The following is a 71,206-nucleotide window of genomic DNA, read 5'->3' on the forward strand; positions in this document are numbered from 1 at the left end:
CAGGAAGCTATTACCTCCCCTGGGCTAGAAGCTGTAAAAGGAACAGCAGACCCCCAAACCCCAAAAGAGTGGTGGATGGAGAGGGTCACCCAATAGGATCTCTAATAGAGGGACCTACTGAACCAGTGCTGACGCAGCAGGGAGGGAGCTGTGGGACCAGTTACCTCAAGGTCACTCCCTTCAGCCCTCCTGTCTTCCACCAATGCTCCCATTGGCAGAAGCCAACCAGAAACAAAAGGCGAGGGATCCCCAGAGATGCAGCTCAGGGAAGTCAGCCTTTTGGGGAGCAGAGCAGAGCAAGATGGAGGGCGAATCTGCGTGACATCCAGCATAATAAGTGCCTTGTGGGGCCGAAGTAGGAATAAGTAAGATAATATATGTTCAACATTTTAGACAGTGTCTGGCTTGTAGGAGGTTCTTAAGGAATGCTCCTTTTTACTTCTTTATTATTATTATTATTATTATCACCGTCGTCGTCATCAACTCTGATGGCCCTCATTCTCACCAGCACAGGAAGGGTTACTTGCTGGGACACCATCTTGCCTTTGATCCCATGGCTTCCTGCTCTCTCTTCTCCCTCCCACCCCCTCCAAGGCAGCCTGCTGGTATTCTTCACCTGCTCTGCCTCCTCGGAGCTGCCCTCTTCTGGGTCTCTGGACCCCTCGACCGAAGGAGCCGATGCCCACCTGCCAGTCCCCAGAAGCCTCGATGGGGTTCTGTCCACTTCTTGGTTCCGAGGGCACGAGGCCCAGCCAGAAGCCATGATCTTCTCCCCTGAGGGCTTCCCAGGGCCCGGCTACACTGGCCAGGAGACGCTGGATACCCAAGGCAGCCTGGTCGTCAGAGATGTGACAACTCGAGATGCAGGCAGCTACACCGTGGTGCTGGAAAGCAGCAGGGGAAGCAGGAGTGTGACGGCGCAGATACAGGTCCATGGTGAGCGGGGCCCCATGGCGGGAGGCACCCGGTTCTCAGTCAGCAGTGCCCATCGGGACCCATTCTGTCACCAATCCTCCCTAAGAAACCACCCCAGAACTTAAAATAGCAACCGTATTTTCAGCTCAGGATTCTGCTGAACAGTTCTTGTGGTCTCGGCTAATTTTAGTCGGGCTCACTTACGTTTCTGCAGCCAGTTGGGGGAAGGGATTGCGTAGGCACTGGTCCAGGATGGCCTCCTTCCCATGTCTGGCAGTGGCCTGGCTGGCAGCTGGGGCAGTGGGGGTAATTGGGCCACGAGGCTTCTCATCCTCCAGCAGGAGAGCCTAGGCTTGTTCACTCAGCAAAGGATGAGAAACAAGAGCAGAAGCGTCAAGGCCTCCCGAGGCCCCGGCTCAGAACGCGCATTACATCGCTTCTGCCATGTTTTTATTGGCCAAAGCGAGTCACATGACCGGCTTTGCTCCAACGGGAGGGAAATAGGCCTGGCTATTTCTTTGTCATCTATCACACTTTCCAACAGATATTCATTAAATATTTGTTCATTATCACTTGGGGAAGGACAAGGGTCTCTGGTGGTAGCCTTCAGAACTCACCTCTGGTTTTTTTGTTTGTTTTTTGGGGGTTTTTTTGCGGGACGCGGGCCTCTCACTGTTGCGGCCTCTCCCGTTGCGGAGCACAGGCTCCGGACGCGTAGGCTCCGCGGCCATGGCTCACGGGCCCAGCCGCTCCGTGGCATGTGGGATCCTCCCGGACCGGGGCACGAACCCGCGTCCCCTGCATCGGCAGGCGGACTCTCAACCACTGCGCCACCAGGGAAGCCCTCACCTCTGTTCTTATGAGCTATTCAGCTCTGGACTTGCACTTTCACATCTGAACCAGAAAAAACAAGCCCTGAGGTTAACCAGAGCCATCGTCCTTAGAAGGTAGTTTAGAGACGTATTAATCTACTAGGACTGCCACTCCAAAATACCACATGCTGGGAGGCTTAAAAAACACAAATCTATTTCTCACAGTTCTGGAGGCTGGAAGTCCAAGATCAAGGTGTGGGCAGGGGTGGTTTCTTCTGAGGCCTCTCTCCTTGGCTTGCAGATGGCTGCCTTCTCACGGTGTCCTCACATGACCTTCCTTCTTTGTGTGCACCCCTGGTGTCTCCCTGTGTGTCCTAGTCTCTCTTCTTATAAGGACATCAGTCAGATTGTATTAGGGCCCACCCTCACCGCCCATTAAAGGCCCTATCACCAAATACAGTCACATTCTGAGGTACTGGGCGTTAGCACTTCATATGAATTTGGAGTGGTGGGGGCGGGCAGGGTAGGAGCACAGTTCAGTCCTATAATAGGCAGTTAGGGTTCAGATTCTGGTGTGCTAATAAAGACCCAAAACAACAGTGTCTTAAATAAGATAGAAATTTATCTCTCTCACGTAGTTGTCTGGCATGAACAGTGTAGGGATGATGCGGTGGCTTCAGGGTGGCGGGACCCAGGCTCCTTCTAATTGTTCTGTCCTCACTAGGTTCTATCCTGCCTGGGGGACCCAAGAGAGCTCCCATCACGTTTGCATTCCAGCCAACATAACAGGAGAGGAGGAGGGGAGGGAGGATGCCTTCCTCTTATGGCCCAACACAGAGGTTGCTCACATCCCATCGGCTGGGAACTAGTCACATGGTCATACTTAGCTATAAGAGAAGCTGAAAATGTAGGCTTTATCCTGGGCAACCATATACCTAGATAAAATGTAGGATTCTGTGACTAAAGGAAGAAGGGCAGAAAAGATGGAGGGAGATGCCAAAGGCGGGGATATCTGAGCTGGGACCTGAAGCCTGGGCGGGAGCGTGCCAGGGGAAGAGTTGGGAAAGTGCTCGTGCAGAGAGACCAGCCGGCGTAAGCACGGGAAGCATGAATGAGTGGCTCCAATTTACTGAGCCCTCCCTATGGACCAAACGCTGGGGGATTTCACAACAGCACGAGAAACAAGATGCTCTAAGCGCCACCCCCCTTGCACAAGTGGGGAGACTGAGGCTTGGAGAGGTGACATCCACAGCCTGTGGTCACGTCGAAGCAAAGGGCCAAGCTAGGATTCGCACCACTCTCTGTGATCCAGGAGCTCATCTCCTTCCACGCTGCCTCTCTAGCCCTGCGACACCTCTCAGGTACAAGCAAAGGTGGAGAGAGGCGGCTAGGAACCGCGCTTCTGCACGGGTTTTTTTTTTTACCTCCACCAGGACATGTAAGGGCTGCTGAGGTCCATCAGTCTACATATCTGTGATTTGAAGGCCAGGTCTTCTAAAAGCCCACCTCCACACCTGTGCCTGTGCCGTTCTCTGCCTGGTGCTCGTGCAGGCTCTGAAACCGGAACCGCCTGCATTCAAATCCCTGCTCCTTCGCTTACTAGCCACGTGCCTTTGCAAAGTGACTTCCCGTTTGTGTGTTTCAGCGTCCTCCTCTGTAAATGGAGTCACTGTAGACCCTCCCTCGTAGGAGTGCTGTGAACAACAAATGAGCTGTTCACGTCAAACGCCTAGAACAGTGCCTGGCACAGAGTAAGAAAATGTTCGCCATGAGTTTTTCAGGGGACTTGACCTCTTTGAGCTTTCGTTTTCCCATTAAAAGGGGGATAACAATAAGACCTACCTCATAGCGTTGTTGTGAGGATTAAATGAGTAAATCCAGTGGCTTCTGAGCTTTTAAAATCATGACTCACAGTAAGAATTGCATTTCATATCATGACCCAGTATGTCCGTATATCCACACACCACCAGTCACTGAAAGACAAGTGTCATAAAATAACAATTATTGCTATGAGTAATGCATTCTGATATTTTCTATTATATTTCATTTCATGTTTTAAATGCTGGTTACACCCTACTAAATGACTTCACCCAAGCATGGGTCTCATTCGCAATATAACAAGCCAGTAAGATAACAAGCTATCGTCAACATGTGTTTAGAATGGTGCTTGGCTCATAGTAAGAGCCCAGTCTAGGTGGCTGTTACATATTGATTCTTGTTTCCACACCTGGTGGGCTCTTTGTCCTCCTGCAAGGCTTAGCTCAGGCACCACCTCCTCCAGGAAGCCTTCTGTGAGCTCTCCGGTTGGACTGAAGTTTTTTTCCCTTTTCATGTTGCACGGAAGTTGGAAATCATCTCCGTGTGGTGGTCCCCAGCACTCACCACGACATCAGATTCAAATCCCAGGTATGCCTCTCTCTCTGACCATGAGGCCTGGCCCTAAGCACCCCCAGACCTCAGAGTCTTTCACCTGAGAAAAAAAGAAAAAAAAAGAAAAAGAAAAACACGAAAAGAGAACTATGGTGAGGATCATATATGTTCTCTGTAAGGAGCCCTCCCAGCAGCCAGTGGCTGAGGCCCCAAGCCTTGGAGGTCCCCTTGACCCCTCACTCTCTCCCACCCACATCCAACCCATCGGCAAGTCCTATGGGCTCTGCCTGCAAAATGATCCAGAACCCAACAGCTCCTCCTAGCTCCTTGGCTTTTATCCTGGCCCAGCTGAGGGCAGGGGAGCTGGGGTATTTATATACCAGCCCGCGTCAGTCACTGTGGAAGGCTGCCCCGCCGTGTGCCCACCCTCCAGCACTCTGGCCTGTTGCCTCCATGGTCAGAGCAGGCTCTGGCAGCTAGCAAAAGCCTTGAAGCAACAGATACAGTGTTGGCAGTTGAAAGGGCTGAGGGTGAGGGTATCACCAGCTCTGCTACATCCAGCGTCTGGGCACAGACCAGGCACTCCAAACACATTCGCTGGTGAATGAATGAGTGGATGAATTAATGAATGAATGCCTCTGTGGTGAACAGAAGAAGTGCTCAGCCTCTCTGAGTGGTCTCCACTCGTGTGATCTTGCTCCCTGTTTGCACAGCCAACTCGGATGGGGTGCTGCCGCTGACATTCCCGGGGAATACACAAGGTATCCTCCGGAGTGAACTCAACTACTCAGTGATCCTGCAGTGGGTGGCTTCCATCGAACCTGAACCTGTGCTATGACGGGCCTTCAATGGGCATCCTCGTGGGATCGGGGAGAGGCCGATTATCCAGAGGTTGTCCTTGGAGGATCTGGGCACCTACGTACGCTTGGCCGAGGATAGCCAGGGAATGTATGTCTCCCAGCCTGTGACTATCGTGCTGCCACGTGAGTACCCCACCCTCACCCCGGACCCTGTACCCTTGCTGGTCAGTGGCCAGCTTTCCTGATTCCACTGAGCCACATTCTATGCTCAGCCCCCTCTGATACCCTTTATAGCCAAGATGGTACCTCATTCTTTCATCCTCCTGGCAGAGTGGGGATTACTAGCCCATTTTACAGATGAGAGGCTGCAGGCCAAAGACATGAACTCTCATGGAAGCTCAGGGCAGGATCTGGAGCCGGCTGCCTGGATCCCGGCTCCAACCACCTGCTGGCTCTGTGAATCTGGGAAGCCGCTTCGCCTCTGAGTCTCAGCACATGCCAGAGAAAAAATTAAGGTGATGATATAATGAGTGGTTCCAAGCCTGGGCTTTGGAATTTGAATTTTGGCTCCACCACTTCCTGGCTGTGTGATTTTGGACCAGTGCCTTGACTTCTCTGTGCCTCAGTTTCCTCATCTATAAAATTGGGAAAATAATAGTGCCCACCCCAAAGTGTGGCTGTGAGCATTCGATGAGATAAGCCAGTGAACAGCTGAAAATAAGAGTGCCTAGCACTATGCAACACTAGTGAGTGATCAATAAACATGAACTAGTATCATTGTCATGATTAGTATTATCCATATTATTATCAATTTTGTGCCTGTCACGGAGGCTCAGGAGGCAGTAACAAGAACAGTCAGTTAACTGGGATTAGAAAAGGGGTTTGGGAGCCCATCAAAATGGGGTTCGATTCCTGTCCCTGTGCCTTCCTGGCTGGGTGACTTAGGACAAGTGACGTCCCTTCTCTGAGCCTCAGTTTCCTCCTGTGTATAATCAGAGTGATCGTGTAGACCTCCGCCAGATTGCTATAAGGAACTGAAATGGTGTATGTGTGAGGCTAGCAGAACACCAGTTAGCAGGTGCTTTAAGAATAGCAGCAGTTACCGTGCGTATTATTTTTAGTATTTCTGTTCGTGGAGTGAGCTGGAAAGAGACAGAGAAGCTGCCAGTGGAGAAGCAGGGAGGCATGTAGGCCGCGGGGATCACATGAGCAAAGGTCCAGAGCATGGAAAGGGCAGGGATAATGGAAAGCCTGGCTTGGCTACGTTCCTGAGACCTGTCTCTCTCCCCAGCCAGGGTTCAGTGGGAGCTTCAGGATTTGGTTCTGAGGTGATTTCCTGGGAGAAAAAAAGGGTAAAAAATGTAAATCTTGGAGCACCTGTTGACCCTGACACATTCATTGAGAATGACAATACTTCTAAGACCCCGTTTCCTCACTCATCAGCTGTTCAGGAAATGTATATTGAGCACCTGTTGTGACTGGCCCATGCCGGGCAATGCTGAGGGCATCTGGTGACAGAGACAGTCCTGGCCCTGCCCTCACAGGACTCCCAGTCCAGTAAGGGACAGACCTGTCCACAAACAGTAATGACCAGAGTGGGCAGGGCTGGGGTGGGGGAGCTCAGAGGGCTGTGAGACCCAAGGAGGTGCCTGACCCAGCAAGGGGATCAGGGCGGGCTTCCTGGAAGAGGGGACATCTGAGCTGATACTAGGATACATAGGAATTGTCCAGGCCAAGGGAGAGAAAATGGCATAAATGGCATTCCAGGGGCATAGACAAAGGCCTGGAAGTAGGAGAGAGAGGGGAGTGAGCTTAGAAAATTGAGTAGACTCCAACAGGGCTTGGTTATAAAGGTAAGGGGTGGAGAGAGATGAGACTGGCCAGGTGGCAGGGCCTTGAAGGCCAAGGTGAAGTCCTGGGGAGCCATGGCAAGGTTCTGAGCAGGGGAGGAATAGGGTCAAGTGTGAACTTTAAAAAGACCCCTCTGGCTTCTGTGTGGTGGGAAGATGGGTCGGGGAGGGACTGGGACAGGAGAGCGGGGATGAAGCTGGGGTGGAGACCCGGAAGACGGGGAGGAGGTGGAATGGTGGGAGTGGGGGGTATGCAGGGAGGGTGTCTCCTCCAGTCTCTCCCCTTCTTGGTTCCCAGAAGCCGTCGTGGATCCCACAGACCCTGTGCCCATCAAGCCGAACCCTACCCTGTCCCTGTCAGGAAGCTCTGCCTTTGCCCTCATTGCGGCCGCACCTGTGGTACTGGTCGGAAGCGCGGTCTTCACCATAATCTGGAAGCTAAGGTACCTGCCTTCCCTCCTTCCCATCCAGTCAGCCCCCACAAGGTGCAGAGCTCATTCCGCAGCAAGACTGAAGCCAAACCAACTGCCTCATCCCAAGGAGCTTAAAGCTCATTCGGAGAGGACAACATTGACCCCTGATGTGCCCATCCAACTCGTCAGTTCCCAAAGTGGCCCCAGGGGCGCAAAGAGACAGGAGAGGGTTCTGGAGGTGTGTCTTTGCCACAATGAGGGCAAAGGCAGAGCTGCTTCATCCCTTCGTTTTTGTCGAAGAGGAAACGAAGGCTGAGAGAGAACTGTGCCCCAGACCGCACGGTTGAAGAAGGATTCGAACCCAGAATACTGCCTCACTCAGTTCTAGCCCCTAACCTACACTGCCTCTTTTCCGTCATTAACGATACAAGCCTTCGCAGCTGACATACTAAGGAAGAGAAATCTGAATGCTGAAATGGTTCGGAAAGGCCCTGTGGACCAGCTGGGAGGGACTGGGGCCAGGTCTCCTGTCCATGAGTGCCGTGTGGAACCTTCTAGGGGTCGGGGAGGGCCAGGCTGCTGCTGAAGCAGCCACATCGTCTTCGTCCCTGTGGCTCTCATTTCCTGGGCCCTCAGTAAGTGCCAGGAGCCCTCAAGTCCCGGCTCTCAGGATGGGTGCTGTTCTTGTCCTCATTTCCCACATGAGTAGAACTAAATCTCAGAGAAATCCATCAACTTTCCCAAAGGACATGCCGCTGACAAAGAGCTGACCCTGAATCAAACCCAGGTCTAACTCCAAAGTCATGTGCTTAGAGGGGAAAGGTGAGAAATCGGGCTGGCGTGAAAAATCCTCACCCAGAGCCCCTGCAATCCCTCCCTCCATGAGCGGCAGGAGGGGTCACTTCCTGTCCTCCCCGCCATCTTGGCCAATACCTATTATGGCAGACCAATGCTGACTTCATCCAGAAGGAACCAGCCTTGTCCAATCAGCTGTGACCTTGGAGATGAGGTCATGAGGACAAGCATGGCTTGCCCCAGTGGAGAGGGGCAATCTTCAGAAAAGAGGGGTCTGGGCTGGGAGGCACCCTACACACACGTCTACGATACCCATCAAGGGCCAAGAGAGATCCCCGTGGTTTATAGTGAAGGCCATGGACCCTGAAGCCAGGTCCCTTAGGTTCATCCCAGCTCTGCCATATGCTAGCCTGTGGGACGACTTTGGGTGACTCATTTAACTGCTCTGTGGCCCATCAGTAAAACAAGGATAACGGTAACATAATACCTGCCTCAAAGGATAGGTGTGTGGATTACGTAAGATGGTGGGAGTAAAGAACTGTAAGTAATGCCTGGCACGTGGTGAGCCTTCAATGAATGTCAGCCACATGTATTATTATTATTGTTTTTGTTATTATTAATATTTATCTCTCTCTCTTCACTGTAGGTGTGGCTGACAAAGAAGAAATGGCTGAACCACTTTGGGTTTTTTTTTTTCAGTTTAAATAAATTGAATAAAAATTTAAAAAACAAATAAATGAATCTAGACAAAAGGAGCTATTACAAGCAGATCTTAATCATGAATTTGTATGTGGTACTCAAAAATACTAACAGCTATTTTACAATGTCCAGTTTCAAAAGATAAATTTTGTGGAACACATGTGTATATTTCTGTTCAGTATATAATTAGCAGTGGAACTTCACAGTTATAGAATATGTATATCTTCAGCTTTTATCACTGCTCCCAAATTGTTTTCCAGTCAAATTCATTGTATTTTCATACAATGGGTTCCACAGTGAAATACTACATAGTAATGGAACAAATTTAGATAAATCACAAAAACATGAAATCTCGTAAACACAGCTACAGGAGAGGGCAGAAGTTATACTACCATTTTTAATAATACAAGCATTACCAGGAACTCCCTAGCGGTCCAGTGGTTAGTACTCTGCGCTCTCACTGCTGAGGGCCCAGGTTGGATCCCTGGTTGGGGAGCTAAGATCACACAAGCTGCATGGCATGGCCAAAAATAAAACAAAAAAAACCCCTACTCTTTGCTATTAGAAGACAGGATATGTGGGGTGGCAAAGAAAAAACAAAGGAGTACAAATGTGCATCTGAAGTGTGGGCACCTATCAGTCCAACAGGTGATGCCAAGAAGGAGTGTGGGGAGGGGAGAATCCTGGGGCTGGGGACAAGATGAAGGCCCTGGCAGCTCCATTTGAGACCTCCTCCCTCCAGGTTTTCTGGTCATTTTTCTGTGGGATGTTCCCATCTTGTTGAGAGCCCCAGGGACTGCTTTTGTCTCCTCTTGCCAGCTGCCAACACTCCATCCCCCCATCTCCCCAAATCCCTTGGAGCACATAAACAATCAGTCCAGATTTCTTAAAACTCTTGTGCTGCAACCAAAAGAAACTCACTGAAGTAGCTCAAGAAAAAGACACAGGGAAGGTTTAATATACGGATCCAGGAAGAGTTCCAGGAATCCAAGGGTGTATCAGTCAGCACTTGCTATGTAACAAACTACCTGCCAAAACTTAGTGGCTTGAAACAACAGCGATTTATTTAGCTACAATTCTATGGGTTATCAACGTGGGCTGGGCACAGCTGGGCAGCTCTTCTGGTCTCTGCTGGGCTCACTTATGCATCTACGGTTGGTTGGCAGGTTACCTAGGGGCTGTCTGGACTAGGATAGCCTCAGCTGTGGTAACTAGCCAGGTAACTGACTCTTCCATGTCATCTCTCATTCTCTAGCAAGCAGACACAAGCATGCTCATGACAGAGGCAGGATTCCAAGAGTGAGGGCAGAAGATGCAATGCCTCTTAGGGCCAAGGTTAAGAACTGGCAAATTGTCACTTCTGTCACATTCTATTGCCCAAAGCAAGTCACACGACCAGCTCAGATTCAATAGGTGGGGAAATGACCTCACTTTTTGATGGGAGGGGAAGAATCTGTGGCCGTTCTTGCAATCTACCACAAATGGCAGGACACCACGGTCAGAAAGCAGGAAAGCTACTGGAACCAGGCTAGCTGCTTGCTGCCTCTCCCAGCCTCCCACCCCTCAGCCCTTGTAATCCTCTTCTCCAGGAACATGGAATTCACAGTTCTCTGTCTCGCTCTGTAGATGGGCCGTCGATGTTTCTCCATCCATGTGGAGAAAGGCACCATCCCATAGCTTGCAAGTCCACAACACCCCTGTTCAAAGAAACTGCCCAACTTAGCCAGCATCACTTTGCCTTATCTCTGACACCTCTGGAAAAGGTATCTGATTACCTTACTTTGGGACAGTTGTCAACCTTGGTCCCAGCACTGTGGCTGCAGTGGGGAGCAGAGGTGTTTTGTACAATCAGAGGTCCAGGGGATCATCCCCATTTGTGAGGGCTCAGTGCTCAGTAAAAAGTGGGGAGGTTTTGCCTTGTAAGCTGGGCAGACACCCCAAAATATTCTTCTACACATGCAGCTTATTTTTTCTCCTTTTCAAAGAGAAAATACCTTCCAAATGCAGAGAAGTGGGGGAAAGTGGTCTCAACCCCCAGAAATCCATGGTACATTTGTAAATGAGATCAAACACTTTCTTTCACTGGAGAATCCTGACAGGTGGCAGGCAGAGGGTACTCACTGACCCTACGCAAGTCACTTACCCGCTCTGAGACTCACCTGCTTGAAACGAGTATGAATGAAACTCATGTGCAGATATGTCTAACATTTGAGGAACGTTCAGTGCTTCTGCGACACACTACCATGTCAACATAAAGGCACCTACAATATCATTACAATTAGCAATAATAGTAGCAGACCTGAGTTCAAATCTTGTCTGTTGAGGGCTGTCCACGTGCCAGCCACTACACTAGATTCCTTATGTGATTCATATGTTGTATCATCCTCACTGCACCCACTTTACAGACAAAGAAGGTGAGTCTCAGAGAGACTAAGTGACTTGCCCCAGGGTCATACCATGGTGGGGCTGGTCTCCAAGCCAGGCTCCCTGGCTCTGAAATCCCTGTTTCCAGTCATTCCACTGCCCCGTTGCTCCCTCCCTAGAGTTGGAGCCCCATTCCCATTCTCTCATGGGCCCCCTCACGTCCTATGTCAGGGAGGTGTCTTTGTGCTCATGTACATAAGATAAAAATGAGGCACAGAGAGGGCAAGTGACTTGCCCAAGGTCACACAGCCACATGTGATGCCAACTCAAGTCTGCCCAATTCCAAAGCCTGTGCCTTAGACCAGCGCTGTCCAAGAGAACCCTCTACGGTGATGGAAATGTCTATATCTGCAATGTTCACTACAATATTATTCAACAAAAGTGGCTATTGAGCCCTTGAAATGGAGATAGTGTAACGGAGGAACTGAATTTTTATTTTCTTTACTTTTAATCAATTTTAATTTTAATTTATATACCCACCTGTGGCTAGTGGCTATTATACCGGACAGTGCAACTCAAACTCCTAATTGTTAAAAAAAAATAACAAATCCCCCAGCATCTATGTGTGTACATTACTGACTCTGTGGTAGTTCTGGGGTCCTTGCCCTGGTCTATCCAAGGGTCCAGATTTGCTCAGAAGCCCCTTATATGGAACCAGCTCCTTTCCCTCCTGAGGCATCCTGCCCTACCACCTCCCTCCTCCCACTTCCCTCCACTGTAAAGGAGAGGTTAGTCATTTCCTGCCTGGGTGGTGACAGAGGGAGCTGGTTCCTGCGGCTTCTAGTCTATCTGGGTCTCAGAGATGACACTGTAGCCACCACTTGGCCACCAGCTACAGTCCAGCTGTCCTCTGGTCAAGGCTGCAGCAATTCCCCTTGCCCTTTGGAATAGCTGAGAATCATTATGATGTCCCTCCCCCACTAAAAATAAACTGTGCACATTTTCTCAAAGAGATCTCCTGGCCACCCCTGTTATAAATTCAGTCCCCTGGTTGAATTTGCCCATAGCGCTGTTCTGCTTTCTAGTACTTAGCACGTTGTGTCATTAAATATTTATTGCTGTGATTATTTAACATTTATCTCATCTATTAGACTGTCAGCTCCGTGGTAGCCAGACCTGTATCTGTTACACAGTATGTGCTCAATGAGTGTTTGTTGAATGAATGAATGAATGAATGAGAGGCTAAAACCACACCACTAGGAAAACTCAAAGGCTCAGAAATGAAAGCATCGATCTGAGTCCCAAACACTCCCCCGCGCCGGAGTTTAACAGGAATAACCTGACTCACACACCTCTCATTCTCTCTGTGTGTCAGAAAAACAGGGTCGGGCATCCTGAGGCCCCTTCCCTAACCCGACGTGGAGGGTAAATGATCATCTGGCTGCAGCAGAATAGCCCAATCTCGTCGGCAACTATGGTAAAGATTACCCTCAGAGACCCACACTCTCCTCCCTCCATAATAACGGAATCCTCAATTTTAACTGGGCACACGATGTCCAAGGGGAAAGAAAAACTACATTGGCAGTAAACTGTGAGAAGTGTTATGTGTGACGTGCAGAACATGTCCTTAAGGTGAGGGAGCACCCTTTCCTGTTGGCAGGAATGGGAATGTGATGGCTGGAACCCAGCAGACATATTGGATCATGAGGCGACCGTCTCATGTGGAGGAGGACAGGTGGCAAGTGAGGGGTGTGCTGAACCCAGCTTGTGCCAGCACACGAGAGCTCACGTGCACACCTCCTCCTAACTCCACAGTCAATGATGACACATTGGTAGCCTGAAATCAGTTGTGGCGGTGGTGTTTACACCGAGGAAATTGGAAATACTACAAATCGGATTTTTTTTTTCTTCAGAGAGCTGATTTACCAACACACCACTGAAAAATGGATGCCTGGAGATTCTGTGAAGCCATCCAGCCAGCCCTGTCTTAAATACCTCTGGAATGCCTATTACATGAAAGAAGGAACAAACGTCTATTTGCTGAAGCCACTCTTGTTTTAGTGCCATTGTTCCTTACAACCCAGTTGACTCCTAATGGATATATCTAGCCCTGAAATGTAAGCCATAAAGTCAAAGATTTAAATGCCACTTGGCAAAACAAAGGTTGAATGGCCAGGAGGGAGCCTGTGACCACATATAGTCTTGAATGAATTGGGCCACAGTGAAAGCGTGAGTAACGAGGAAAATAATATGCCAACGTCCCACAGTGGGGGCAGGGGGGTAGGGATGCAGCTATCGGAAACATGAAAGAACTGAGAATCCCACAGCTGTTCTCATTATTCTGTGACTATGTAGACATCACATGTTTTGTATCCAGATAAAAGAAAAACTGGAACTTTCCTTCTCTGCGCAGGCGTTCTCTCCCTCCCAGGCAGCCGTATCTGCCATGATGTGCTCACTGACCACAGGCAGAAGCAGAGAAGGAAGAATAGTCCTGGCGTGGGGTAGAAGGAGAGGGCGGAGAGAAAGCTGAACTGTCTTCAGATTAGGGGAGACTCGGGGAGGAGAGGATGCTGATGAGACAAGATGATCTCCAAGATGTGTCCCAAACTCAAAGCGCATCCTCTCCACCTGGCCCTCTCCCAGGTCTTCCCCCATCTTAATGGAATATAAGCTTGGTAGGGACCCAAAGTCACAGAGGCTTAAACAAGATAGAAGTTGGTTTCTCTCTTATGTAACAGTCCCAGCGGAAGCAGTCCAGGAATGGTACAGAGGTTGTGCTTGGTGAGGTCATCTAGGGAGCCAGGCTCCTTTACCCCGTGGTCTTGCCATCCTTAGAGCGTTACACGGTCAAGATGGTGCACCACCAGGTCCCCATTCCAGCCAGCGGGGAGTGGCAATGATGGAGACAATCTCACTGCCTTCCTCTGAAGGCGTGGCCCAGAAGTTTCGCACATCACGTCTGCTCACATTCCAGCAGTCAGAACGTGGCCAAGTGACCCCACGAGGCCCTGCCTGGTTTATAACCTGCTCACATCTCTAGTCTCGCCTTACTCCATGCTCCCCCTCTCCAGCTGCACTGACTTCAGTCAGGGTTGGCTAACTGCTGTAAAAAATAGCTCCAAAATGTCAGCGGTTTGACCCAGTAAAAGTGTATTACTCACTCATGTCGTAGGCCAGTGCAGGTCACTGGGGAGACTCCTCCCCATGCAGTCATTCAAGGACCCACGCTCCTTCTAGCCTGTGTCTTGGCCCTGCTCTGGGTCATGTGACCACAGTAATATGAGAGCTTCTGAGCTTCTGAGTTCCTAGAAATAAGAGGAAATGAGTTTAGGGAACAGCTAGCCAGTCTCCCTCACTCTTTGGTACTTAATGCAGTTCTCTCCTGCCCCAGGTCATTTGCACATGCTGTTTCCGCTGCCTGGAATACTTTACTCTCCTCTTGTTACCCAGTTAATTCCTAGTCATTTAAAAATCCCAACTCAGTCACCACCTGCCTGGATTTCACCCCCCACCCTAGCTGCACATACCCAGGAAACCTCTCCTCAATAGTCATCAACAGTTGCCGATGTAGGGACTTCCCTGGTGGCCCAGTGATTAAGACTCTGCCCTTCCACTGCAGGGGGTGCAGGTTTGATCCCTGGTCAGGGAACTAAGATCCCGCATGCGATGTGGTGCGGCCAAAAAAAAAAAAAAAAAAAAAAAAATTGTCAATTTATAAGTATTTGGGTGATATTTTGACAGTATGTCTCCCCAATCAAGACTGAGTCCCAAAGGGCAGGAACTGTATCTCCCTTTGCTCAACGTCTTATCCTCTGAACCTACAATAATGCCAGTCCATGATGGGCACTCACTAAACACTTGCTAAATGAATAAATGAATGAATAGAAGAAAGTTAAATACTTTTTGAGCCCCAAAAGTTCTGCGGCGTCGAGTAAAGCACTAACCTAGCTCTCTTCTGTCCTCATGGGGCGAGCCAAGGCCTCCAGGATCTAAGGCAAGGTGAATAAACAAAGCCAGATGCACAAGGGATTTCTAGCTGTAACCTCTGGCCGTAATTTCTCTCCCCACCTCTTATTTTTCACATCCATTTTGCCAGCGGTGACAAAAACATTTATTCTCAACTACCATTTTTGATAGACTGGCAGTGGGTCATCAATGATCGGTATTAAGAATTCTGGGAAACTACCCATTCTCCCCAGGAAAAAGTGCCTGTATAGATTTTTTTTTTTTTTTTTGCGGTACGCGGGCCTCTCACTGATGCGGCCTCTCCCGTTGCGGAGCACAGGCTCCGAACGCGCAGGCTCAGCGGCCATGGCTTACGGGCCCAGCTGCTCCGCGGCATGCGGGATCTTCCTGGACCGGGGCACGAACCCGCGTCCCCTACATCGGCAGGCGGACTCTCAACCACTGCGCCACCAGGGCAGCCCCTGTATAGATTACTGATTGCTGGGATGCTCCCCAGGAAGGAGTACCTGCATCAATTGTTGATGTGTGCTGAGAACTTGGACAAGAGGGCGGTGTCAGCACCCCCATATTTGCTTCCCCGGCTCATCAGCCAGGTGTCACGATCTCTCTACTCCCTGCTAGGGATCTAAAGAATTTTAGGCCTGCTCAAAGTATACTGTGCTTCACAATTACAGAGGTACAGCAAGATTCCTAGGCTATTTTAACAGTGAATGAATGCCTCGTTCATTCATTCAAAAAGTATGTATTGAGCAACTTCTACGTGGCAGGCCCATGCTAGATGCCGGCAGCACTGCCAAGAACAAGACAGACTTGGTCTCTGCCTTCACGGTTTACAGATTTGATCTCCAAAACCCAGCCCATTCCTCGCCCACGTCCTCAGCCCTCCACACCCCTTCCCACCCACCCACAGCATAGTCAAAAGCAGTTTCCTCTTTCAAACGTACTCAAAGGCTCTTCCTCAAGCTCTCTCAGGCTCACTCTATCTCTCTATCTCTATCTTCATATCGCTCTCTTATAAACACACACACACACACACACACAAGCTAATGAGTCAGTTTTCTCTAAATTCCAGTATTTACAGAAAACATAATGGTATATACTAGAGCAGGAAAGAGGAGTAAAGGACATATAACAATCAGAGATCAAATAATCACTAAAGTCATTCATTCATTCGTTCAACACGCCTTCCTCCAGCAACTGGTCTGTGTGGAGTCCTGTGCTGGGCAGCACTGGGGACCCAGAGGGGACCATCACAGCCACACCCCTGCCCTCCCAGGGCTCACAGTGCAGCGGGGGGAGACAGAATCATCCCCAGATAGTGACAACCCGGAGTAGTCAGGGCTGGGACATGGAAGCCCTGAGAGGGCTTCTGATCCAGACTGGGGGTCCAAGAGGTCATTCTGTGCGAGGGGTCAGCTGTACTGGAGAAGACATTAAGATAATTAACAACAAGAACAGCCATATATGAAGGTGATAGTTATCAGACATTGTACTAAAGGGCTTTAATGCATCATTTCCATTTATTTCCCCAAACTCTGGAAAGTAGATGCTATTATTAGCTCCATTTTACAGATGAGCAAGTCGAACTGTCACTGCCTAGCTGTGAGTTGCACAGCCCTGGCTTCTGCCTCCGTGGAACGCACAGCCCGGTGGGTGACAGATGTATCCCTAAAGTGACAACTCAGAGTGGGCAGGCCTGGGACAGCAGAGCTCAGTGGGCTCGGGGAGGGATTGCCCAGGCTGGGGAGTGTGGGAAGAGGGGATGGCTTCTTCCTGGAAGAAGGGATGGCTTCTTCCATCCCCACAGGGATGGCTCACCTGTGACCTGAAGTGGGAGCCATTAGCTAGGGAAGAACAGAGGGAAAGTGTTCTGGCCTGAAGGTGAGCAAACATGGTTTGTTTAGAAGGATTACAAGGGTTTCCGGCTGGCTGACGTTTAAAGGGGGAGAGGAAGAGACTTCCGTCAGGGGCCAGGTCATGCAGGAACTAGTAAACTAGGCTCTAGAACCTGGACTCTGCCTCACAGGGTGTGGCTCTGATGAGTCATCAGTGGGTAGAAGTAGGCTGGGAGGGGGCAGGCAGGTCTCATTTCCTTCCATGGGCAGTGAGAGAACTGCTGGAACTGGAAGGGGAGAATGGAGGGGAACAACCACTGAGAGGCACCAGTACATCCCAAATGGATGTGAGGCTCGGGGGGCTGGTGGGAGGTGAGAGGGGGGACGTGCCTGCTCTGGTAGCTCTTGGGGGAGGACAGGAAGGTGGTTGTTATTTGGGGGTTCCTTTGCCAGCTTTTTCCTGCCTAGCCTCAGAGTATAGAAGATGAAAGCTCTGCCCTCTCCAACCCCACCACCCCATCCCCTGTCCCACACCGCAAAGAGGGCAGGACAACAGGGCTTGTCATCGCTGTTTTCCACGTGAGGAACATGAGATTCTTCTGTCACGAGGTCCTCGCCCTGCATAAAACTCGATGACTCTCTGCTGCCCATGGCAGTTGTTCCTAACCAGGGTGCACGGCGAGGTAATACAGGGTGGTCTCCCAAGCCCCGAGACGCCAGTAATAACAGCTGCCATTTGTCGAGAGCAAAATAAATAACCTTTGTAGCCATAGAACTTATTTCTAAATAACCTATTTAACCATCACCACAGGTTTTTATGATCCCCTATTTTCCAGATGAGAAAAAGGAGGCAAGAGAATCAATATAGGTTGCTTAGCATCACCAGCTATTAGTCGGTGAAGATGGAATTGGAACCAAGGGAGTCACACTCAGGAGCCCCAACCCCTACCCCACTGTCCCCAGCCTCCATCTCTGTCCGCCCCTCCCTCCCCACCGCCGCCTTTCTCCCCGCCCCATTCTGCCTCCTGCCCACCCTCCCTCCCTCCCTCCCTCCCTCCCTCTCTTTCTCTTCCCACCCTCCCAGCCAGCCTCCAGGTTCCTACATCAAATCCTTTGGGGCAAAACTTCACATCTGAAATTTTATTTTTTATTTTTGGCTGTATTGGGTCTTCGTTGCTGCGCGCGGGCTTTCTCTAGTTGCGGCGAGCGGGGTCTACTCTTCGTTGTGGTGCACGGGCTTCTCATCGCGGCGGCTTCTCTTGCAGAGCATGGGCTTCCGTAGTTGCGGCACGCAGGCCCTAGGGCGCAGGCTCAGGAGCTGTGTCGCCCGGGCTTAGCTGCTCCGCGGCACGTGGGATCCTCCCAGCCCAGGGATCGAACCCACGTCCCCTGCATTGGCAGGCAGATTCTTAACCACTGTGCCACCAGGTAAGTCCCCACATCTGAAATTTTAAAAGCTTCAGTTCACTACCGTGTGCATCCATGGGTAGGAAACACTGGCTGGCAAGAGCAGGGGATGACAATTTGTCAACATCCTCCAAAACCACAAGTGCACATGCCCTCTGACCCAGCAAATCAGCGTCTAGGAACCTATGGAACTGATACAGTCACACGCATGGGAAATGGCGTGGACACAGTTACTCCGGGCAGGATGTTTGCAAATGAAAAGAGTTGGAAACACCTGAAAGGCCCATCCACTGAGGACAGGTTCAAAGTTTATGGCGTGTTCATGCAATGGAACGCTGTACAGCTGTGAATGAATGAACAAATAAACCAATGAATGAATAAATGAATGAGGCAGCTTGCTATGTCCTGTGTAGAAAGACATAAAAGTAGGTAAAAAGCTGGAGGAGGCAGAACAATGCTACTATTCTTTTTTTCTATGTGGGAGGGAAGACTAAAGAAATATATTCATATTTGCTTGATTATACAAGCTTCCAGGTGATTCTTTTGGGTGTGGAAATTAATCACAGTTCCAATTTCATTACTTGTGATTGGTCTGTTCATATTTTCTGTTTCTTCCTGGTTCAGTCTTGGAAGGTTATACCTTTCTAAGAATTTGTCCATTTCTTCCAGGTTGTCCATTTTATTTGCATAGAGTTGCTTGTAGTAGTCTCTTAGGATGCTTTGTGTTTCTGCGGTGTCTGTTGTAACTTCTCCTTTTTCATTTCTAATTTTAATGATTTGAGTCCTCTCCCTCATTTTCTTGATGAGTCTGGCTAATGGTTTATCAATTTTGTTTATCTTCTCAAAGAACCAGCTTTTAGTTTTATTGATCTTTGCTATTGTTTTCTTTGTTTCTATTTCATTTATTTCTGCTCTGATCTTTATGATTTCCTTTCTTCTGCTAACTTTGGGTTTTGTTTGCTCTTCTTTCTCTAGTTCTTTTAGGTGTAAGGTTAGATTGTTTATTTGAGATGTTTGTTGTTTCTTGTATTGCTATAAACTTCCCTCTTAGAACTGCTTTTGCTGCATCCCATAGGTTTTGGATCGTCATGTTTTCATTGTCATTTGTTTCTAGGTATTGTTTGATTTCCTCTTTGATTCCTTCAGTGATCTCTTGGCTATTTAGTAACGTATTGTTTAGCCTCCATGTGTTTGTGTTTTTTTACGGTTTTTTTCCCTGTAATTGATTTCTAATCTCATAGCGTTGTGGTCAGAAAAGGTGCTTGATATGATTTCAATTTTCTTAAATTTACTGAGGCTTGATTTGTGACGCAAGATGTGATCAATCCTGGAGAATGCTCCATGCGCACTTGAGAAGAAAGTGTAATTTGCTGTTTTTGGATGGAGTGTCCTATAAATATAAACTAAATCTATCTGGTCTATTGTGTCATTTAAAGCTTGTGTTTCCTTATTAATTTTCTGTTTGGATGATCTGTCCATTGGTGTAAGTGAGGCATTAAAGTCCCCCACTATTACTGTGTTACTGTCAATTTCCTCTTTTATAGCTGTTAGCAGTTGCCTTATGTATTGAGGTGCTCCTATGTTGGGTGCATATATATTTATAATTGTTATATTTTCTTTTTGGATTGATCCCTTGATCATTATGTAGTGTCCTTCCTTGTCTCTTGTAACAGTCTTTATTTTAAAGTCTATTTTCTCTGATATGAATATTGCTACTCCAGCTTTCTTTTGATTTCCATTTGCACGGAATATCTTTTTCCATCCCCTCACTTTCAGTCTGTATGTGTCCCTAGGTCTGAAGTGGGACTCTTGTAGACAGCATATATATGGGTCTTGGTTTTGTATCCATTCAGCGAGCCTGTGTCTTTTGGTTGGAGCATTTAATCCATTCACGTTTAAGGTAATTATCGATATGTATGTTCCTATGACCATTTTTCTTAATTGTTTTGGGTTTGTTTTTATAGGTCCTTTTCTTCTCTTGTGTTTCCCACTTAGAGAAGCTCCTTTAGCATTTGTTGTAGAGCTGGTTTGGTGGTGCTGAATTCTCTTAGCTTTTACTTGTCTGTAAAGCTTTTGATTTCTCCATTGAATCTGAATGAGATCCTTGCCAGGTAGAGTAATCTTGGTTGTAGGTTCTTCCCTTTCATCACTTTAAATATGTCATGCCACTCCCTTCTGGCTAGTAGAGTTTCTGCTGGGAAATCAGCTGTTAACCTTATGGGAATTCCCTTGTATGTTATTTGTCATTTTTCCCTTGCTGCTTTCAACAATTTTTCTTTGTCTTTAATTTTTGCCAATTTGATTACTATGTGTCTCGGCATGTTTCTCCTTGGGTTTATCCTGTATGGGACTCTCTGTGCTTCCTGGACTTGGGTGGCTATTTCCTTTCCCATGTTAGGGAAGTTTTCGACTATAATCTCTTCAAATATTTTCTCGGGTCTTTTCTCTCTCTCTTCTCCTTCTGGGACCCCTATAATGTGAATGTTGTTGCGTTTAATGTTGTCCCAGAGGTCTCTTAGGCTGTCTTCATTTCTTTTCATTCTTTTTTCTTTATTCTGTTCCACAGCAGTGAATTCCACCATTCTGTCTTCCAGGTCGCTTATCCGTTCTTCTGCCTCAGTTATTCTGCTGTTGATTCCTTCTAGTGTAGTTTTCATTTCAGTTATTGTATTGTTCATCTCTGTTTGTTTGTTCTTTAATTCTTCTAGGTCTTTGTTAAACATTTCTTGCATCTTCTCGATCTTTGCCTCCATTCTTTTTCTGAGGTCCTGGATCATCTTCACTATCATTATTCTGAATTCTTTTTCTGGAAGAATGCCTATCTCCACTTCATTTAGTTGTTTTTCTGGGGTTTTATCTTGTTTCTTTATCTGGTACATAGACCTCTGCCTTTTCATCTTGTCTATCTTTCTGTGAATGTGGTTTTTGTTCCACAGGCTGCAGGATTGTAGTTCTTCTTGCTTCTGCTGTCTACCCTCTCCATTCACTTATTTATTCTTTCAATAGATATTTTGGCACTTGAGGACAGAAAAATGTCTAGAACTGGTCCCAACCCTCAAGGAATTTAGAGTCTTGACAGGAAGACACAAAGAAGCAAGTCTGAAACCAAATTTGCTTTTCCTTCCAAACCTACTGCTCCAGCCATTGTCCCCGTTTCAGTCAAAAGCACTTCCTCCTTCCCTCAGGCCAGGACCGTGGGGTCCTCGGCGGGAAAGAGAGGTTTCTTTCATGCCCCACATCCAATCTGTCAGCAAATCCCTGGGTCTCTACCTTCAAATTACATTCAAATCCAACCGCTTCGTCTCACCTCCCCTTCCACCACCCAGCAATGATCCTCCATCACCTCCCACCTGGACCATTGCGGTCACTTCCCCACTGGCTTCAACCTGCCACCCACTACAGCCTGTTCCCCACAGGGCAGCCAGAGGGATCCTGTTAAAACACAAGTCTGGGGACTTCCCTGGTGGCGCAGTGGTTAAGAATCTGCCTGCCAATGCAGGGGACGCGGGTTCCAGCCCAGTCCGGGAAGATAAAACACAAGTGTGATCAAATCAGCTCAAAACCCTCCAAGGTCTTCCCACCTCCATAAAATATCAACATCTTACCATGGCCCACTAAGTCTCATAACATCTGACCTCTTCCTACCTCTCTGAACTGTTCCTCATACTTCCCATTACTCTTCCTACTCCAGCCACACCAGCCCCTTTGTCAAGTCAGCAAGCAGGTTTGTGCCTCAGGGCCTTTGCACTTGCTTCTTCCTGTGTCTGAAATACTTTATCCCCAGGAAATCATGGAGCTGACTTCATTTAGGTTTCAACACCCCACCTCAGAGATGATTTTTCTATCAGTCAGCTTTCACTGGATTTTGCTGCAATAACAAACAACCCCTAAATCTTGATGATTTGCTCATCAATTTCTCACTCATGTTACACATTGACAGCAGGTCAACTGTGGCTCTTCTTCACACATATTCTTTGTCCTGGGACCATGGCTGAAGGAGCAGCCCCATCTGGGACAGGTAGTTATGGGAACCAAAGAAGAAGAACAATGGATGAGCCAGGCCATAACTTTAAAACATCTGCTCAGAACTGGCTTGTGTTGTCCCCTCCAAATGCAAGTCAATTGGTGACACCTAGTTCACAGGCTTGTACCTGCTGAAAGAAACACTAAAGCTGTGAGGGTTTTTTGGTTTGTTTGTTTGTTTCTGCCTTGGGAAGGAGGGACATGCAGGGGAAGCTGGAGGGAGTAGAGTCAAAAGGGTTGGGCAGCCACAAAGGAGGAATATTGGAGAAATTCTTCCTTGTCTCCTTACCGTGTCTTATTTTCCTTCATAGCTTTTATCATCCCCTGGTATACAGAGTACCTGTCTACTTTTTTATTATCTTTCTCTTCCCAACTCCCATCCAGCATGGTACCTCCAGGAAGACAGGAACTTTGTCTCTTGCTCACTACTGTATCTTCAGCACTTAGGACAGGGCCGAGCACATAGTAGGTGCTCAATAAATATGTATTCATTGAATGAATACGAAGAGCAAAGGGCCATGGTGGCGGAGCCCAGGGAGCTGTGGGAACCAGAGGAGGGTGGTTTCAGTGAGACCCCAGACCACCCCTCAGGGCTCAGAGGTGGAAAGGAGCCAGCAGAGGGGCTGTCAGGGGAACCAGACACCTCCTTAACTCAACCCACCCATTCCAGCTGGCACCCATCTCCCTCCGTCACGTCCTCACCCAGCCTCACCCAGACCTGCAGCAAGACTTTTTATTTAATTCAGCAATTTTGACAGCCTGGGCCTTTTGGCCTTCCCAAGTATTTATTGACTCAAAGGGTTTTTCCCCAGGAATACCAGTCACCAAAGGCCCTCCCCCTCCTACTGACACTCACCACATCTTATCCCTGAGAACCTCCCTTTTCTTGTCCCCCTCTTTGAGTTCATCCCTAACCTTCACCGCATCCCTGACCCTCAGCCCCGCCCCCAATTTTGAGCTTCAGTAACGGAGGCTGTATCATCTGCATTGCGTGGGATTGTTCAGGACCAAGGCTCTAATGATTTGATTTCAGACAGAGGCCCCACTCCTGTCACCGAGAAGTCAGATGTCCAGTGGGGAACAGGCAGAATATGGGGTGAGGTGGGCCCCAAATCTGAAGTCCAAACACTGGCAGGGGGGAAAGAGGGAAGCCTCTGACCATCCAGAGTCAGAGAGGAGGCTGCTGCAACCACAGTAAGCGTAGCTGGGAGCCCCGGGAGGAGGGGGAACCCCAGAGGTGACATCACGGTCCAGGGGAGAACATAGCAGTGGCCACAATTTCCCAATTTGGAAATAACTCAGAGGCCCAGAACAAGAGTGCCAGAAAATTCAGAGATTTCCCAGAGACCAGCTCCCACATTTCCATTCAGAAATTCACCTACATACATGCAGAGTGAGAGACACCATGCATCAGAGCCACCCACCCACAGCTGTGTGCCAGGAGTGGGCTCTGGGGCCAAGTCAGAGAGCGCAGCAGGGAACAGAACCCTCCAAACTGGCCAAAGTCCAAAGGGGGAATTTTCTAGAAAGATATGGGGATGTCACAGAACAAGGGTCAGAGCTGCTAGTGGGCCAGGTGGGGATCATGACTGGGATGAACAGGGCTGGGGACCAGCAAGTCTCCCAAGCTCCGTATCAGCATAGGGCTCTCTGCGTCTCTCTGTCGCCTCTCGATTCTCTCCCATCTCACTATCTGTCCTGTGTCTCTATCTCTGTGTCTTTTCTCTTTCTCTCTCCCCATCTCCCAGGGGCCATCTCTGAGTGTGTTTATCTCCATTCCTCTCTCATTCCTCTGTCTCTGTCTTGGTGTCTCTCATCTCTCTCTCTTCTATATGTTGCTCCCTAACCATCATCACCTCTAGACATGATGCTGGTCTGTGTATCGGTCTGTGAATGGTCTGTTTCCCTCTGACAGAAGGTGGGCTTCATGAAGGCAGGGATTTTTGTCTGTTTTATTTTCTGTTGCATCCCCTGTGCCTGGAATGCTGCCTGGTTCAATATCTATGGAATGAAAAATGAATGAGCCGTCATTCTCACCAGCACTATTATTTGACGATAACTGTAAAGCAACAGTTGTTGTCATTGTGATAGCTGTTTATTGAGTTCAAACGATATACCAGGAATTGGGCTAAGCAGTTGCTTAAGTCTTACAAACTCTCCCGCGAGGTGAGTGCTGTTATCCTGTCCATTTTTCAGATGAGAAAACTGAGGCCTCAGGAGGAGAAGCAACTTGCCCAACAAGAACCCAGGGGATTTAAGCTTTTGAGCTTAGGAACTCAGGATCTGTCCTGATTACAGACTCGAATCTCTGCTCTGTCCCTCGCCAATCTTGAACTTTAGAAAGTCGCTGAAATTCTCTGCGTGCCCCAGTTTCCTCGCCTGTCACACGGGGATCCTTATATCGAAGCTTCCTCGAATCAGAACCCACCTCTTAGTGATGTTGCCCTAGTGACAAGTGTCAACGCAGGCGCGGAGGGAGGGGCAGTACCGGAGCCTCGGCGGGAGCCCCGGGAGCGGGCGGGGACCCGGGAGCCCAGTTCTACTTCTTCTCTACTTCTTCCCCGCTGCAAGTCTGAGGAGGGAAGGGGTAGAACTTCCCCCTTCCCTCCTCTAGGCTTCGGCGGCTGAGTGACGCCAGGATTCCTGGCCAGGACCTGCGGCGGCCGCGCGACTGGCAGGGCGAGCGGAGGAGGCGGCGGCGCGCCCAGCATGGCCCGAGCCGCTTCCTTCGCTTGGCCGCCGCTGCTGCTGCTGTCCCTGCTGTCGCTGTCCCGGGCGCCCTCGGGAGCCGGTGAGTGACCCCACGCGGCCGAGCGGCCCCTGCTCCCCCTCTCCCTCCCCACCCGCCTGGGCCCGGCCCCCTGGGCTCCCCAAGGCAGAGCGCCCGCCCTTCGCTTTGCGCTCCCCTCCGCCCCAGGGATGGAGAAACGCCGGGCCGGGGCGGACTCTCCCGACGACTTCCTGGAAAGCCACCGGACCTTGGGAGATTTCTGAAGGGCAGGGCGGGCCAGCCTCCGGGAAAAAATAAGATGGAAGGCGACTCACGCACGCCCGGGCACCACACCTCTTGACCCCGCTCGCTACAAGCGGACCCTTCTCCCCAGCCCCCAATAGCCCGCTGACAATGACAGAGGATGCTTGATGCGGGGGGAGGGAGCAGCGGCACATAACCCCGTTGCCGTTGGACCCCACATGTCTGACTCTAAGGACACGGCCGTTCCTTCATGCATGCATTCATCTCACACACGTTTATTATAGAGTTCCTACTATGGGCAGCCTTCCAAGTTACTGGGGAGACAGCACTGATGTCAGACGGCGGTGGGCTCAAAATAGCTTTTGGCGTTTAATACATGTGTGAGCTCAGGAAAGTGACCTAAGCTCTCTGTTTCCATAAAATGTGTGTTGGAGACGGGGCAGGGGGTGGAATTCTACCTACCTAGTAAAACCGTGTCTTGGGAAGATGCTGAGCTAGGTCAGATGCACTGGAGAAGAACAATAGTGATAACAATAATTCATGTGAACAATAACAACACTGAATGCAGGCTCGGGGAAACCAGAGTCTGGCCATGTCCCCAAAGGTCTCAAGCCAGGCTCTGCCCCTCACTTGCTGGTTAGCTTAGGCAAGTAGCTTGAACCTGCAAGGCTCTCGTGCCCCCTCTGACCAATGGGGATGAAACTACTGGTGCTCCCAGTGTGGATCTCATGGGCCCTTGGAGAGGGTTGGAGGAGGCCTCACCTAAGGGAGCAGCCCAGTGCCTGGCACACAGTGGAGCTCGGGCCTAGCTGTTACTCAGAGTACAAAGCCAGAGAAAGGCCACTTCATCCAGTTTCATCCTCATAGCGGTCTTGCCATCAAGAGAAGGAGAAGGAGACTCACTTGCCCAGAGCGGTCTTGCCTCATGGAGGGAGAAAAAACAAAGAAAAGAGGTGAGCCACATCAGGATGTCATTGCTAGAGCCCGGATTTTGGACCCAGGGCATGGAGGATGCAGACAGAAGGCAGAGTGGAAGGCTTTCTGGAAGGCTTTCTCAGAGAGACAATTTGCTGAAAGCCTGGGTGTTTTCTTTTCACCCATGAAGCCTACGTCGGCAGCTCATAAACAAGGGGGTTCCCAGGAGACTCATCAGAGAAGGAGACTCACTTGCCCAGAGCTGCACAGCATGTCCACGGTGGACCTGGCATTCGAAGCCAGACTAGCATGCTCACCGCTCCACAATCCCCTCGTGTCCAGACCGTGCCCTCCCTCAACACAGCACGCCCCAAGCACCCCAGTCCACTACCTCCCAGCCTCCTCTTCCTCATAACAATAATTATAATATTCCCCTGTATAGGGTGCTTGGCATATCTAATCCCTTTACATAAATTTCCTCATTTAGTCCTCCCAACACTCTCTGAAGCTATAACCACCCCCATTTTACAGATGAGGAGACTGAGGCTCAGAGGAGTGAAACCAGCAGCACAGAGGCCACAGCTAGTGAGTAGCAGGACCGAGAGTCAAAGCACGTGACTCCTTCTCACCTTGTTCTTATCCTTATTATTATTAATAAGGACGCACAGCATTGTGTTTCTTGATATCGATAAAAGCCAACACATATTGAGGACCTACTGTGTGCAGGGGGCCCTGGGCAGAAAGATTTTCATCTGGAGCCTGGTGGATGAGAGATCAGGGGTCTTAATTGTAGATGGCCCAGGTTCAAATCCACCTCTGCCACTTGTGCTCTGTGTGACCTGGAGCACAAGACTCTGTGCCTTGCTTTCCCTCTAAAGTGGGGCTGACGGTAGTGCTTACCTCAAGGAGCTGTTTAAGGCCTGAATGCTGGGAGATGTGTAAAGTGCTCAGAACAGCCCCGATCTCTGTAAGCAACCCATGAATGTTAACTGTTCTTAGTCCCATTTTACAAACTAGGAAAAAGGATCAGAGAGGTTAAGGAAACTGCCGGAAGCCTCACAGCAGAGATCTGAGGGGATCCAAAATGCTGGGGCTATGATCACCTCCCTTCTTGTGCTAGGATCCCCTACAAACATTTTCCCAACCTGAGTCCGCACAGAGTAATAGCAGTAATACTTTATTTCATGTACTCTAAGACCTAGAGTTTCTTCCCCTTTCCACACCTCTAAATCCAGGACGCTCTAACCACTGAGGACAGGTCGTGCTGTAAATGACATCTTAAAATTGATGACTCAGGGGTGATGAAAAAGTTTCTGGTGGTTGCACAACATCGTGAATGTACTTCCTGCCACTGAACTGTACGCTTTAAAATGGTTTAAGTGGCAATTTTAATTTTTTAACCACAAAATTGACCACAATTTTAAAAAGTGATAATGCTGAGATAGAGGAAATACGGTAATAACAGCCCGACTGAACGGGAGCGACCAGGTTGCAGACCCAGTCCAGCCGCCCTCACCCTCATCCCTGGATCCGGACTGACCCTACCCACCTCCCTCCTCCTCCCCACACACACTCCCAACTAAGGGACTCCAAGACCCAGGTGAGCGACCTCCCAGGCGCCTCTCCCCATCCAGGTCAGGGACACCCGGGTGTGACTCGCCCCGCGTTTCCGTTTCCCCGCAGGGACCGAGACAATCGGAGTGCTGGCCCCAGCCCAGGTGCGCGGCTTCCTGGGCGACACCACAGAGCTGCCGTGCAAACTGCAGCCGCTGGGGCACAACGTGACGGTGACGCAGGTGACCTGGACTCGGCAGAAGCTGGCGGAGGCCTCCCGCAGCGTGGCGGTCTTCCACCCCACCCAGGGCCCCAGCTTCCCGGAGCCCGGCCGGTTGGAGTTCGTGGCCGCCAGGCCAGGCGAGGAGCTGCGAGACGCATCGCTGGCCGTGCGGGGGTTGCGCGCCGAAGATGAAGGCAATTACACCTGCCAGTTCGCCACGTTCCCCAACGGCGACAGGAGCGCCCGAACCTGGCTCCGGGTGCTCGGTGAGCCGGTTGGAGGGGGGGCCGAAAGGGAGGGGTGTAGGGCGGGGTAGGGAGGTAAGCAAAGAGAGGGAAGGGCCCGGGAGGGAGGGAGAGTCCCTCCCAATTAGAGATTCTGCGGGGACAAAAGAAGGAGGTCGGGCAATGGTGGGGCGGGGATGCAGAAGGGGAGATTAGAGAGGGGAGGAGCTGGAGGACCAAAAGAGAGTACTAGAGATGCTGGGAAGTAAGAGCTTGGAGATTGAGGGCCGAGGGGATGGAGGGGATGGAGAGGATGGAAGGGATGAAGGGGATGGGGGTGCTGGGGAGCAGGGAGGGGGGGAGTGGCTGGTGCGAGAAAGGGGTGGGGACAGGAAGGGCCCTGGAAAGCGGAAAAGCCGCTACCAGCTTGGGAACCTCCTTTCCTCATCTGTAAAATAGGCTTAGTAACAACAGTGCCTTCAGAAAGCTGTCCTGAGGGTCCCGGGAGTTTATCCAGGTGAACTGCTTAGAGCAGAGGCCTCTGTGAGCTGGTGATAGGGGGTCAGTTATCGTTACTTCCTTTGGTGAGGAAGAGAGAGTTGAAATAGACAGACTGGGAGGAGGGGATTCTGATACCCAGTGGGGCGGGGGGCGGGGCGGCGGGGGGGAGACACCCTTGGCATTGTCATGGAACCATGTGTTCATTTTTTTTTTTTTTTTTTGCTGTACGCAGGCCTCTCACTGCTGTGGCCTCTCCCGCTGTGGAGCACGGGCTCCGGATGTGCAGGCTCTGCGGCCATGGCTCACGGGCCCAGCCGCTCCGCGGCATGTGGGATCCTCCCGAACCGGGTCATGAACCCGTGTTCCCCGCATCAGCAGGCGCCATCAGGGAAGCCCCCCATGCGTTCATTTTTATGAGCACCAGGGAAAACATGACAGGCCCTCCTCTTGACAGCTGAGTACAAAGTCTCTGTGCCTCGTTTCCTCATCTGTGAAATGGAGATCCGCTATGAGGATGAATAAGAGCTGACGTTTCTTTTCTGCTTATGTGCCAGGAACCGTCCCAGGCCTTGCATGAATGACTCAGGAAAGATTAAGTGCTTGGAACAGTGCCTGGCACACAGTACCCAACCAAAGGCAACTGTCGTCATTTCAGAAAACTTGGGACTTCAGGTCTTATGATTTAGGATGAGGGTAAAACAGAACCAATGAGTCAAAGAGAAATCTTCAGTAACAAGAACACAGGTACTGAGGTGAAAGGAACCAAGTGAAACCCCAGGTCTTGGAATCACCAGAATGATTAAGAAATGGTCAAGGTAGGGGCTTCCCTGGTGGCGCAGTGGTTGAGAGTCCGCCTGCCGATACAGGGGACGCGGGTTCGTGCCCCGGTCCGGGAGGATCCCACATGCCGCGGAGCGGCTGGGCCCGTGAGCCATGGCCGCTGAGCCTGCGCGTCCGGAGCCTGTGCTCCGCAACGGGAGAGGCCACAGCAGTGAGAGGCCCACGTACCACAAAAAAAAAAAAAAGAAAAGAAATGGTCAAGGTAGTTTTGGAGTCAGACAGACCTTGTGGGGAGGTCCAGCTCTGTCGCTGACACCTGTGTAACCTTGAGCCAGTCACTTTCCCTCTGAACCTCCAGGGCACGGCTCATCCCTCCCTCTCCTCCATGAAGCCCTCCGTAACCCCGCCCCCCAGATTCAGGCACCCCTTCTGGGCTCCCCCATCCCAGCCTTGCCCACTCTGAGTCCTCACTGCCTCGGGACGTCTGTCTTCCCCTTGGAAAGTCCACCCCATGAAGGCAGGGGTGGGGTTGTCTCGGTCGTTGCTGGGTCCTCAACACTGCCCATCACAGAGCCAGGCAATGTGTCCAATTACCAATAATAATAACATACATTGAGCACTTACTACACGCCAAGTACCATTTTAAGAGCTTTACCGGCAAATTCTCATCACCAGCGATCCTCTCATTACACCCAGTTGACAGACAAGGAAACTGAGGCATGGACTTGCCCAAGGCCACCCTACTGCTCAGGGGCAGAGCTGGGATTTGAACCTGGCCACATCCTGTCCCCTCAATGAGCCGCCCTCCTCTGCTGCTGAGGTGTTTGTTGAATGACTGCAGGTGAGGAGTGACCCGTCCCTTTTGCTTCTTCCCCCCAGCCCAGCCCCAGAACAAGGCTGAGACCCGGGAGGTCCCGCGCAGCCAGCTCAGCCTGGAGCCTGTGCCCGTGGCCCACTGCATCTCCACGGGGGGTCGCCCACCCGCCCGCATCTCCTGGTCCCCGCCCCTCGACAAGATGGCCAATACAAGCCAGGTGCCAGGGCCCCTGCCCGGCACTGTCACCGTCATCAGTCTCTTAACCTTAATACCTTCCAGCCATGTGGATGGCAAGAATGTCACTTGCAGAGTGGAGCACGAGAGCTTCGAGGAGCGGGTGGTACTGCCCATGACCCTCAGCGTGCCCTGTGAGTGGACCCAAGTGTGAGCAATGATAGGAGGGTCTGCCGGGCTGTCTCTACCCTCCCCCACCACTGTCTACACTGACCCCCCACCCCACCCAGGCCACTTCCGACCTCACCCCCATCATCCTCACTGGCTTCCCTGATTACTGCCTCCCCCCGTCCGCACATCGCCTACACTGGTCCCCCCTGGGCCGTACATGGCACTGTCCTTCATTGTCTACACCAGCTTCTTCTTTCTTTTCTTTTGGCTGCACCACGGGGCATGCGGGATCTTAGTTCCCCAACCAGGGATTGAACCCGTGCCCCCTACAGTGGAAGCACAGAGTCTTAACCACTGGGCTGCCAGGAAAGGCTTATACCAGCTTCTTAGGCCACAGTCCACACTGCTCCCCAATTGTCTACCCTGGCCACTGCCTACACGGATGCCCCATGTGGGCTCCTCCGAGGCCAGTCTACACACAGTGCCTACACCTGCTTCCCTGGGCAACTGGCCACACTGACCTTGTGCACACTGCTACACCAATTCCCCAACATCTACACCAACTCCCTTGTCCATTTCTACCCTGCCTTACCAACCATCTACACTGGCTCCTCTGGGCCCCAGACAGCGCTGCCCTCACTGTCTACACCAGTCATGTAGGCCACCAGCTGTGGGGAGTTGGCACTGTTCCCTGTGTTGTCTAGAGAGGTGCCCGTGACCACTGCTGCACTGAAAGCCTGCGTTTTCTACACGGGTTCTCCCAGGCACTCTCTCACACCGACCCACAACATTGTCTACAACGGATCCCCTGGAGAGAGGTCTACACTGGCTCCAGCGTAGTCTATACTTCTCTCTAGCCCACTGTTGTCTACACTGGCTCGTCTATGGGCTGTGTCCTCCCATCACTGTCTATACCGAATACTCCCTCCCCAGTAGGTGCTGTACTGATTCCCTCAGCACCCCCCCACCTCACACACACACACAAACACCCTGTCTCATTGGCCTTCCCTCTGGGGACTTTGAAAATCTCCCCTGTCGATCACATTTGAGTTGGATAAGCAGCAGGCTGAAACAGGGTCCTCCAGGATTCTTTCCTGCAGGACTTATCAGAGCCTTGAATATACTCCTGTGTATTATGAGCGCCAAGGAGGCCTCTTCTCACAGGACAGCCCAGGCATACCAGGATCTGGCTTTACCCAGGAAAACCAGTAGAGAGAAGCAGGTCCTGAGAAGCCCTCTCTGTGCCCCACCTCCTGGCACCCTGCTGAGGACTCCCAGGCTTCTCTTCTCGGAGCCGGGGGGTAGAACCCATCTCCCCAGACCCCTCGGAGGCCTCTCCACCTTGAGCTGTTCCCCAAAACCCACCAAGGCCCTTTTCCTGTTGTGACATGAATCCCAATTATCTTTAGGCCCCTCCGAAGGCTCTCTGTCTCTGAGCCTGTGTATCTGTTTCCCCCAGACCCCCCCGAGGTCTCCATATCCGGCTATGATGGCAACTGGTACATCGGCCGTAGTGAGGCCTCCCTGCACTGTGACGTCCGCAGCAAACCAGAGCCCACAGGCTACGACTGGAACACGTGAGTTCCTGGGTCAGAGGGAGGAGGGGCTGGGAACCCAGCTCCCTGGGTCCTGAGCGATGAGGGGGTTGGGGACCTCGACTCCTGGGTCTGAGGGAGGAAGGTGTAGGCAGGAAAGTAAAAAGAGAGCAGGCAGTTAACTGGAGGCCCCAGGAAAATGTCTGGCTCGCACGTGCAGAGTTTAGGAGGCGCTTTAGTCCAGGTGTGCTGACACACCTGCTCTTTACGGCATGCCTGCTGTACTTAGCTTGAAGCCACGTGATCGCCACACTCCAGGCACAGTCTGCACTATGGCCAGGCCTGGATTAAAGGTTAGCTCGGCCGCAGGAGCTGCCATCATCTGCCCGGGCACACAGCCGTGGGGCACAGAGGTGGGCCTCCCATCGGCGTCTCACTCCCCACCTCTGAGCTGTGCCACCTCCCCGGCCGTCACGTGTTACCTGCCCAGTCACCGCTCACAGAGCAAATGCTGTCCCGCCCCCGTTCTCCTGACTGAGGGGCAGAGCAATGAGAAAATTTCCTCAAATTCATACCGAGGCCGGGGTTACAAGTGGGGGAAGATAAAGGCAAAGGGGTAAATGGTTTTATGTAATTTTTTTAAACTTATTTATTTGCTTGCTCCAGGTCGTAGTTGCGGCACACGGGCTCCTTAGTTGCGGCATGTGAACTCTTAGTTGCGGCATGTGGGATCCAGTTCCCCAACCACGGATCGAAACCCCCTGCACTGGGAGTGCAGAGTCTTATCCAATGCACCACCAAGGAAGTCCCATGTTTTATGTAATTTTTATTGGGCCTTTTTTTCTTATTTCAAAAATAACTTAGCATGGTAGAAACTTTAGACAATACGGTTATGAGTAAAAAGGAGAAAATAGCACCTGTAGTCATGTACCCAGTCACCTCCAGAACACCTCCACTGTTACCCTTTGTTATATATCCTTCCCGTCTTTTTTTCCAATATTTCTAAACAAAAACTGTGCTGTCTGTACAATTTAAAAATTTTTCCTCGGGTTTCCCTGGTGGCGCAGTGGTTGAGAGTCCGCCTGCCGAAGCAGGGGACACGGGTTCGTGCCCCGGTCCGGGAAGATCCCACATGCCGCGGAGTGGCTCGGCCTGTGAGCCATGGCCACTAAGCCTGCGCGTCTGGAGCCTGTGCTCCGCAACGGGAGAGGCCACAACAGTGAGAGGGCCGCGTACCGCAAAAAAAAAAAAAAAAAAAAAAAATTTTCCTCTATCTCATGAACACCTCTCCATGTCAAGGCACATAGATCTATTTTCCCCCAACACTTTATGAGGAAATTTTTCACACATACAGAAAAGCTGTAAGAATTTTCCAGTGAACACTCAAAACCCCACCACATGGATTCTCCCTCTGATATTTTCATGTACTTCTTTATCACATTCCTGCCCATCAGTCCATTTCTGTCTCCATCTAGCCAACAGTCCTCATCTTCTATGCATTTCAAAATACCCACAGCCCCCTTCTTCATGGTGCTGAGATTCCATCATAGACGAGCCCTTCAATGATTTAACCAATCCCAAATGGGGATACGGAGGTGCTCTCCTGTTTTCGACTATGCAAAGGCCATGGCGGTGAGCATCCCCGTCTGTCCATCTCTGTGGGCAGCCACGGTCGTGTCTCAACGGTTGGCCAGAGGAACTGCCGGTCGAAGGCTTTCAATTGGTATTGATGGCTGGCCGTTAACCTTCCTGCCCCAAAGCGCCATGATTCAGGCTCACGAGCCACACAGCCGGGTTTCCGTGCCAGCTCTGCAGCCCAAACCCATGCCTGCGTCTCCTCCATCCATTAAACCAGTGTTTCTTGACTGCTCACTGTGTGCAAGACGCTGTTGGCCCACAAACCTTGGTAAATAAAATAGACCAAGTTCCCTCCCCTCTCAGAGCTCCCATTCCGATGGGGGAGAGAAACAATTCAGCAAGATAACACGGGAATTCCCTGGTGGTCTAGTGGTTTGGATTCTGCGCTTGCACTGCAGGGGCCCAGGGTTCAATCCCTGGTCGGGGGACTAAGATCCCACAAGCCTCAGGGCGTGGCCAAAATAAAATATATTTTTTTAATTTTAAAAAGTAAACAAGATAACGTTGTCAAGAACAGAGTGTGTCAGGTGGTGATAAATGCCATGGAAAAGATAAAGCAGAGGAGGAGGGTGAGAAGGGGGTCACTGCAGTTGAAAGAGGGTGGCCAAGGAAGGCATTACAAAGGTGACGTCTGAACAGAGGCCTGAAGGAGGTGAGGGTGGGCGGTATGGGTACCGATGGGAAGGGCATTCCAGGCATAGGGAACAGCATATGCGAAGACCCTGAGGTGGGAACATAACTGGAGTGTTCCAGGATCAACAAATAGGCTACCATGTATATAGAGGCGAGAGCAAAGGGGTCAGTGGCATCAGGGAGCCAGCTTGTGTGGGACCTGTGCCCGTGCTAAGGAATTTTCCTTTACTGGAGGGCTCTGGACAGAGGAGGGACTTGGGCTGACTTAGTTCTTTTTTTACATATATAATTTTTTTTTTTTTTTTTTTTTTTGGCTGCATTGGGTCTCCATTGGTGCACGTGGGCTTTCTCTAGTTGTGGTGAGCGGGGGCTGCTCTTAGTTGCGGTGCTCGGGCTTCTTTGAACCCGTGTCCCTTGTACTGGCAGGCAGATTCTTAACCACTGTGCCACCAGGGAAGTCCCCAAGCTGACTTAGTTCTAACAAGGTCTCTCAGGTGCTGAGTGGGGGACAGAGTGGGGTGGGAGTGGGGGTGGAAATAGGGAGCCCAGTGAGAAGGTTCCCCCAGGAGTAGGGGGAACAGACCAGGGTGGTGGCCGTGGTCCTTTGCTCTCGCCTCTATATCCACAGTGGTCTCCTTGTAGATCCTCAAACACTACAGTTATGCTCTCAGCTCAGGGTCTTCACATATGCTGTTCCCTATGCCTGGAATGCTCTTCCCATCGGTACCCACACGGCTCACCCTCACCTCATTCGGGCCTCTGCTCAGGCCCTGAGGAGTCGTCAGACTCAGGCTAGATTCTGAAGGTGGGGCAGACAGGATCTGCCAATTGGCTGGATGGGAGTGTGAGAGGCAGAGCTGGGGGAACTCCAGGCTTGCTCTCAACTTGTACTGTAGATGGCGTAAGGGTTTCTGTATTCCCGGCATACAGTGAGTGCCCCATCACCTGTTATTCTAGGCCTCCAACTGAGGCCACTTCCTCACCCATCTGTCTCTCCTAGGATCATGGGACCCCTGCCACCCTCTGTTGTGGCCCAGGGCGCCCAGCTCCTGATCCATACCGTGGACGAGTCCATCAACACGACTTTCATCTGCCTTGTCACCAACGCCCTAGGGACTGGCCAGGCAGAAGTGACCGTCCTGGTCACAGGTAAGAAGCTCCCTGGGTGGGGAGAACAGAAAGATCAAAAGAGGAAATCGCGGTAGGATTCCCTCTGAAGGAGGGGTTTAGCGGTGGTCCCTGGTTAAACGAGTCCCTCAGCCACAAGAATGCTCTCTAGCTCCCATTCTTCCCCTAAGCCCCCTCATGGAAGGTTCAACAGGTTCAGCTTTACTCTCCGTTAACTCAACATCTGTACCATTGGAACCACTGTATAGCCACCTGGACACAGCCCCTCTGCAAACCCAGGCTGGGGTAGTTGTGTGATGCCTTTTCCCAATGGACTCAGGAAGGCCTTTCCAAGTGTATTAGACAGAACTCTATCATTTGCAGTTGATAGAAGCACAACTCAAAATAGTCCAAGCAAAAATGGGACGTTATTGGAATGACACCTTCAGGTATGGTTAGATCCAGGTGCTCCAACTATGTAACCCAGGAACTTTTCTTGACCTCTCTTGTCTCTGCTTTTCTCTATGCTGGCTTTATTCCCTGGCAGCCTTTCCCCTCAGGAAGGTAAGATGGTCCTCAGCAGCTACAGGCTCACAGCCCACCAGTTTAGAAATCCCAAGGGAAAGAATACACCACTTTCAATAATCTAGCCAAAATCCCAGGGCTGGCTCTCATTGGCTCAACTTAAGTCACAGAACACCCCCACCCCCATGAACCAATCACAGTAGCCAGGGAGAATGGAATGCTCTGATTGGCCAGGCCCAGGTCAAAGTCCCATCCTAGGAACCAGAGGGTGGGGTCAAGTCCACCTAAACCATATAGACTGAGGGAAGCAGAGTGGTAGCTTCCTTAAAAAACGAAGGGTAATATTTTGGGGGCAGGTAAAAAGCCCAAAGTCTCTCATCTTAAATCTCTCCTTCCTTCTCTTCCTGCAGGACTTCCCAGGGAGCCATCACATTCGGGCTTGTCCTCTGAGATCATTATCATCCTGACTTTCACTACCATCCTGGTTGGTCTACTCCTGCTGGGGCTCCTGATTTATTTCTGGAAATCCAGAAACTTCTGTGAGTCCCCTTTTTTTGCAACATCCCCCGCCTGTCTGCCATAAATGAACATCACCACAGCTAACATAATTGAGCACCTACTATGTGCCAGGCTCTGCACTAAGCCTTCCACGTGGCAGCCTCTCACTGAATCCTCACCCCAATACCATGAGGTTCTCTCATTTGACAGACGAGGACACTGAGACCAGGCAGTTTGATTCATTGGATCAGTGATTCATTTTACACAGTGGGAGCAGCGCCTGTAGATCCTCAAAGGCCACAGTAAGGATTTGGCTTTTAATCCAGGTGACGCAGGAGCTCCTGCCGGATGGATGGAGGGTGGAATAACATTTAACCCCCACCCCAGCTTTCTTCCCTCTGTCTTGCTCACAACTGGCTCCCTCCCTGCTCTCACGGAAAGGAGGGGGGTGGCAGGAACTGGTGCCCCGATCCCGAGCTCTAAAAGGATCTGATGTTCTCTTACCTCAACGGCTTTGCAAGCCTGTTCTGCTGCCTGGAGCAGCATCCCCACAGCTCCCTCTGCCAAAGCCCTGCAGCTAATTCTGTAATCAAAAGAGCTACATTTTGCTGAGCACTTTCTCCATGCCAGGCACTTTCTGCGCACAACCCCCTTGAATGCTCACAACCACCCTGCAAAGAGAGTCCCGCTATAAGCCCATTTTACAGATGAGGAAATGTTTGCTCAGAGAGGTGATGTCACCTGCCAGCTGGCACACAGCTGGAAAGTCAAGAGTAGAAGGCAGTTCTGTTGGCTACAAAGCTTTGTTCCTTCAACCACTAAACAAAATGGCCTCCTCACATCCCAGCGGGAGGCCCCCTCCTCCAGGAAGCCCTCCCTGATCTTTCCCGAAATGAGCCAAGCACCTGTTCTGGGCTCCCCCACCCCAGCCTTGCCCACTCACGGACATCACTGTGTGGGGACTTGTCTGTCTCTCCAGTGGACTGGGAGCCCCAGGAGGGCAGAGCTAGAAGTGTCATGGTCATGGCTATGTCCTCAGCACCACCTACCACAGGGTCGGGCACAAAAGAGGCATTTGAGTAAGTGTTTGCTGAACGCATGACGTCCAGAGCCAGACTACCTGTATCTAAGCCCACACTCTACCGCTTCATTGCGTCACCATGGGCAAATGCCTTACTCTCTCTGACTCAGTTTCGTCCTCTGTGAAATGGGAGTGACTGTACCTTATAATATAGGTACAGTACTTAGTGCAGCATTTGGCACCCTGTAAGCCACACACTGGGTGTATATATAAGCTATGATTATTATCACGATTACTAATACGCCTATTGTTATTACCACAGGCACCATGAGAAGAGGGATTTTTGTCTATTTTGCTCACCACATCCATATCCCCAGCACCTAGAATGCACCTGGCACAAAGCAGACATTTTCTATTTGCTGAATAAATCCCTGTTTGATGGTTGAGGAAACTGAGGCACAGAGAGGTTAAGTCAATTACCCATGGTCACACAGCTGCTAAAGGACAGAGCTGGGATTTGAACCCTTCCATCTGGTTCCAGAGCCTGCGCTCAGTAAATATTTATGTATACTTAATAACTGAATGAATAACTAGATGAAGCCTATACCCCAGTTGTGTTTTATACACGTAGAAACCATTCAGGGAAGCGATTCCCCCACATCAGTAGCAGAGCCAGGACTTAGAGTTCAGGGGGCCTGGTCACCCACACGTGCCTTCTTCCCATACCTTCCAGCATTGTCATTCACTTCTGACCACTTCTCCTCCTGTCTCCTCAGGTTGGAACCTGCGCAGCTCGTCTGCTAATGGGGTAGGTGTGCTGATGGAGCTGAGAAGGGTATGGGGGAATTCTGCATGAACCACAGATTAATCACTGTGGGCTTTCCCAAGGAGGGGCCAGGCCTCTCTGGACACCTGCAGCACTTAACCAAAAGTCAGCACGGCCTCAGGAGTCAGGTCCTGGATCTTTTCTTCAAAGGCCTCGAGCATCAGCTCCCAAACCCTTCCTGCTGGGCAGAATCCCCGTAAGGTTTGCTGAAACGGGAACTCCCTGGCGGCCCAGTGGTTAGGACTCCGTGCTCTCATTGCCGAGGGCCCGGGTTCAACCCCTGGTCGGGGAACTAAGATCCCACAGGCCACACGGTGTGGCTGGCACGCATGCATGCATGAATAAATACATACATACATACATACTGCAGGTTCCTGGGCTCCACCCGCTGAGAGTGGTCTGGTGGGTCTGTGCTGGCGCCTGGGGACCTGAATTTTCATAGGCACCCCGTCCCTCCCCTCCCTACTCATGACCACACCTGGAGAAGTGCTGCCCTGGCTTCCAGGGGCGGGGAGAGGAGCAGGCCTGCAGCTCTTTGCATGCTGGGCTTCAGCAGGAAGCATTGTTTTGGAAGGGCCTGAGGCTAAAGCTTGTGTATTCCCCCTTCCAGAATGTCGTCTATTCAGCTGTTGGCTGTAATGCCAGCTCTCCCCAGGATCCACCGACAGAGGGCACGAGGTGACAGCATCGGGACTGAACAGAGAGAGTCCTCACTGGAGCTGGCGAGGAAGTGGGCCTCGCAGCTGGACACCCACCCCACCTCCATGGATGACGTCTCCCTCCAAAGACACCGGCCACCCTTCCCGTGCCAGACCTCAAGAGTGTCCCCTCTGCCTCACAACACAGTTCAGGGGTCCTCAAGACCAACCCTCAGGTTGAGTGACTCCGTGTAAGGAGTCACAGAACTCAGCAATGCTGTTTACACACGGTTACGGTTTACTACACTGCAAGTGTGACAGAGAGAGTTCAAACTGTCTGTTGGAGAAAATACCTTAGGGAGATAGAGACCTTGGGGCAGAAGGCAGGGCATGAGCCACTCTGCAAGAGAAAGTGAGAAGGGTTGGGGCTTCTCTCTAGGCAGATGGGAGAAGGCAGAACAGAGAAGGACGGGAAAGAGATGCGACCCAGCAGCATGGGAGTGGTAAGGGGATGACAAGGCCAGCGGGGCTCCACAGCGTCAGGGACACAAAGGGAGACTGGTTGCCTTGCTGCCACATAAACCCCTTGTCCGTCCCCAGCCCCCAAACACCTCATTAAAGTTTATTTATTACACCTCAAGTGGCTGTGTGCGAGGGGACCTTTTGTGGGAACTGAGGAGGGACAGAGTTTTGCATGGACCGTCACCATGTGAGACAGAACCAAAGGCGTGGAGGGAAGACCTTGGATCAAGAGGGCCCCAAGGACACGAATCCCCAGGGTTCTCAGACACCAGGGGGAGAGCATGTCTTACTTCTCTCTCTCTCTCTCTTTTTTCAATTCTTTTAACTACAAAATACAGGCATACCTCGGAGATATCGCGGGGTCAGTTCCGGACTATCGCGATAAAGCAAGTCACGCGGATTTTTTGGTTTCCCAGCGCATATAAAAGTAATGATGGGAATTCCCCGATGGTCTAGCGGTTAGGATTCAGCGCTTTCACTGCCATGGCCCGGGTTCAATCCCTGGTCAGGCAACTGAGATCCCACAAGCCATGCGGCACAGCTAAAGAGAAAAAAAAAAAAGTTATGTTTACACTATACTGTAGTCTATTAAGTGTGCAATAGCATCATGTCTAAAAACAATGTACACACCTCAGTTTTAAAATGCTTTATGGCTAAAACATGCTAACCACCATCTGAGCCTTCAATAAGTCGTAATCTTTTTGCAACAGTAACACCAAAGATCATTTTTGTCATCTCTATGTTACCCCAACTTTTAAAAATTAATAGCGTAATATACCCAAAAACCATTGAACTGTGCCCTTTAGACAGGGGAATTGTATTACCACAAACTTGGTGGCTTGAAAAAACACGAAATTATTTGTTTACAGTTCTGGAGGCCACAATTCTGAAGCGAGTCTCAGGGGGCTAAGATCAAGGTGTCGGCAGGGCTGGTTCCTTCTGGAGGCTCCAGGGGAGAGGCCCTTTCCTTGCCTTTCCAGCTTCTAGAGGCGGCCGACCTTCCCTGGCTTACGGCCCTGCATCACATCACTGTTTCTCTCACTGCTACATCATCACATTGCCCTCTTCCTTCTTTGACCTTCCTGCCTCCCTCTTTCCCCTATGAGGACCCTTGTGATGACATTTAGGGCCCACCTGGACAATTCAAGATTAACTCCCCATCTCAAGGTCCCTAATTTAATCACATCTGCAAAGTCCCTTTTGCCATGGAAGGGGACATATTCACAGGTTCCAGGGATTAGGACCTGGATATCTCTGGGGACTCATTATTCTATCTGCCACTTCTACCCTGGGCCCCTGCTCCATCTCAGATAACCGTGGCACTACTTCCTGGTAAGTTTATTGATGCACAAACATATACATATATATTCTCTTCCCCACAATAGGTAACATCTCATACACACTGCTCTGACCTTGCTTTTATTACTGAAGTTTTCTGGAAATTCAGAGAGAGCATCTTCAGCCTTTCTATAGCCACACGGCCCTCCTCCACAGGGGAATGTCCAGGAGTTTTTCAACCAGGCCCCTATGGATGGATATTTGTGTTGGTTCCACCCTTTTACTATTAGTACCATGTTGCAGTGCATGACCTTGCATGTGTATTGGGACACACCCTGGAGGTGGAATTGCTGGATCAAAGAGCAGAGCCCCTGTCGTTGTGACAGACACTGACAAATGGTCCCCCATAGAAGGCATGGGTCTCTGTTCCTACCAGTGATGGACATGACAGCCTGTCTGGGGGGGAAGATGTGTGGATTTCACAGAGCCAAGAGTCAAGAGTGGACCCAGAATTTTGGTATAGATGTTGTGTAAACTTCACATTAGACTGAGAAAACCACACTTATCCACATTGGAGAATGGGGAGGAGAGGGTCTGATGAAGATCGTGGAGAGGCTTAGAGAGCCCCAAACCCTCCCCATCCCCGGCTGCTTCTGCACAGAGTAAGCGGAGCGGGGGCTTAAACCAAACCAATACCATCCTGCTTTGAGTTCCTGCGAGATCCCCAGAAACCTCTGGACTGCAGATTTCTCAGGGTGAGAATGCCTGCGCTACTGAAATCTAACTTATTAAAAAAATGATGAGGACTTCCCTGGTGGCGCAGTGGTTAAGAATCCGCCTGCCAGTGCAGGGGACACGGGTTCGAGCCCCGGTCCGGGAAGATCCCACATGCCGCGGAGCAACTAAGCCCATGCGCCACAACTACTGAGCCTGCGCTCTAGGGCCCGCGAGACACGACTGAGCCCGCACGCCTAGAGCCCGTGCTCCGCAACAAGAGAAGCCACCGCAGTGAGAAGCCCGCGCACCGCAACGAAGAGTAGCCCCGGCTCACCGCAATTAGAGAAAAGCCCATGCACAGCAACAAAGATCCAATGCAGCCAAAAATAAAATAAATAAAAATTCATTTAAAAAAATGATGAAATGACCCAGGAATTCCACTCCTAGGCAGATACCCAAAAGAACTGAAAACAGGTACTTAAATACATATGTGTACACGAACGCTCATGGCAGCACTGTTCACAATAGCTAATCGCGGAGACAACGAAAATGTCCATCAATAGATGAATGGATCAACAAAATCTGGTCTATCCATGCAATAGAATATTATCCAGCCATGAAACGGAATGGAGTACTGATCCACACTACAAACTTGGAAACATGATGCTAAATGAAAGAAGCCAGGCACAAATGGTTACGTCGTGCATGACTCAGTTTATATGAAATAGCTAATATAGGCAAATCCATAGAGACAAAGAGATATGGGAACATATGTATATGTATAACTGATTCACTTTGTTATAAAGCAGAAACTAACACACCATTGTAAAGCAATTATGCTCCAATAAAGATGTTAAAAAAGAAAAAAGAATGCATATATATATATATATATGCATATATATGTATATATATAATCACCTTACTGTACAACAGAAACTGACACAACATTGTAAATCAACTATATTTCAATTTAAAAAAAAATCCATAGAGACAGAAAAGACATTAGTGTTTGCCAGGGCCTGGGACAATGGGGAGTGACTGCTTAATGGGTTCAAAGTTTCCTTTAGCACGATAAAGATGTTCTGGAAACAGCGGCGATGATTGCACAACATCATGAACGTTCTAAATGTCGCTGAATTGTACACTTTAAAACGGTAAATTGTATGTGGGTTTTATCACAATAAAAAAAATTTTAATTTTGATAGAAACATTTTTTTTCATTTCCCAGCGCTTGCTGGCAGAATTTTTAGGAACCAATTAAATTCACGAAGGATAGGTGAATCGTGAAAGAAAAAAATAATATTCTAACTGTTAAAGAAAAAAACTACTTAATGACACGAGTTAAAGCAAAAGGCAGACTTTATTCAAGGGGAAGGGGTCATCGCCATAGGTGTAGGGAGCATCTGCCATAGGGAAAAGAGATTGGACCCAACTCCAAATACAGCATGTGCACGTGGGGACTTATAGCCAAGGAGCAGGCTGGGAGTCAGTGCATGGAAAACAACAGAGCAGGACCCTGCGGGGCTCCTAGACACAGGAGCCTTTCTGTGCCCCCCTGTTTCTTGATTACAGGAAATCGGCTTCATTCAGCCTCCGTGACCTTCCCTGAGTTCCAACGGCAGGTTCAAACAGTTGCTGATTAGGCAAGGGAGGGGATGCAGAGACGGGGAGGAACAGTCAAAAGAAACAATAGTGCAGCCTTGGGGCAACGTCCTGGTTCCCCCTCAAGGGATACACATAACAAGATCTTTGAGCTGTTTTGCAGAGACTGAAGCCCCCACCAGGTGGGAGAAGTTAACGGTATGCTGCCCACAAGCACGGAGACTCCAGACTGGCTGGAACCAGAAGGTTGATGATGCCGACTCCCAATTACCTCACCATCAAACAATCAGAAGAATGGCGGTGAACTGACCACGCCCTCTTTGAACCACTGCTTTAAAACTCCTCACAGCCCCCTCCAGGTTGGGACACACAGTTTTGAGGGCGTGAGCCCACCATGGCCCCCTTTGCCTGGCAAAGCAAAAAAGCTATTCTTTTCTACTTCACCCAAAACTCTGTCTCCAAGATTTACTTCGGCGTCAGGGTACAGAGGCTGGATTCAGCTTCAGTAGCCTTAAGGGTAAGAAGGATCCTGGCTACACTAACCTAACGGGATTCTTCCTGGATGAGATGTCACCTGAGCGTGGGGGGGGGGGGGGACCCAAACAGATATCAAAGGTGATCAGATATCAAGGGTGGGCAGTTCCAGTTAAACTAACTTAGAAGGATTCTTGCTAAAACTGGACAAGGCAGAGATGAACACAGAAGTCAAAAGTCAACCCTAGTTGGAAAAAAGTTCAGGAGAGCCTGAGCAGAGTTCAGTCAACGAGAGAATCTTTGTCAGTATTTGAAAATGCAACAGTGTGGATGCTTCAGGTGCCAATAGCAGAGAGCCCCCTTCCTCCCCCGCCCCGGACTCCCCAGGCTGGGATTAAAAGCAAACAACTGGATTGTCTAGTTGGACTCCAAGTACTACATGTAGGGATCAGCTCTGCTTCTCTGCTGTTTACTCTGTTTTCCTCTACAAATTGGTTGTCATGCTCAAGCTGGTGCCAAGATGGCTGCTGCATTCCAGACATCGCAGCCAAACACCTAGCTGGAGAAGAAGCCCACCCCATTCTGGGGGAGCGTCCCCAGGAGCCTCCCCTCAGCTCTGATTGGCCAGCACTACCCACCGCTCAACCAATCCCTGGCCAGAAGAATGGGGGAGGCTTGGACCAACCAGGATCTACTTGCTGGGGCTGGGGAGAAACCAGGATGAAGGCTGCAGGACACAGGATGGAATTAACACGTGGTATTAACAGTGGCTCTTTCTGGGCAGTTGGAAGATGGCTGAATTTTACTCTCTTCCTTTTGAGTTCATTCTGTCTAAATTTTCTGTAATAAACTTTGACTTTTAGTTATTTTAAGAGGAATCAAAATCATTATGTGAGAGGGAGGTGGGAAGGAAGGAGGGAGGTAGAGAGGGGAGAGGGAGAGAGAGAGGGAGAGAGAGAGAGAGAAGCTTCAGGAACTGGAAAATCTAGAATAACTGGCTTTGCTTTATGCCCTGCCTCTCGATGCTCACAGAACCTTTGCTCCTGAGGTTTAACAGTGAAAATTCATCAGAATCCCTTTGGCCCCTAAACTCCACTTCTGCTGCACACCAAACTCCTACCAGAATAAGGCCGGTTTGGGCAATCTGGTTGCAGCCCAAGACTGCGGCGGCTACACTTGGAAATAACGGCAGGGTTTGCAACGACCCGTCTGAGGCAGACAGACGGGAAATCTCGAACCTGCAGCAAAAAGGACTGTGGGTAGATCCTGGAAGGATTCTGACCCCAGGAACACCACCTCAAAACCTTCCAGGGACTTCCCTGGTGGCGCAGTGGTTAAGAATCCGCCTGCCAGTGCAGGGGACACGGGTTCGAGCCCTGGTCCGGGAATATCCCACATGCTGCGGAGCAACTAAGCCCGTGTGCCACAACTACTGAGCCTGCACTCTAGAGCCCGCGAGCCACAAGTACTGAGCCTGCGCTCTAGAGCCCGCAAGCCACAACTACTGAAGCCCACGTGCCTAGCGCCCGTGCTCCTTAACAAGAGAAGCCACCCCAATGAGAAGCCCGCGCACCTCAATGAAGAGTAGCCCCCGTTTGCCACAACTAGAGAAAGCCCGCTCACAGCAACAAAGACCCAACGCGGCCAAAATATAAATAAATGTTTAAAAAAAGAAAAAAAAATTTTAATTGCTTATAAAGGGTAGCACGTCTTAAAAAACGATACAAGTCAACTTGTTTACAAAACAGAAACAGACTCACAGACACAGAAAACAAACTATGGTTACCAAAGGGGAAAGGCAGGGGGAGGGATAAATTAGGAGTATAGGATACACACCACTCTACATAAAACAGATAAACATCAAGGATTTACTGCATAGCACAAGGAACTATATTCAATACCTTGTAATAACTTATAAAAGAACCTGAAGCCATACACCTGAAAGTAACCCAATATTGTAAATCAATTATAGTTAAATTTTTTTAAAACTATAAAAAGTAAATTAAAAAAGAAAAAAGAAAAAGTAAGGCGGCTCATGGGACCTCCACGAGGCTGGGGACCAGGAACAAGGTATAAATGACCTGGTGGAACTGCTCCTGCCAGTAACCATTGTCCACAACATCAGCCTTGGCCCCAGAACCCCTGCCTGAGGGGCCCTGGAAGGCTGCATTCATTCATGCATCCATTCAACAAACATCTATTGAGCACCTACTGTGTGCCAGGCACGGAGTTTACAGACGGAAAGTACAAAGATCGCTGCCCTTGTGGAGTTTCTATGTTGGTGGACGTGCTGGCTCTGTCCTCACCATCAAAGGCTCTGTGTAGCACCTACATCTCTGGCTTCTGCATCCAAGCCTCGCACGGTTGCATCTGATCAGGGAGCCTGGGTCATATGGCAGTGCCAACAGAAGAGGAGCCTAAGAAAGCAAGTCTCTGGCAGGACTCCTGATGTGGATGATTCGCAGAAACATAACAAAAGGCACAGGACGTGTAGCTACTACGGCGGTCCCCAGTTTACAGATGACAACACCAAGGCTCAGAGAGGGCATGTCAGTTGCCCAAGGTCACACAGCCCGTCAGCAGCAGAAACTGGGCTCAAAAGCACAGAGGGGGGCTTCCCTGGTGGCGCAGTGGTTGGGAGTCCGCCTGCCGATGCAGGGGACACGGGCTCGTGCCCCGGTCCGGGAAGATCCCACATGCTGCGGAGCGGCTGGGCCCGTGAGCCATGGCCGCTGGGCCTGTGCGTCCGGAGCCTGTGCTCCGCAACGGGAGAGGCCACGACAGTGAGAGGCCCGCGTACCGTAAAAAAAAAAAAAAAAAAAAAAAAAGCACAGAGGGGAGTCACAGTCACTTACATCTGGCGTCTGCTGTTCCATAAATCTAGTCATGAGGATTTGGGGCCTTCGAGCAACCCCTGCACAGGCTCCTCAAAGCCTATGGGCCTTCTGACACCCGTGGCTGTTAACTTCAGACTGACTCCCCCAACTGACCATGTGCAGAGCGTTTCTCACACATTTATTCTCTGTGCCCTCCCAGCCACGGCGTGATGATCCCCACTATACAGATGGGAAAAGTGAGACACAGTTTAAGTAACTTGTCCAGGTCACCCATGCAGGGAGCAGCAGATGCAGGGCTGGAACCCAGGCTGGTTGGCTCCAGAGTCCACACTCTTACCTAGGACTTGGTTCTGCCTCAGCGTTAACAGCCACCATCAAAAACTATATGGGGGCTTCCCTGGTGGCGCAGTGGTTGAGAGTCTGCCTGCCGATGCAGGGGACGCGGGTTCGTGCCCCAGTCCGGGAAGATCCCACATGCCGCGGAGCGGCTGGGCCCGTGAGCCATGGCCACTGAGCCTGTGCGTCCGGAGCCTGTGCTCCGCAACGGGAGAGGCCACAACGGTGAGAGGCCCGCGTGCCGCAAAAAAAAAAAACAAAAAACAACTAACTATATGATGCCAAGGGTTTAGTATCAATACTTACCAGCAATGCTGTTACTGAATTAGACGCAAGGCCCGCCCTTGGGGCCCTAGCTGAACCGACGCCTCCCGTGGCTCCGTCAGGGAGCTCTTTCCCGCTCAGGCTCAGGTTCTAGCTGCCAATAATAAAACTGAATTTGGTGCAAGCACGACAGGCTTGAGAGTGTTTAGAGAATGGAGAAGGGGAGCTTCTGCGCTAACAGCACCTCCTCCCCGAACGGAAGAAAGTAAGAGGATTTTAAGGGTTAGGAAGCGGACAGATCATCCGGGCTCTAGGAAAGGGGCGGAGCTTTTAGGGCAGCCGTGGGCATGCGTAGTCTCCACGCTCCTTTCCGCACAGTCACGCACGCTCCTTTCCACGCAGCTCGAATTGTGCCTAGCAAAGTGCAAATGCCCTCTTTGCGCAGAGATCTTAGCGTGGAAGGAAGCAGATGTAACTCCGGGACACCTCCAGGTCTCATCTGCGGAGGCATATTCCTGTGGTCAAGTCAGAGCCCGTTCGGGGCGGGTGACCATTGTGTAGCTCTTAAAGCACAGCTGCACAGCATCTCTGTCAAATACCAGGTGCTCTTGAAACAAACACAGAGATAAATCGAGGCAAGGAAAGCCGGCCATCTTGGATCTAGCCGGTTCAGTCCGGTTTTCTCTTGGGCATTTGTGGCATCCTATTGGTAAAACACAAGTAGCCTGTGTGGCTAAAAAACAAAAACAGAAAAACAGTTTCTGCAACTGGGACCTGGGCTGCATAGCATGGGTGACAATACGAGCTTTAGTCAAATGGCCAAACCTCTCAGAGCCTCTATTTTTATATCTGTAAAAGAGGGGCAATGACAGCACCACCCACAACAGGATCCTTTGGAGGACTGGCCTGGCAAATTCATGGAATGCTGCTGCCTTTGAAGCTGTGGTAATAAACAAAGAACAACCAAAGGAGAAAAGCAAAGGCTGTCACTTCAGAGCTTGCTATAGCAAGGGAGTCCGGCAGCATCACTTTTTGGCATTTGGCAGAGACTCAAAGGCAGGCAGAGAGGTGTGAAAGCTTTATAATGGAAAACAGGAAAGGCTACGAGTGTGCCCTTGCTGGAGGCCGTTGGCACAGAAAAGCAGAAGGCGGGCTTGTTAGAAGCAGGACGTCCCAGGTGACTGATTAGGCTTTCCCTGGCTGGTCCTAAATTAGAAGAAGGGACAAAAATTAGGGAGGCTGTTAGTTGTTGATCAAGCCCTGGCCATTCGGAGCTGATTGTTACAGAAGTGATTGTTTAGCTTCCTGCATTGTCACTAGAGATAGTAATCTGGCTTCCTGTGAGTCCGAATTAAAGCAAGCTGGCTTCCTGGGCTGTTTTTAAGAGGGTTGGTTTCCTAGGTTGCTGCACCTCGTGAGTCAGAATTCTATTTTTATAGATGGTCTGACAATTTTCAGTCTGTATACTGGTCTCTCAAAGCACTTTTTAGATGTGATGGTACCTAATCAAAGATCAACATGGGGGACTTCCCTGGTGGTCCAGTGGTTGAGAATCCATCTTGCAATGCAGGGGACGCTGGTGTGATCCCTGATCGGGGAACTAAGATCCCACATGCCACAGGGCAACTAAGCCTACGTGCCACAACTACTGAGCCCCCACACTCTGGAGCCTGCTTGCCACAACTAGAGAGAAGCCCACGCACCACAACGAAGATCCCACGTGCAGCAACTGAGACCCGACGCAGCCAATAAATAAATAAATATTTTTTAAAAAAGAGAGAGAGATCAGCATGGATAAATCTGCTCCACGGAAGACCATATGATTCTTTGTTAGTAGAACTGAAAATAGATGGTCCCAGAGACCAGTAAAGGGAAAAGCCAAAAGAAAATTTTCAGTCCTGGAAGAAGAAACAGAATGCAGGGCTCTGTTCCAGTTACTTCTTGCTGTGGAACAAACTCAGTGGTATAAAACAACCACCATTTTATTATGTTCACGATTTCTGGGATCAGGAAAACAGACAGCTCCGTGTTATCAAGCCTCAGATGAAAAGATTCAAAAGGCTGAGCTTGGCTCAAATGCTGGAGGCTAGAATCACCCAGAGGTGTCTTTACTCACTCACGGTCAGCTGGGAGCTCAGCTGGGGCTATCAACTAGCTCATCATCACACGTCCTTGCCGATGTGAATGCTTGGGCTTCCTCACAGCATGGTGGCCAGGTTCTGGGTTCATGGAGGGAAAGCATGTGGAGAGTAAGTGTTCCAAAAGACCAAGGCAGAAACTCTACGGCTTATTCTGACCTAGCCTTGGAAATCACACGCTGTCACCTACACTGCATTCTTTTGATTACAAGTGAACCACTTAGGTTGGCCCAGATTCAAGGGAGGGGGATTAGACCTTCTGCTGGATAGGAAAATGGCAAAATCCTATCACAGGAGAGCATTCAGTTGTAATCAACTTTGGAAAATACAGTGACTCACAGGCTCCCTCTTTACAAGTTCACGGTCTATGATAAAAAGCAGAAAATATAACAAGCTGCAAAAATCACGTGAATCAGGCAAGGTTTCTGCTGCAGCAACTGCTTCTGGCTGATTTAAGCAGAAAAGGAACAAATTAAAGGATCCTGAGCTGTTCAAAGAGTCTCCAGGATGGCAGGGAACCAGGCTTGGCAGGTGTTGCATGTTGAATTATGTCCCCTCAAAAAGAGATGCTGAGTCCTAACCCCCAGTACTTCAGAATGGGACCTTATTTGGAAATAGCGTCTTTACCAAGGTAGTTAAGTTAAAATGAGGTCACTAGGGTGGGCCCTAATACAATATGACTGGTGTCCCTATCAAATGGGGAAATTTGGAGACAGAATTTTGTATGTGAAATTGCCCCGGGTTGGAACATCACAGCAATATCGCATCTTGTTTGGTCAATACAGTGCTTTAAGGCATGTTCCAATGAGTTGTGCAAAAGGAGGCTGCAGAGGAGGCTGGAAAATGTCTTTATCTTGGGCAGGCTTCTGCCCAGCCAAAGTTCAGGATTCTTTCCAAGGAACAAGGAGACATGGATAGTGCCTTCATGGTACCAAATGACTCCAGTCTCCATGTTCACAGCTCCTAGAGAGAAAGCAAGGCCAGGCTGTGTCTGCTGATTCAGGGAGCCTCCTTGGTTGCTTCCAGAACAAGGGATCTCTTGTTCCATAACCCTGAACCACCGTCCTTCACGTCACTCTGATTGGACCAATCTGAACCAATCCCTAAAGCCAAAGGAATGCGGCACTCTGATTGGTTTAGGTCTGGATGGCTGCCCATCCCTGATCCAATCACGGTGACGAGGGGTGGGACTATACAATGGGACTAGCTAATGAGAAGCCCACCCAGAGCTGGGAGTGGCCTCAATCCCGCCTAAACCCCTGGAGGCCTCCCACTGGCGGAGCAGTGGCCGGCGCTGGGGAGACCCCCACATGTCCACTCTACCAACATTAATCAACTAATCCCATAATTAAGTTAGTAAGCTATGAAGAAGTGTATCAGGAGTCTCCTTGGCCTGGGGTTGTCAGAGCAAGCAGATTCGGGGAGAAGGGGCTCCGGATGTTGCAAGAAGCCTGGGCAATGGGGGAAGGGGGCGGAAAGGGACTGGGAGGCTCCCTGCATCCACAGACACAGCCTCCGCCTTGCCCCTCCTCCTGAGTCACTCACAGAAGCCACTGAATTTCCACTTGCTCCTGTGGGCATTCAATAAAGCAGAAGGTGCAGAAGTTGCTAGCACAGTGTCTGGAAGAGGGACAGCCTTCTATCCTCTGCCCAGATGCAGCCTCTCTTGGCCTTGCTTTGCACCTCTGCAAAATGGGCCTAATTTAGCCACCTCCCTGGGCTGTGGAGACAGCTATCAAATATGCCCAAGTATCAGACAAGTCTGGATATAGGCTCTCCCCTTCCTCCTAATGACAAGATTAAATTTCAAAATGGGCTTTGGACACTTTGAACAGGAAAACTTTTAGGGAGATGGGTGACATAGGCAAAGGTCGACTTAAAATATTTATTAATGTGATTACACTATTTTATTTATATATATATATATATATATATATATATATAGAGAGAGAGAGAGAGAGAGAGAGAGAGAGAGAGAGAGAGAGACTGTAGTCCATTTAGAAATAACAGTCTTCACTACTCACACAGAGCCTGAAATAGCTCATTCCCACCATTCAAGGGCTCTCAGGACACAGGCACCTCTTTCAAAATCTGCGTGCAGCGGTCATTAGGCTCTCCCCCATGGTGTGACAAGATAGCTCCCAGTGGCTCCAGGCTTATATTCCACCAGCTCAGCCACCCCAGAGGAAAATAGTACCTTGTTCCTGATAGTTCCAACAAAAGCCCCAGGGCTGCCTCTCATTGTCTTAACTTAAATCACGTGTTCTTACATGAACCAATCACCATGGCCAAGTGTTAGAATGCTCTGATGGGCCAAACTTGGGCTATTTGTGTAGCCCTGGAGCCAGAGACAGACCCAGCTCCACATGATCAAATGGATTGAGAGTGGGGAGGGGTTCCCCAAGGGAAAACCAGACTTAATTGCTAAAGAATGGGAGTGGATAGTGGGCAGGCAAAGGCATCAGATGGTACCTACCTTTGGGGGAGGGGGGTAGGTGGGAAGGAAAGGGGGAGGGGGCCTGTTTCCCCAGGGGACAGTCTATTCATGAAAAATTCCTTCCTCATGAGATCAGTCTCTTCAGAACTTTGTCTCCTGACCTTGATTCTGAGCTGGTTGCTGGTAAGATGTCCAATTTCACTGTCACTCGGTAATCCCCAGAAAATGAAAGCAGCAATCTTGTCTCTTCCCTCAACTCTTCCTTGTGTGTCAGTTTATTGACCTTCATGATTCTATTTGTCTTTCTCCGAATACATTCTAATTTGGGGGGGCGGGGAGAGACAGACAGCTTTCACCTCCCAGCCCAATTCCGATCAGTAAATCGACACATATATGTTGAGGGCCCACTATGGGCCAGGCACTGCTCTAGACACTAGAGAGTTTGGTGGGAGAGGAGGTGGGGGTCACATCTAAGTTCAGTGGGAAAGGATGCTGTGATTGATTAACAATGTCTGCCACAGTCATATCAAAGGTAGTGGAGGCACATAAGCCATCCCTGCTAGACATCTTTCTTAGCTCAGGTGATTCAAAAAGAGGTGATGGGACAGAGTTGGCCCACAGGCCACAGTTTGCCATAGTCTCTAGAGCAAACTAAGACTTAGAGACTGCAAAATGGCATAGAACTGGGCTGTGAATGGCGAAAAGTTCCCACGATAGGAAGCCTACCTGAATATCTTGTAATCTCCAGAACAAAAACTAGACACCACGTATCCTGACCCTCTGACCAGCTTTCTTTCCAATAAAGCCAATGATTCTCTATAAGTCTGAAATATTTCCAAATAAAAAAAATTTTTAATTTTGATGTTTTTTTAAAGTTATAATATTTTTAGAGATTTTTTCTTTTTTATTTATTTATTTTTGGCTGTGCTGGGTCTTCATTGCTGTGCACGGGCTTTCTTTAGTTGCGTTGAGTGGGGGCTACTCTTCGTTGGGGTGAGTGGGCTTCTCATTGTGGCGTCTTCTCTTGTTGTGGAGCACGGGCTCTAGGCACGAGGCTTCAGTAGTTGTAGCATGTGGGCTCAGTAGTTGTGGCTCGCGCAGGCTCTAGAGCACAGGCTCTAGAGCACAGGCTCAGTAGTTGTGGTGCATGGGCTTAGCTGCTCCACGGCACGTGGGATCTGCCTGGACCAGGGCTTGAACCTATGTCCCCTGCATTGGCAGGTGGGTTCTTAACCACTGCGCCACCAGGGAAGCCCTAAAGATTTTTTTAATTGATGTGGACCATTTTTAAAGTCTTTTATTGAATTTGTTACAATATTGCTTCTGTTTTGTTTTTTGGTCTTTTGGGGCACAAGGCATTTGATATCTTAGCTCCCTGACCAGGGATCGAACCCTCATTCCCTGCATTGGAAGGTGAAGTCTTAACCACTGGATCACCAGGGAAGTCCCTAAAGTTATGATATTTTTAAAGGCTTTGAATCACATGGTGAAAAGAATTCCCTTTTCTACTCTTTTTGCATGATTCTGATAGTGGCAAATGAAAGTCTCGATCAGATTCTAGTCGGCCTTTAATGCCTTTCTAATACTTGCTTTTACAAAGAGAAAATCAGCGACCATATAGAGCTACAAGTCTAAACCACTGTTTCACTTTATTTTCCCACTTTCAACTTACCTTGGGCTGTACAGTTTTTTGTTTTGTTTTTTGCGGTATGCGGGCCTCTCACTGCTGTGGCCTCTCCCATTGCGGAGCACAGGCTCCGGACGCGCAGGCTCAGCGGCCATGGCTCACAGGCGCAGCCGCTCCGCGGCACGTGGGATCCTCCCGGACCGGGGCAAGAACCCGTGTCCCCTGCATCGGCAGGCAGACTCTCAACCACTGCGCCACCAGGGAAGCCCTGTACAGTTTTCTTTTCATTCACAATGTAACAGCTTCCGCCTGGTCTCTCTGCTTCCACTCCTGCCCCCATGGTCTGTTTCCCATTCAGCAGCCGGAGAGATCCTGTTAAAATCAGTCAACCCTCGCTTCCAAGATGGCAATACTTTCAAGAGTAAGCTCTCTGAGCCTGACTGCATGCCTTCTAGCTCACTTGGTACCAGCTTTGTTATACAATAAATTGTGTTCCCCCAAATTCATGTTGAAGCCCTAACCCCCAATGTGACTCTATTTGGAGGTAGGGCCTTTAAAGAGGTAATTAAATTTAAATGAGGTCATAGGGTGGGAACCTAATCCAGTATGACTAGTGGCCTTATAAGAAGAGGAGGAGGGAACTCCCTGGTGGCCCAGTGGTTAGGACTCAGTGCTATCACTACAGGGGGCCCGGGTTCGATCTCTGGTCGGGGAACTATAATCCCACAAGCCACGTGGTGCAGCCGAAAAAATAAATAAATATAAAAATTAAAAAATAAAAATACCATTAAAAGAAAAACGAAGAGGACGAGGAGACACTAGGGATGCATATGCGTGGAGAAAAAAGCAGGTGACGTCATAACAAGGAGGTAGTCCTTTGCAAGCCGAGGAGAGAGACCTCAGGAGAAACCAAGCCTGCTAACACCTTGAGTTTGGACTTTCTGTCTCCAGAACTGTGAGAAAATAACTGTTGTTTAAGCCGTCAAGTCTGTGGTGTTTTGTCATGGCCACTCTAGCGGACTAATATAGGATCTTACTACAGCCTAGGAAATGGCTACCATTCCTTCTTCCTTCACCACGACAAAACCAGATTTAAATATAATGATAACAGCTACAGTGAAGAGGGCCTGGCCTTTATACCTGTCCATGTCTGAATTTCTTAAGTTCTCCGAATAGCCTTGGGAGGCGGGACTATTATATTCCCATTTTGCAGATGGAGAAGTCGAGATTCAGAGAGGTGAAGCGACTGCCTCAAGATCACACACCAAGTATAGGAAACGCCAGTGTTGCAGTCAGGATGAGCTGGGTTATGCTGCAGTGACAAGCAGCCCCACACTCTCCGTGGCTTAGAATGTCAAAAGGCTCTTTCCCTGCTCATGCTACGTGTTCATGTCAGGTAGGCGGGCGTGACAAGGGTCAGGAGAGCTCTGTGTCACATCTCCTCATTCAGGAACCAGGCTGACAGAGGGACTGTCCCTACTATGCAGGGAACGGGAGGGAACCTGGCAAAGCATGCACTGGTTTTTAAAGGCTTCCACCCAGAAGTGACATTCCTACTCGCAGTTCATTGGCCAAAGAAAGTCACATGGCACAATCTAAGGTCAAGAGGGCTGGGCAGGTGCAATTCAACCACGTTCCCAGAATAGGGAGAACCAAAATTTGTATGAACAGCCCAGTCAATACACCATCAGGATTCACACCAGAGCCCACACTCAACCACTATGCTTTCCTGAGAGAAATTTCCAGGCAGGCCTGCCCTCCCCCATCTATTCCTTCAATGGCTCATTCATTCATTCAGCAAATGCTGGACCAGAGTGGTGAGGTTGGCTGGGGAAGAAGTGCACGGAGCTGAAAGATAGTTAGAATGAAACATTGATAGAATTTTGTCCTGGATTAGATGTGTGGGATGAGGGAGAAGGGTGTTGTCAAAAATGTGTTCCTGGAACTTCCCTGGTGGCGCAGTGGTTGAGAGTCCACCTGCCGATGCAGGGGACGCGGGTTTGTGCCCCGGTCCGGGAGGGTCCCGCATGCCGCGGAGCAGCTAGGCCCGTGAGCCACGGCTGCTGAGCCTGCGCGTCCGGAGCCTGTGCTCCGCGGCGGGAGAGGCCACGGCAGTGAGAGGCCCGTGTACCGCAAAAAATAAAAATAATAATAAAATAAAATAATGTGTTCCTTCATCAATTCAGTATTTATTGACCACCTGCTGTGTGCAGCTGTTTTAGGCTCTGAGGAGATAGCCATGAACGACACACACAGAGATCCCTACCCGCAGAGATTTGACAACAAACAGCATCGAATGTAACGTCCAGCTATGAGGAAGAATGCAACAGGTGCTGAGGAAGCTGGGGTACTAGAGCAGAGGAACCCCCAGGTGCCTGGTTTGCCAGTGAGGGGTAGGAGACAGTGGTGGCATTCAAACTGCAAGAGGACCAGGTTTGCAAGAAATGAAGACATACGTCCACACGAAAACTTGTCCACAGATGTTCATAGAAGCATTACTCCTAATAGCTGAAAATTGAAAACAACCCAACTCTCCATCAGCAGATGAATGGATAAGCAAAAGTGGTCTATCCATACTGTGAAATATTACTCAGCCATTAAAAGGAATGAAACACTGATCCGTGCTACAACGTGGATGAACCTCGAGAATATTATGCTAAGTGAAAGAAGCCAGACACAAAAAACCACGTAGTGTATGATTCCACTCATAGGAGATGTCCAAAATACGCAAATCCATTGAAACAGAAAGCCAGTTAATGTTTGCCAGGGCCTGGGAGGGAGGGGGCATGGGGAGCGACTGCTAACGGGGACAAGGTTTCTTTTGGGGGTGATGGAAACGTTCTAAGATTGTGGTGATGGTCGCACAACCCTAGGAACATACTAAAAACATTGAGCTGTGCACCTGAAATGGGTGAATTGTATGGTATGTGAATTACATCTCGATAACACTGTTTAAAAAAAAAGAAAAGAAAGAAAGAAAAGGGAAGGGTTTGGGAGGACAGTCTTGAATTCAGTTCAGTGTGTCAGCAGGGGAAGGCACCTGGAGACCCGGGATGTAGGACTGGGGACAGTGAACGTGAGTGCACCCTGCAGTATGGTCGCCCAGGAAATGTCTTCTTTTGTCACTGGTTGGGTTTGGGCTTTGCTGGATCCGTCCTGGTTGCCAGACTTGCAGGCAAGACACAACTCAAGGCGGAGCCAGCAGGGGGCAGCAGAGAGCCACGCAGGCCCACGAACCAGGGCCTGGCCGCGTGGTGTCCCGCATTCACCTGCCTCCAGCTTCTGCCCCTTTCTTTACCCTTCGGGGCTCCCAGAGAGTCCACACAGCTGCCCAGGCCCCGAAACATGGACGCATCCCTCCCTCGGTCTCACTGGGGCAGGCACTGGACCCTGCCCCCTAGTCGCCTGAGCTGGACCTTCCCCCCTCCTCTCTACAGCCCAGCCCTGGGCCAGGCTGCCGTTTTTTCTCCCTTTGCCTCCCCAGCCTCCTACCTGGTCTCCTGCCCTCTCCAATCCTCCCAACACAAGACAGCCCAAGGGATCTTTCTAAAGCCCAAACCCGACGCTGCCCCTCTCTGCTCAGAACCATCCGTGGCTCCCCAGTGCCCTTAAAGTCCAGGCTCCTCACCACAGCCTTCAACTGATTGCCAGGTCTGGCTCCTGGGGGGCCTCTCAGCCTTACCTCTCAGACCCCTGTCCCTCACCTCCACCCTGTGGACTGTGATCTGAGGGACTGAACTTCTTCGAGAATCTCGCATATTCCCTTCCATGCCCGGAGCCACATCACTTCACTCTACCTGCCCCAGGTCCGTATTCATCCTCCAGTCTCAGCTCAGATGCCTCTTCCTCCAGGAAGTCCTCCCTCACTCCAAGCTGGGTCAGATCACCACCTCTGAGTTTATATCCACCCCAGCCCTGCCCACTCTGGGTCGTCACTGTCTGGAGATGGGCTTATCTCCCCACTGGACTGTGAGCCCCCAGAGGGGGCTGCCTCAGTCACCCAATGGGTCCCAGCACCACCCAGCACAGGGCAGGGGCTCCAGGAATGCGTGTGGAATAAGTGAACATGTGTGGATTCTCATTACCTATATCCTTCCCTTCCTGTGCCCAGCATCTCTATTCATTCATTGGCAAATGTTTATTGAGCAACTACTATACACCAAGCTCTGTCAAATGAACTCAACTAGGCACCAGACCAGCCCCCACTCTCAGGGAGCTCAGAGTCTAGTGGGGGAGGCAATATGGAAGCCAATGTAATAATAATTAATAATAAGCGTTTCTTGAGCATTTACCAAACGTCATGCACTGTGTTAAGTGCTTTACTTATTTATTTTATCCGCAAAACAGTTTCATAAGGCAAGTACCATGATTATCCCTATTTTACAGATGCAGAAACTGAGGCTAAGAAAGGTCAGATAAGGGACTTCCCTGGCGGTCCAGTGCTAAGGACTCTGCGCTTCCACGACTGGGGGCACGGGTTCGATCCCTGGTCCAGGAATTAAGGTCCCACATGCCACACACAGCCGGGGAGAAAAAAAAAAAAAAGAGGTCAGGTCACACAGGCTGTCAAGGGACAAACTGGGAATGGAACCAAAGTCTTGCTAGCATCCAAGCTTTATCCTGTGCACGTTTCCAGTCTGAAAGGAAGAGGGACCAAGATGTAACCCACACCCACTAAAATTTAGTTGGGATCTGTGTGGCCAAGCAAAGGTCACCAAGGACAGGGCAATGCTTAACCCAAAGGAGGTATCGCTGATGGTGGGTTCAGTGTTTGGCCCAATTAGGAAGAGACCAATGTCCTTGGCTGGGACTGGGAGCTCCCAGGCTCCTCGACTCTCTCCACCCCATCTCTACCCACCAGGGGTCACTGCCCACCACTACCTACTTCCCGTGAGTCCATCGGCACGTCTAGATTCTCAGGGCTGTGGCTCCTTGTTTTACAAACGAGGAAGTGGCTGCATGGGGAAGGAAGTGGACTGGGCCATGACCAAGAGTGATTATGATTCATGGGGAAAACCCTTCTCTCCCAAATTCAACCCCTTTGTGTGCAAAAGTACATTGCACTCTGAAAGAGTCTGCCGGGGTCACATGGTGTGGGTAGCTTGGCTTCAGAGGTGTAAACACCCCCTCACCACCCTTCACACCTTTGATGAGAGTGCAGGCTGGTCTCCGTATCTGGGGGAGTGGGCTGTGTTGAGACCGAGGTATTTTTATCTGCTGGACACACTGGGGCTCCATGGAGGATTTCGCTTGAGGAAAGCGTTCCACGGATGAAGCAAACATTTCAAAATATTGCACCATTTTTGGATCTCGGCACCAGGAAACCCTTGGGGGTGATGAAAGGGTTCTAAAACTAGATTTGGGGAATGGCTGTGCAAGGTGAATATTATGGGATGAAAAGTGTGCCTCAGTGAAGCTGGTAAAGAGATTATGACATTTAGGAGATGATTGGAAATTTGGTCACTGACTGGGTATTGAAGATACTAAGGAATTGTTGTTCATTGTTGATTTTTTTTCACATTTTAGGCAAAATAATGACACTGTGAGGGTTGGTTTTTGTTTTGTTTTGTTTTTTGTGAGTCCTTATCTTTTAGAGATACAGGCTGAAGTATCTCTGAATAAAAGGATACCATGGCTGGAATTTGCTTGCAAATAAATGAGAAAGGATCATGGGTAGGGGAGAGGAAATAAGATGGGCTCAAGCTGGGTGATGGCTGTGGGGAGGGACATTGCTCTGCCCTTGATGAGTGTGTAAACTTTGGAAGTTTTCCAGAATAAAATATGGCTTTTAAATTGCTTTTAACCATAACTCTAAACCCAAGTCCAACCCATCCCATACTCTTGATGGGAAAAGTGAGGCCCAGAGAGGAAGGATACCTAGCCAGGTCACCCCTCCCAGGTCCTTCTGGCCCTTTGGGGGTCCCCAGAGAACCGTGGCACTCTCTCTGCTCCCCTCCACCTCCCTGATTCTGCCCTTCACTTCCTGCCCTCGACCACCTTCCTGAAAAGCCCAGCCCCTCACATGTACCAACCTGTCCCCCTGCAGCCCCTCACCCCACACTTAGACCCTACCCTTCTGTCCCTCATTGGCTCTCATACCACAAGCTGGACCTTACCATCACCTGACTCATCTATAATGGGCCACCTCGTGGCGTCCAAAGCGCCCTGTTCTGGGTTCCCTGCTCCTTCTATAACCAGCTCCTCCCACTGTCCCCCTCCCTCACTCAGCTCCAGCCACACCCACCTCTTGCCATCCTCGCACTCACCCAAGACCTTCCTGCCTCAGGGCCTTTGCACTTGCCGAGACTTCTGCCAAAAACACTCTTCCCCCAGATCGTCACATTCCCCCTCGGTCACCTCCTTCAGGTCTCAGCTCAAACATCACCTCCTCAGAAAGGCCCTCCCTGACCCCTCCCTACGAAAAGAGCAATCCCTGCCCCTCCCAACCCTCTTGCCCTATTTCATATTTTTATAGCGCTTATCTCCACCTGACATGATACACTCTATCAGTTTCCTGATTATGGCCCATCTCCCTCCAATAGGATTTAGCCCCACAAGGAAAGGGTTGTTGCCTGTCTGCCCAACACAGCGTGGCAGATAGTCCGTGTTCAATAAATATTTGTTAAACGATTGAATGACTTGGAAAAACCCAGGTGAATGAGGTGAGAATGGGGACAAGGAGTGGGGGAAGGGACGGGAATCCAGCCAAAAGGAACAGCCCGTGCGAAGGTCTGAGGCTTGCCCCTCCAATCCACTGTTCCCTCTGGGACAGTAGCCTGGGTGTTCTTTCGAGGGTGAGGAATTAAGGGGACATAACAGCCTCCCCAGAACCAAGGCCAGACCTTGCCAGGCCGGCACAGGAAGCCACACCCTGAAGTCAGATCCATGAGTAAATATTACATCTCCCTCAGCCTCGCTCTGAAGAGATAAGGGGAACAGAAAAGGGGGGTCCAGAAACCCGCTTCAGCTTCGCCCAGGAGGACAGGACAAAGGTCCTGCCACGGGAGCCCAGGCCATCTTACAAATATTAAGTCAGTAGTGGGCGGGGTCTCAGCAGGGAGACAGAATGAGGAGGTCCCAGGTCACCTCCCACTCCCTAGGGCATTAATGATGTGGCTGGTGAGAAAAGAGAGCCGGGGTTGGGGGAGAGAGCTGACAAAACAAGGTCAGAGAAACTTGTCCCCAGCTGCGGAGAAGATAACGACTTACCCACTCTAACCTCCTGAAGCTAAGGCCTGAGCCTCAGTTTCCTTGTCTGCAAAATGGGTTCTCAGGGAGGGAGGGTGATGCTGGCTAACAGGGAAAGCCAACAATGTCAACATGGATAATGAATCATTAGTAAGATATACCAACCATCTGGCCACTTCTCTCCTCTCTGGTCCACCATCTCCTGCTTGGTCCCGGGCCACGCAGTAGATACGATGTGAGCCACATACACACTTTAAGATGTCCTGGTATCACATGGAGAAAAGTAAAAAGAAACAGGTGAAATGAATTTATTTTACCCAACCTAGGCAAAATGTTATCATTTCAACATGGACTCAATATAAAAAGTGAACAATCTATTTTGCATTCTTTGTGTGTGTGTGTGGCTACAATAAATCTTCAATATTTGGTGGGTTGTTTCTTTTTTTTCACCTTCAGAATCTTTTTTTTCCAGTTTTATTAAGAAAAGTTGACGTAGGGAGTTCCCTGGCGGTCCAGTGATTAGGACTCCTTGCTTTCACTGCGGAGGGCCTGGTTTCAATCCCTGGTCGGGGAACTAAGATCCCAGAAGCCACACAGCACGGCCAAAAGGAAAAAAGAAAGAAAAAACTGACATATCTCACTGTATAAGGTTAAAGTGTACAGCATGATCATTCGATTTACATATATTATGAAATGATTATCACAATAGGCTTAGTTAAATCTATCATCTCCTATAGATACAATAAGAAGAAGAGAAAAAATTTTTAATCTGTAGATGTTATGAGATGACGTTTTAATACCTCCACCTCTCCTCTCATCCTCTCCCCAAAATTTTATCATACTTTTAATTATATCAATAACTAGCGTTTGCACCAGTATAACAATGTAAATATTGTTCGCTGCAGAACCTATTAGGATACTGTGATTACGTGTCCTTTCTCTTCTTTTAGTTGAAGTGAAATTGACCTACAACACTATGTTCCAGGTGCACAATATAGTGATTCAATACTCCTATACGTTACAAAATATTCACCACTTTGGTATGTACTTTTCACTCACAGCTCATCTAAACTCGGATAAGCTAATGGTAGTGGCTACCGTACTGGACAGCACGGCTAGACTATTGCAGTCACCCCACTCCCTCCCAGCATCTGCCCTCACCTCCCACAGTCTGTTCCCCACACTCAGCCAGAAGATCCTACTGACACCTAAGTCAGCTCCTATCCTTCTTCTGCTCACATCCCTCCCAGGGCTCCCATCTCAGAGTAAAAGCCAAAGTCCTCCTGCAGCCGACAGTGCCCTGCAGGATCCGCCCCTGTTCCCTCTCTGCCCTCGCTCACTCTGCTCCAGCCACACCAGCCTCACACTCACCAAAACACTCCTGCCTCAGGGCCTTTGCACTTGCTGTTCCCTTCGCCTGGAATTCTTTTCCCCCAGATTCAGCACAGCTCCCCCATTGAGTCTCTACTCCAGTGTCGCCTCCTAAAACATCTTCTCTCGGCCCTACATGAAACAGTGTCCTAGACACCTCCATCCCCTCCCCTGCTTTCTTCTTCTCCATAGCATTATCTCCACCTGATATAGTATACCTGTTTGTGTTTATTTGTCAGTTGAGTATCTCCCCAAACAAAAGGTCAGTGCTATGGGGCAGGGATTTTTGTCTGTCCTATTTGTGGCTATAACCCAGCGCCTAGCACAGTGCCCGGCACCTGGTAGATGCTCAGTAAACGTTTGTTCAAAGGTGAATGAAAAAGGGCCCCCGCGTACCCGGTGCCCACTTTGGGGCAGGCACAGCATTGAGCCCTCCACGCGCCTGCTGTCCCTCACTCTCAGAGGAATCCCAGGGAGGTCAGTGTCAGGATCACCCACCACCCACCTCCCAGACAGGCAAGGGCCCCTGCCCAGGGTAGCCAGGTTTACTTTCTGCCCGCTGGGCCTGGCACATAGTAGGTGTTCAAGAAACTGCAGGGCTCAATCGGACCAAATATCTGGGCTCGTGTCTGGGAGCACCTGAGGAAGGGCTGGGGAGGTGAAGGCTGGGAGCAGATCGGGAAGGGCAAGTTACAGCAGAGGAGGGTCAGTGTGATGCTGTGGGTGGTAATGGAGCCATGGCGGAGTCTGGACAAAAGCCGGGATCTGCCCCCAAGTCTCTAATAGCCGCAACTCTTCTCGCTCCTCAGCCAGACGGCAAATCACCAGAAATCTGGACCTCCCTGGAGACTCCTCTCTCTGTGCCACCTACCCCTGGTGTCCAGTTCCACAAACACTCTCTCAGCCTCTGCTCTGTATCCGATCCTGTGCTGGGCAGTGCTGGGGACACGGTGGTGACCACAACAGCCCTGGTCTTGCCCTCCCACGACTCACAGTCCATTTGAAGAAACAGACCAACCCCCCTGACAGTAAGGACCCAGGGTGGTCGGGGCTGGGACTGGGGATGAGGGGTGCACCTAACCCAGTATGAGAGTCAAGGAGGGCTTCCTGGAGGAGGAGGAGTTGTTGAATAGGCAATGGAATAGAGCAGAGGGAAGCAGGGGTGTGCTGGGTAGAGAGAGCGCCAGTGAGGCAGAATAACTGGAGCAGAGAGTTCCCAGAAGGAAGGGATGTTCCGTGAGGCTGGTCAAGCAGGCAGGGGCCAGGCCAATGCAGGGCCACGGTGAGGAGCTGGGCTTACCCCTGAGGGCACTGGGGAGCCATAGCAGGTTCTGGGCACCACGAGGGGGCCAAACCAGGGCCAGAGACCAGGGAGGAGTTGGGGAGGGGAAGCCAGACAAGGTGGGCGGGAGACCTGGACCAGGGCAGGGGCCATGGGGAGGGAGACAAAGGCACACAGGGCATTTAAGAGGCAGGCGTGATAGGGCGTGGTATGCGGTGGGCAGAGGGGGATTGGGCTTCAGGGACAAGGCCCAGCCTCTCGGTCCCAGTGATGGTGGATGGTGACGCCGATCCCTGATAAGAGGACGGGAGGAGGAGCGGGTCTGGGGGAAGATGTTGTCGAGGTCAGTTTGGGACAGGGTGAGGGAGAGGTGCCCAGGGACATCGAGGGAGGGGGGGAGGCATCCTGAATGACACTTAGGACGAGGTCCCGGGCTCAGGGGAGAGGGCTGGGCCAGGACAGAGAAGGGTGAGGTGAGGTCACAGGAGGGGTGGAGGCAGCAGGAGGCGCCAGGTCACCCACAAGTCACCTGGCCGCACCCACCCCTCTCACCTCACACTACCCCCGCGTCAGAGCCCCTCCCTGCCAGGGCAGCTCAGGACGAGGTGCTGGAGGAGCAAACCAGGACAGGTGAGCCACAGGTATGGCCCACTGCCCAGAAGCAGGATGCTCGAGCCTTGGAGAAACCAGGACCCAGAAGCTATTAAGATACCGATAATAGCACGTTTGTCAAGAATGCTCTTCCCCCAGATCCCTCCATGGCCTCTGCCCAGCATCATCTTCCCAGAGACATCCTCCCTGACCTCCCCCCACTCTGCCCCCGACTCCAAAATCACCAGCCCCCTTCCTGGCTTTTTTTTTTTCTTTCTTTCTTTCTTTTTCTTTTTTGGCCGTACTGAGTGGCATGCGGGATCTTAGTTCCCCCACCAGGGATTGAATCCGGGGCCCTGCATTGGGGGCACGGAGTCTTAATCACTGGACCACCAGGAAAGTCCCTTCCTGGCTTTATTTTTCCCCCCCGGAAGCACTTAACTCCATCCAATGTGAAACAGACTTTGTTTATTTGTTTACCCTGCAAATGTCAGCCCCACGAGGGCAGGGATTTTGCCTACCAGCCTCTAGGACGGTGCCTGGCAGACAATCTAGGCTCACTAAATATTCGTAGGATAAATGAATGAGTGATTTCTTGAGGCTTGATCAGGGCCAGGCATCGTGCTAAGTATTTCACACTTCATTTTTCACAACAGTCCATGAGGAGTGTACGATCATGACTCCCATTTTACAGATGAGGAAACTGAGGCCCAGTGGGCTCCATAACTCGCCCGGGGTCATGGAAGCTAGGAACAGTGGAACTAGGTCCAGTAACGTCAACCACACCTCATGTTTGGGACCTGACTCTGCCTGGTGCTGGCTAACTTCCTGACATGTAGCATCTGCTCTCAACAGCCCCGAGTAGGGGCCACACCATCCCTCTTTTTCAGAGCAGTCAATGGAGACTCAGGAAAGGGCTGCTCCCAGCCCCACTTCCAGTAAGTGCAGAGCCAAGGTCAAAACGGGACTCTCTCTAGCCCCGAAGTCTCCACATACACCCATTTGACATCTAGAAAGAACAAGGCCTCAGGAGGAGAAGAGAGAGAATGTGGATTTCTCAGCCCCACGCAGGAGGCCAAGAAGCAGAGCCCCAAAGGAAGTGTGCAGCCACCAGCCTTCCCGTCTCTGTGGCTTTGGAAATAGAGCCACGCGGGCCTCCCCCGCCTGCCAGAACTTGGGTAAGTCAGAGCCCTTACCTGGTGCCTCAGTTTCCCCATCTGCCAGTGGGGCTTCTGACAGTGCTCACATCACAGGGCAGCCACTGAGATGACACCTAAAGGTCACCCACAGCTTTGGGGCTGGGAAAACGGCAGTCACAACAGATGGGTTTTATCCCTTGGTGACCCCCAAGTTCACCAGGGAGACCAGGGACTGGGCCGTGGGTTAAGAACTGCCTTAAAATCTTCCCCTGCCCCTCCTTCCTCCTCCCTGATGACCTGGTTCTTCTCCTGGTACCAAACCTGGGCCCTCGGCACAAAGAAGTTTAGGCAGCGCCCCAGGAGGCCTGGCCAGGTCGTGGCCCCTGGCCCGTGCCTGCCACACCTGCTCTGGTACCCAAACGGGGCCCCAGATCCTCGGTGACTCGATCCCTCCAAATTCAGGTGATCTCCCCCAGCTCCAAATCGCCGAACCCTCCCACGTCCGGCGCCAGACGGAGCCAAACCCCAACCAGGAAGGGTCTCGGAGCGTCGGGCCGCCAACGCCGCTGTCTCCAAGAGCTGGGTTTGGGGTGAAAGATGGTGCTGACCAGATGCAGCTGGCTCCTCCTCAGTGGTGAGCGAGAATGGCGCCCCCAGAACCTCAGCCCCCACGGCCTCGGGGAAGGGAGGGGTCCCCGGCCTGGGGAGGGAAGGCGTCAGCCAGAAATCCAGCGCGTCGGGAGGACAGCTCTGCTTCCCACAGGCACAATTTGCTCCACTAAGAGTCACCAGTGTGGGGCAGGCCGGGGACCGTCACCCAGAGAGGTTTTCAGGGTGGACTTTGGAGATTTCTAAGAGCGGGGTGTACGCTAGGGCAAGGGAGCCACTGCTATGCCTTCATTCACGTGGCAAGCTCTTACTGAGCTCTGGAAGCCTTAACTAGAGCAAGTTGTAGCCAGCCACTCTGCCCCTCCCTCAGGCTATGGTTTGGGCAATTGCCTTCCTCCTCTCAGCCTCAGTTTCCTCATCTATGAAATGGGCCTAACTCCTGGGGTCGTTTGAAGGTCATTCCAAGCAGCGTTTACTAGTGCTTGCTGGGTGCTGTTCTAAATGCTTTCCACGTATTCATAACCACCCTATGAAGAAGGCCCACCCATGACCCCCCACTCCGTAGACCAGAAGCCTGAGGCTCAGAGAGGTCAAGGCACCGGTCGGGGTCACACAGCCAGAAAGCGGCAGGGCTGAGTGCTAGACGCAGAGGCCTCACTCACAGTCAGCCTTTATCAGCACGGAAAGTACCAGAAACGAAGCCAAGCATGTAAGCACTTCTTACGTGAGAACCAGCGCGGCTTCTCAATCCAGGCAACCACACACAATTCAAACCCAGGCAGCCCCGACCAGCTAGTCAGGTTTGGGGCTTATCTGTTGGGTTGAGAACAGAAGGGGTGGAGTGTATTAATCACGGCCCTACTTTCTGCCTCTGGAGAGGCAGAGGAAGGGCGCTGGACCGGGAGTCGGGGCCCAGGGGCTACACGAGGCAGCCTGATCTCGTAAGTGGAGGCCTAGTGACTCTCACAGCGGTGGGGGGCGGGGGGGGGGACCCTCTGGGTGGTATCCAAGGTCCTGCAGGCTGAGAGTGTGCTATGAGCTTGCTATGAGCAAAGCCTTAAGCTAAATCTTTAGCACAGCCCATCAAATCCAATCCTCAGATCACAGCCCCCTCCCCAGGACTGAGACTCCACACCTGGCTGCCAGTTACTGAGCACTTACTTGTGGTAGGAACACATGTGCCAGGAGGCACGTCTCCTCCTCCATCAAACGTGGGGAGCGATCAAGTCCACCTCATCCCACCCCTCTGGCTCCTTTTCCTCAGCCGCTTTCCTGAGCGCGGGGGCCGAGATCTCTATCACCTCCGAGCCTGCCCAGCCAGCCGAGGGCGACAACGTCACACTGGCTGTCCAAGGGCTTTCAGGGGAGCTGCTTGCCTACAACTGGTATGCGGGGCCCACGCTCAGTCTGTCTTACCTGGTGGCCAGCTACATCGTAAGCACAGGCGATGAGACCCCTGGCCCGGCCCACACGGGGCGGGAGGCTGTGCGCCCCGACGGCAGCCTGATCATCCAGGGCGCCCTGCCCGGGCACTCGGGCACCTACATCCTGCAGACTCTCAACAGGCAATTTCAGACGGAGGTGGGCTACGGACACTTGCAGGTCTATGGTGAGACACCCCCCAGAGCCCCCTTTTCCCCAGCTGGGCTTTCCCATCTCCTTCCCAATCCTTCTTTTAAAAACAACAACAACAACAAAAAAGAAACTAAAAAATATTAAAACCATCACAAAAAAAAAAACTGACCTAAAATAACATTAAAATGCTCACCTCCTCCCAGATGGCTTCTGGGATTAAACCTGCCTCTCATCCTGTTCTTTGCCCCTCTGGCTGGGGGTTCAGGGGCACCACCGGGATCCAGCCATGCCCCCTGCCTGGGGAGGGGGAGGCCCTGGAAGCAGGCAGTGCCCGGCCCCCTCCCCCTCTGTCTGTTGCCCCACAGAGATCCTGGCCCAGCCTGTGGTCATGACCAACAGCACGGCGTTGGTGGAGCGCCGGGACACCATGCGCCTGGTATGCAGCAGCCCCAGCCCCGCCGAGGTCCGCTGGTTCTTCAACGGCGACACCCTGCCCATCGCTGTCCGCCTCGGCCTGTCCCCTGATGGCCGGGTGCTGACCCGGCACGGCATCCGCAGGGAGGAGGCCGGAGCCTACCAGTGTGAGGTCTGGAACCCGGTCAGTGTCAGCCGCAGCGAGCCCATCAACCTGACCGTGTACTGTGAGTCCTCCTGGCCCAGCCCCTGCAGAGATACCCAGTGCCCCAACCCCATAGATGGGGAAACTGAGGCCAGGAGAGAGTGCCCAAGGGCATGCAGTGAGTCAGTAGGCCAGCTGGGGTTAGAAACCAGGGATTCCCCATAAAACGCACTTGACCCATCTCCTAAGGACGAAAGACCACCTTTGAAATTGAACAATCCTTCCCTTTGAATCAATACCTCCAGGACTGGTGGGTTTTGAAAGGGAGGGGGGACGGCGTGAGTGGTAGAATGGGAGGGGAAATAAAATTACAAACATAACCAAAGCATGGAGTCATTCCCAGGGGCAGCAGATATGCAGTGTACCATCCAGAGAAAGGAAGTCACTCAGGTACACGAGGGCCGGCAATGTAGAGAAACTTAGAACCTAGAATCCTACAACCAGGGCATTCTGGATTTAAGAAGCACTGGATTCTAGACTCTGAGAATCCTAGAAACTCTAGAAGCAGAGAGTCTTAGAATCTTAGAATCTAATTCTAAAACCTTAGAGCCACCCAACCCTAGAATCTTAGAAACATAGATTTCTAGAATCTTAGAATCCTAGAACATAGAAACATCTGCTCTTGGAACACTAGAATTCTAGACTCTTAGAACGGCTTATCAGAAACCATTTAGACTTTTTTTTTTTTTTAACGGAACCATAGATTTCAAAAATATCTTGAAATGTTGTCTGGCCCAACACCCTCTTTTTACAGAAGAGAAAACTGAGATTCCCCTGAGAGGGAAGGTGATGGTCAAGATCTCAGAGCGAGTTAGAGATCCATGTGGGATTCGAAAAGGCCAGAGCTCTTTCTCCCCTCCAGATATTCCCAGGGGCCCATCCTGGTGGAAAGAAAGCCAGGGGGGTGCCCACCTCGACCACCCTCTCCCTCCACTGCCCCATTTCTCTCCCTCCCCCCCCTCACAGTTGGCCCAGAACGCGTGGCCATCCTCCAGGATTCCACCGCCCGCACGGGCTGCACCATCAAAGTCGACTTCAACACATCCTTCACGCTGTGGTGCGTGTCCCAGTCCTGCCCGGAGCCTGAGTACATGTGGGCCTTCAACGGGCGGGCCTTAAAGAACGGCCAAGACCACCTCAACATCAGTAGCATGACGGCAGCCCAGGAGGGCACGTACACGTGTATCGCTAAGAACCCCAAGACCCTGCTTTCTGGATCTGCCTCAGTGGTGGTCAAACTGTCTGGTGAGTCGTCCCCAGCCTGACCAACCACCCCCCCCCACCTCCATGGAGGCCCAGCTGGACTCAAGCTTTGGCTGCTCTACCCGCCATTAGGCTACCATTTGCCCAAGAGATGATTGGAGAGTGAGAGATTCTCAACCCATGCGTTGGCCAAGTGACAAAGTGGCATATCAGGTGGACCCTCTTCATCCAGGTGACAAAAAGAGGAAGTCTGTGCCTTGTCGCCCAGAAAACAACTGACGAATCAGGCTCTCTTCCTTGAGGGTTGGCAAAGGGAGAAATGGGCCGCATGTCCCAAACAGTGCAGCTGCAGAGTGGGAAAACATTCGGATGTCCCTTCCTATGGGTGCCCGTGTGCTAAATTCAGTCTGTCACAGCTGCTCCAGGCTGGACCCACTCCCTGCCAAACAGACAGCTGAACCTCAGCGCATCCAACTAGATAACCCAGTTATCTGGCCCAGATGCCGGTGTGCGCCTGCGCACACACGCATACACGCATACACTCCTGGAAAATCACAGCCAGTCGCTGGCAAATGGAAAAACACAGTGAGAGAGGCGCTGTCTTGCCTCTGTCCTTAAACAACCTGGCGGTGGGGGTAGTGCAGACACAGCTGGTTTTCTCAGAGATATCAGGATCCTCAGGGGACGTTTTCTCATCCCCTGGGGATGGTGGCTTTGAACATTAGGGCCTCATTCATTCCGCCTTGGTTCCTTCCCAAGTGGCCACCATCTCCCAGGGACAGCGGGAACGGTCCTTCCCTCCCTCCTCCCTCCCTCTTACTAACAGGCTGGGCCTCATCCAAAGGGTGGATACTCTTCCACCCAAAGCAGAAATGGCATTCCCAGAGGTAAGTGTACCTCCTGCCCCACCCTACTGGGGCTTGAGCAGCTGGTCTTGGCAGGAGACAGGGGGGTGGACCAGATGACCTCAGGCGCTGTCCAGAGCCCTGTCTGTGCAGGTCAAGATGGGGGGTGTCCGAGGTGTGCAGGTATGTGCAGGGAGTGGGTAGGGTGCCCCCAACGGCCTCCTAAACTGTCAGCACCCCTGTGGCAGGTGCCAGGGGAGAGACAGAGGAAAGGGAGACGCCACCCTTCTTCCACCTGGGGCAGACTGATCTGATGGAGGAGACATGGTCTCTGCCCTTGCAGAGATGGCCTTGAAACAGGGAAGCGTAGCCTCCCTATTCAAGAGCTGCCAGTTAGGGAGAAGCAGCAATGCCTCATGCTCCATTCTAGCAGTGATGAAGGAGACACGACAGCCACCCTCAGTGAGCTTCCACTCAGATGGAGGAGACACCGGAGACACTTGAGGAGATTTTGTAATCTGATGGGGGAGACATGGTCTTGAGGAGACATGGCTTTTTTTTTTTTTTTTTTTGAGAATTCCTAGTCTGATGGGGGAGACACAGTTCCCACCTTTGGGGTACTCCTGATCTGATGGGGGAGTACAAGCCCCCCACTTTCTAGGAATTTCCAGTCTGATGGGACAGACACGCCCCCATTCAAGTTCTGGGGTCCCCAGCCTGACTGGAAAGACCCAGCCTGATAATAATCTGGAATTTCCAATCTGATGGAGGAGACATGACCTCCCACCCTCTGGAATCTTTCAATCTGATGGGGAACTATAGTCCCCCTATTCTGAGGTCTCTTGAGCTGACAGAAGAGACAACACCCGGAGTACACAGCTCCCAGCTATCCGATGGGGGAGACACGGCCCCCATATTCTGAGAATTTCCAATCTGATGGAGGAGACATGACTCAACCCTCTAGGGTCTTCCAGTTTCATGGGAGAGATATTCCCCCAAAGGCCGGAAATTCCTAGTCTAATGGGGGAAGAGACAGCCCCCATTGGGGTTTCTCAATCTGACGGGTGAAGACAGCTCCCTGGCAGGCAGGCATTGCTGAGACACAAAATCCACCTCCATACCACACAAGTCACCCCCTTCCTCTGTCTCCCTCCCGCCAACCCGCATGGGGAGTGCCAGCCGGGGGATGCATAGGTGAGCTGGTTGGGGGGTGGGCGGCGGACGCTCTGCCCCACCAAGGCCCGGGTGACCCAGCCCCCCTCGCTCTCTCCCCAGCGGCCGTGGTCGCCATGACAATCGTGCCGGTGCCGACCAGGCCAATGGAGGGCCAGGACGTGACGCTGACCGTACACGGCTACCCCAAGGATCTGCTGGTCTATGCCTGGTACCGTGGGCCTGCCTCTGAGCCCAATCGGCTGCTCAGCCAGCTGCCGTCGGGGAACTGGATCGCAGGCCCCGCGCACACAGGCCGGGAGGTGGGCTTCGCCAACTGCTCGCTGCTGGTGCAGAAGCTGAACCTCACCGACGCCGGCCGCTACACACTCAA

General features: G+C 50.8%; 2 protein-coding genes across 2 annotated transcripts in view; both read left to right on the forward strand.

Moving 5' to 3' along the window:
* Nucleotides 1-24,784: 24,784 nt before the first annotated feature.
* PVR (PVR cell adhesion molecule) lies at nucleotides 24,785-39,050 on the forward strand (the record flags this gene model as incomplete). Its single annotated transcript, XM_082862456.1, has 8 exons — nucleotides 24,785-25,043; nucleotides 27,825-28,184; nucleotides 30,303-30,608; nucleotides 32,045-32,162; nucleotides 35,392-35,540; nucleotides 36,434-36,562; nucleotides 38,319-38,350; nucleotides 38,979-39,050. The coding sequence occupies exons 1-8, from the start codon at nucleotides 24,962-24,964 to the stop codon at nucleotides 39,048-39,050; spliced, it is 1,248 nt and encodes a 415-aa protein (XP_082718582.1). The 5' UTR covers nucleotides 24,785-24,961.
* Nucleotides 39,051-65,406: 26,356 nt separating this feature from the next.
* Nucleotides 65,407-71,206, forward strand: part of CEACAM16 (CEA cell adhesion molecule 16, tectorial membrane component) — a gene marked incomplete at its 5' end in the record, with an annotated part of 7,663 nt that continues 1,863 nt past the window's right edge. The window contains 5 exons of the mRNA XM_082862258.1: nucleotides 65,407-65,443; nucleotides 66,683-67,027; nucleotides 67,359-67,634; nucleotides 68,579-68,857; nucleotides 70,936-71,206. The exon at nucleotides 70,936-71,206 is cut by the window's right edge and continues 56 nt beyond it. Coding sequence (XP_082718384.1) covers nucleotides 65,407-65,443; nucleotides 66,683-67,027; nucleotides 67,359-67,634; nucleotides 68,579-68,857; nucleotides 70,936-71,206 — 1,208 coding nt within the window. The remainder of the gene's footprint in view (nucleotides 65,444-66,682; nucleotides 67,028-67,358; nucleotides 67,635-68,578; nucleotides 68,858-70,935) is intronic.

The sequence above is a fragment of the Leucopleurus acutus genome, assembly GCF_964270905.1.
Source record: "Leucopleurus acutus genome assembly, chromosome: 20".
Classification (NCBI taxonomy): domain Eukaryota; kingdom Metazoa; phylum Chordata; class Mammalia; order Artiodactyla; family Delphinidae; genus Leucopleurus; species Leucopleurus acutus.